Source organism: Leptinotarsa decemlineata, unplaced genomic scaffold, assembly GCF_025532065.1.
Source record: "Leptinotarsa decemlineata unplaced genomic scaffold, Ldec_3_MD MMD2_P_RNA_scaffold_7, whole genome shotgun sequence".
In the NCBI taxonomy this organism is placed as follows: Eukaryota; Metazoa; Arthropoda; class Insecta; order Coleoptera; family Chrysomelidae; genus Leptinotarsa; species Leptinotarsa decemlineata.
In genome coordinates, this window is record NW_027412534.1 from 4,195,110 (window position 1) to 4,267,198 (window position 72,089).

At 35.2% G+C, this 72,089-nt stretch overlaps 5 protein-coding genes across 6 annotated transcripts; 2 read left to right on the forward strand and 3 right to left on the reverse strand.

Annotated features, from left to right (window-relative positions):
* Nucleotides 1-742: 742 nt before the first annotated feature.
* On the reverse strand, nucleotides 743-3,064 carry LOC141480320 (uncharacterized). Its single transcript, XM_074170231.1, has 2 exons — nucleotides 2,623-3,064; nucleotides 743-1,517 (listed from the first exon to the last, which is right to left on the reverse strand). The coding sequence occupies exons 1-2, from the start codon at nucleotides 2,804-2,806 to the stop codon at nucleotides 880-882; spliced, it is 822 nt and encodes a 273-aa protein (XP_074026332.1). The 5' UTR covers nucleotides 2,807-3,064; the 3' UTR covers nucleotides 743-879.
* Nucleotides 3,065-23,817: 20,753 nt separating this feature from the next.
* On the forward strand, nucleotides 23,818-32,408 carry LOC141480314 (uncharacterized). The gene is made up of 2 exons (XM_074170224.1): nucleotides 23,818-30,004; nucleotides 31,104-32,408. The coding sequence occupies exon 1, from the start codon at nucleotides 29,436-29,438 to the stop codon at nucleotides 29,910-29,912; it is 477 nt and encodes a 158-aa protein (XP_074026325.1). The 5' UTR covers nucleotides 23,818-29,435; the 3' UTR covers nucleotides 29,913-30,004; nucleotides 31,104-32,408.
* On the reverse strand, nucleotides 30,215-31,108 carry LOC141480315 (uncharacterized). The gene is made up of 2 exons (XM_074170225.1): nucleotides 30,772-31,108; nucleotides 30,215-30,665 (listed from the first exon to the last, which is right to left on the reverse strand). Exons 1-2 carry the CDS (start codon nucleotides 30,901-30,903, stop codon nucleotides 30,372-30,374), a joined length of 426 nt encoding a protein of 141 aa, XP_074026326.1. The 5' UTR covers nucleotides 30,904-31,108; the 3' UTR covers nucleotides 30,215-30,371.
* Nucleotides 32,409-45,550: 13,142 nt separating the features above from the next.
* LOC141480316 (general transcription factor II-I repeat domain-containing protein 2-like) lies at nucleotides 45,551-50,314 on the forward strand. Of its 2 annotated transcripts, none has more exons than XM_074170226.1 (2): nucleotides 45,551-49,251; nucleotides 49,310-50,314. In XM_074170226.1, the coding sequence occupies exon 1, from the start codon at nucleotides 45,551-45,553 to the stop codon at nucleotides 46,844-46,846; it is 1,296 nt and encodes a 431-aa protein (XP_074026327.1). In that variant the 3' UTR covers nucleotides 46,847-49,251; nucleotides 49,310-50,314. The 2 variants fall into 2 exon arrangements, with proteins under 2 accessions (XP_074026327.1, XP_074026328.1); XM_074170227.1 differs by having other exon boundaries at nucleotides 45,551-48,924; nucleotides 49,044-50,314.
* Nucleotides 50,315-51,625: 1,311 nt separating this feature from the next.
* On the reverse strand, nucleotides 51,626-57,525 carry LOC141480322 (uncharacterized). The gene is made up of 3 exons (XM_074170233.1): nucleotides 52,768-57,525; nucleotides 52,158-52,450; nucleotides 51,626-51,986 (listed from the first exon to the last, which is right to left on the reverse strand). Exons 2-3 carry the CDS (start codon nucleotides 52,284-52,286, stop codon nucleotides 51,759-51,761), a joined length of 357 nt encoding a protein of 118 aa, XP_074026334.1. The 5' UTR covers nucleotides 52,287-52,450; nucleotides 52,768-57,525; the 3' UTR covers nucleotides 51,626-51,758.
* Nucleotides 57,526-72,089: the final 14,564 nt, after the last annotated feature.

Genomic DNA, 72,089 nt, shown 5'->3' on the forward strand with positions numbered 1-72,089 from the left:
TCATCTTGAAAACCTGCAAAAAATAATCATCATCACCCATCTATCGGCGTAGTGGCACCAAACGGAACCACCAATCAAAATACCAAATATAACTCAGTTATTCACATATTTTACAACAATGCATTAGGCAACACAAAGAAGTACTTTTTTATGAACAAATCAAAATATTACATACCTTATAACATCAGACAGTTTGCATAATTCGCATTGAAAAACGTTACACTGGCACATCAGCAAACGCGCCAAATATCTGTTGTTGGCCGTTTTCACACTAGCCGACACGACCCCGACCCGACACCGACCCGACACCTACCCGATTTGATGCCGACCTGATAAAATCGGATGTGCTTTCACATCAGACAGACAGTCGGTGGCAGTAATTCGACGTAGCAGCTCTGTGTTTTATAAACGTGAAAAAATGGCTGACAGACGTTTGTATTTGTTATATTTGTTGCATTTAAGATCTAAGAGGCGGAAATACATGAGGAAGTATTGGGTCCACCCGATCATTAAAGTTCGGTATGTAGAAGGCGCATTCTACACTCTATTTGAGAAATTAGCTTCGGAGGAAAAAAAGTTTTTTAATTTTTTCCGAATGAGTAATGCTACATTTGATTACTTAGTTACGAACTTGCGTGATTCTATCAAGAAAGAAGACACCAAATTCCGAATGGCAATACCACCTGAAGAAATGTTGTCAGTAACATTAAGGTAAGTGGATTGTAAATATTAGTTCAACATCTTATTTGATGAAAACTTAATTTATGCTTTCAGATTACAAAAATTCCCAAAAAAAGTTACCTATACTTATTACATTGCTACAATGGTACTGTATTTCTTAATCTATGGTAATATCAATATTTGAGTATCAGCTTAGGTTTAAGGCCAAGCAGAACTTCCCATTTCATCATTTCGGAGGTAGACGGAATTACCAGATGAAACAAAGTCGTGGGTGCTTGGATAGTTAAAAGTGGAAAGAGCAGCTGAGCTTGGACGTGATCGTTTGTCTTTTATAGATTTAATAGCCCCCAGAAATTCCATATGAAGATCAAGTAATTCAGATTCGTTAAAGTCACGTATGTATGGCTTAAACGAGAGCAGCATTAACTCGTGATCAGTAGGTACATGTGCAGGCTTTTTAATTTCAGATAGAATTTCTTGCTCAATGAAGTCAGGTTCCCGTCTTTTCAAGTTTTTTCCAGGAGGTCTATTTACTTTCTTCTTTTGGTTAATAGATACGTTAGCACATATTACTTGTGAATCATTTGGAAGAATCGCATGATCATTTACCTCGGTTTCTGAGGGAGATAGAGGTTGAATTTGTGTATCACTTTCATCTTCTGGTTGCACAGCCTGAGTCAAGTTGTTTATGGTGTCATCTTTTTGGATTGATTTCAGTAGGTATTGCAAGTGTTCGGCGTACATATAACTCTTTTTTGCAGCTTGTCCACTTTTTGTTTTTTGAGAACGTATGAAAGCATCCCTTATGTTTTCCCATTTCTTCATTATGACATCGCCTGAAACAAGAATCATTTTGTAGTGTTATGCTTATCAAACAACTGTTTTGTTTTTCAAGCTGCGGGTAACAACTAGTTCTGTAATAATTTACCGTATTTATACCTGTATTATAGTTACATTTATTGTTACAGGTATCTGGCATCAGGAAACACATTGACAGATTTGCATTACACATTTAGGATTGGCATTTCTACATTAAGCAATATAATTAATATTGTATGCAGTAAAATATGGGACATATTTTGTGGCGAATACCTAAAAGAAATGAAACGGCAAGACTGGGAAGAAGTCGCAGACGAGTTTAAAAGAAAAGCAAATTTTCCAATGTGCCTAGGCGCGATAGACGGCAAGCACATTCGGATACAAAATTTTCCTCATGCTGGATCAGTGCATTTTAACTATAAAAAGTTTTATTCCATAGTACTGTTAGCTATTGTAGATGCTAACTACAAGTTTGTCTATGTTGATATCGGTGCATATGGTAAGGATTGTGACTCTTCCATTCTACAATGTACAGAATTTTGGAGAAAGTTAAGTCTTGGAGAACTAGACATTCCTCCGTCGAAGGGTCTTCCCCCAAAAGATATAAAAGTGCCACATGTTTTTCTTGGTGACAGTGCGTTTGCTATTCACGAACACATCTTGAAGGAGTTTTCAAGTAATAATATGAGTGTTAAGCAACGTGTTTTCAATTACAGACTACACCGAGCTCGCAGGTATGTTGAGTGTGCATTTGGCATCCTCAGCAACAAATGGAGGATCTTCCATAGACCTTTAAATGTTTCTAAACAGTTTTCCAAAAATATTGTCAAAGCTTGTGTGGTTTTACACAATATAGTTCGGTCGAGAGACGTGGGAGGACATGATGACGAAATGATAGTTCCAGGAACTCAATTCCAAAACCTAACCAGGAAGACGAAGGAAACAGGAAAAACCGGGAGAGGTGTTCGCACAACTTTTGCCAACTATTTTGTGAGTGATGAAGGCAAGTTACCTTGGCAGTTATCAAAAATCTAAGGCTATTATGAACTAATAGGATTCTTAACCAACAATGTACATAATGTACTAAACTAAAAAGGTACATTAAAAATTGTACGTACTTACCGACTTTTTTCTTTTCTTCCGTATTTAATGTGTCATATCCATCTTCTAGGTATTCAAATATTTCCTTCCAGCTCCTTTGACGAAGAATTTTATTTTTGTTTCCCTCATCACTTTTATCCCATAAACAAGGCTTTGATTCGACTAATTCAATCAGAGTTACTATGTCATACTTAAATACACTCATTTTAAAAACACTTCAGAACGAAGAACGAACAAACAACTAACAACCGGTGGCTAAATTATCGGGCCGATAGTAGTGGGGCAGGTGGTGCCCGCCGACATGGCGGCACCGATACCGACCCGACGCCGACATTTCGTCTAGTCTGAAAGCGCTCCCTTGTATTAAATGCTATGTTTACTCCAGTGTTGTCGGGCCGATGTCGGGCCGATATCGTGTCGGTGGTGTGTCGGCTAGTGTGAAAACGGCCGTTAACTAATTCTGAATCTCCACTTCAATTCCGCAAAATGTTCAGTCGATGAAATATACGATGTAAATAAACATCGCTTTGCGCCAGGTGGTTCCAGCGCTCGATCACTCCGCCGGTAGTGATAAATTTATAAAATGGTGGTCCCAAAGTGGAACCACTGAGCCACAAAGGGTTAAAGGATTATTTAAAGGTAAGTGATTTTAAATTAAAGAAACCTTTTTTAAACTAAATGGACTCTACATTAATTGCTTACTAGAATCAATTATTATTGATGTAATATACTAGAGATCAGTATACTCATTTGGCAAAGTATACACAGAGCTCTGACTTGAATTGGATGGAGGATTGTAGTCAAAAGTTGATGTAGTGGAAGTCGATGGGGTATTTCAAAATTGTACCAAGGAACTCATTTCGTCATCCTCCTCTGCAATTTCCAAAGCGAGTTTCTGAATCTCTCTCTTTAATTTTCTTTTCAAAAAATTGTGACGCAATGCCCTAAGTTCACCACCAATAAACGAACCGAAGGTATCATACTCATCATTTGAAAGTGCGCTTCGTGCTTTCGCCAGTAATTCCTCATTATCGTTTATTATTTTCGCTTTCTTTTTCATCGGCTTACTGGTTTCTTGGGTTATTTCTTAGATGGAGTCAGACGTGCTTTCTTCATTTATATTCTCCAAAGATGCTGAGAGAGCTTTTTTCCATTCATCACATTGTTCCTAAAAATAGAAATGGGAGTTTGCATTATAATAATTAAATTAACCCTAAAAAGAGTTTTCTTTTAATGCTATTCTATTTTATATTACAGATGCCAACAACAATGAAGGTTAAAAATAAGTTATGATTTTGACAAAAAATGGAATTTTCCACACTGTAGAGGTGCATTAGACGGTAAACACGTCACCATACAAGCGGCTCCAAATTCAGGAAATTATTTTTTTAATTACAAATGGTTTCACAGCGTGGTACTTTTGACATTGGTAGACGCCAATTACAAATTTTTACTTGTCGATATTGGATGCAATGGACGTATTTCCGATGGGGGCGTTTTTGCCGCTACTGCTATGCCTGGTATAATCCAGCGAAGTGGTATAAATCTATCAAAGAAACCATTGCCTGGACGACGACTAGCGGTACTCCACATAGTCGTCGCAGATGACGCTTTTCCACTTCAAGAATATATCATGAAACCTTATAGTACAACAAATATACCAGGCTCCGCAAGAATTTATAACTATAGATTTTCAAGGGCACGCCGAATGGTGGAAACCTTGGATGCAGCCTTTGCAAAGCTGACCCCTTTCTGAACGCGTCCAGACTCTGCAGGTCTTTTTGGAGGGGTTGGCTTCCTGGCGGAAGACTTTCCCTTTTGCTGTACTTTCGGATACGCCGGGCAGCCACGGTAATTAACGGTGTGGGTCCCCTTACAATTGTTACATTTCGGAGGGTCAGTCATAACCTTTTTGCTGGCACTGGTTAGATGCCTGCCGGCGCACTTCACACAGATGGGGACTGCTAAGCAGTTGCGTTGGCAGTGGCCGAAACGTTAGCATCGGTGGCACTGACCCACCGAAACTTTTGGATGTTGTGGTTCAACCTGGACCTTCATGCTCAGGAAGTCTTTAACCTCGAAGATGTGCTTCTGGTCCCTGCTCAATAGAACAAGAACCATTGGCATGGGCTTGTTGAAGCGTTTCATGCGCGTTACTGGCGCGAGATCAAAGCCTCTGGCTTCGAGCTCCTCACGAACGTCGTTAGTCGCCAGGTGTTCTGGCACTCCCCTGAAGACAGCACGGATTTGCCGTTCCTCAGGGAGCGAATAAGTGTGGTGAGGAATCTTTTCCTTCACCAAAAGTCTGGACAACCGACGTTAATCGTCAGGAGTCTCGGACTGGACTTTTATGCCGTCGTGTAAGTTGACGGCTTTGGAGAACTTGATATTCTGCTGTGTCGTCAACTTCAACAGAGATATCCATTTGTCCTTCTGGCGAACAACAATTGGGGGAATTCTGGCTTTTTTAGCCGACGAGTTTTGGTTTGATTAAGGGGGGCGGGGTACCAGGCTCTTCCCCATGTACTGACTTGACAGTGCCTCCTGAATTTGAGACACTGTCATTTGCTATTTTGAGATGTGTTTCCATCTCAACGTCATTAATTATACAGCCACTAGGAGTGGCAGTCTCGTTTTCCTGATTTTGGGTAAATTGATGCGAGGTCTCGGACTCGAAATAATAGTTCCGAGCCTCGTCTCTAACGCTGATTATGACAGATTTTTTGGAAATTTTCTTAACCTTAACCTTATTTTTCTTCGGTTTTTCTTTCTGAATCCAGACGTTTACCTTGCAGCTGGATATATCTGGGAGGGGAGGGAAATCGTCGCTGATGCGACGCATCTCCGACGTTGATGTTGATCAATCAATCAATCAAAATATGCTTTATTATCAAAGAATAATATCTTGTTGACAAAGCCTGTACAAATAAAATAAATTAAATTATATGAATAACATTTAATCATTTACATAGTATACGTAGTCACTTCTTTATAAAATTGAATTGTTAAAAAGCAATCAGTCACTCATTTAAAATTTAAAATATAACAAACAATAGTAGGTATGTGATATCAAAATGTAAAGTTTTGGTATATTTATTATTAGTCTATTATATCCGCATAATATTCTTCCAAACTATAATAGGTTCTATCGGAAAGAACTCTTTTTACAGCTTTTCTGAAGCCAGTGTTGGACTGTATATTTTTTATATAATTTGGAAGGTGGTTGTACATCTTGCAGCCGTTATATATAATGGAGTCCTTAACTAGAGTGGAATATGGTAAAGGTAGTTTGATATGGTCACTTTGGCGGGTGACATATCTACTATCTGTAATGAAATTTTGTTTATATTCATAAATGAGACACACTGTTTCAAGTATAAATATACACACTACCGTGAGAAGGTTTTGTTGCTTGAAATGAACTCTACACGAATCGCGAAATTTTAATTTACAGAGGTATCTCAGGGCTCTTTTTTGTAAAACAAAAACACTTTGAAGAACCATTTCCACTGCACACTCTCTAGAATGGGATACCATATCGCAAATGTGACTATATCAAGGAGTAGTATACTGACTTTGCGATTGTATAACCTAGTTCGTTTGCAGCAATTTTTACAGCGTAACAACCAGATGACAATTTTTCATTCAGGTTTTTGACATGTTCATTAAATTTGAGACCGTTGTCAATGTATAGTCCTAAAAATTTACAAAACACTGTTTTCAATGATCTGGTGGTTGATAGAAATATCAGATACTGCTCGCATTTGAAAGACACTATCTTGGTTTTTAATATATTGAAGGATAAATCGTTTGAGTCGCACCACTCTTTAACCTTTATTATATCTGAATTGATGACCTGTTAAAGATCGGCTTTCTTATCTTCATGCCATAGTATGGTGGTATCATGAGCGAATAGTGTGAAACTTCCTGAAATGTCAAGCATCGTCAAATCATTGACATATAGTAAAAACAAAATTGGACCTAAGACTGATCCTTGCGGAACACCACATTGTATATTACGTAAGCTTGACATTGTTTTTGTTTTTACCACTTGTGTGCGGCCAGATAAATATGTCGTAAACCATGAGTGTGCCTTATTTCTAAATCCGTAATGGTGAAGCTTTCGCAGCAGTATCTCATGATTCACACAGTCAAAAGCTTTCGATAAATTACAAAACAAAGCCGCCGCAACTTACCCATCATTGATTCCAGTATATAAGGAGGAGGAGAAGGAAAGTACGCTACCATTTTCAGAATTGCGGGCTGAAATTCCACTTTCAGTCGGAGCATTAGCCACTCCCTGTTTCGCGGCTGTCAGATTTTGACAACCGGACCCAGAGATTGGCCATGTGCTGCCGTGCAGATCTGACTGATTCAGGCCAAAGCACGAGATTAGCTGGCATACTATGCTAACTATCTCGGCCTTGTCCCTTCCAGCCAGACCGCGAAGCAGTTCCTCCATACTGCTGGACATATTTGAACGAAAAGAACACTTATCAGGCGTGAGCACAATGAACAGAAACGGAAAAGATAATATTCAAACGTACTCACCAGAAGTGTTTTTATTCTGCACAATACAACACAACGCACTAACTATTTAAGCCAGAAACACTGCACTACGGCTGATCATCAAACGATCGCTCAGACACGTCAGCACTGTTCCGCTGTCAAAACGGAACTCTGTCGGAATAAGAAAAGAAAAAAAAAGGGTTAGAGGCCAACGTCGACTATTGCGACAAATGCTATGAGATGATGACAATTCATCCACTGTATCTACTCTTCCCCTTTCTTAGGTTATAGAATGAAATAATTTCTGGTAGGTTATTTTCAACAACTGAATCATCATCATGATGGAGAGTTGATAAATCCAAAACAACTTTCCTTTTTTTCGTTACAATTGTGAAATTTTCTTGGAATCCAAAAAGACTGAAGTTGATATCTCGTTCTCTAACATTCAGAAGTGCATTGGGAATTTCTTGTTTGTTTTTTCGAATTGTGCCTACAGCTGTCAGATGATGATTTTTTCGAAGTCTTTCAAACAAATTACATCTGGTGTACCATTTATCGCATGTGATGTTTCTGTGAGTACTAGAATAAGGACTGACAAGTCGTTCTACTATAGCAGTAGGACGACAAGAAAAGGTCCATCAGGTTGCTTGCCTACATAAACCTTCATATGTACTAAATAATGTGTTCGGGCATCTACCAAAGCCTGAACCTTGATACCGTATTTAGCCGGTTTGTTGGGCATGTATTGTCGAAATGGGCATCTGCCTCTGAAAGCCTCTAATTTGTCATCAATAGTTAGGTACTGTCCAGGTGAATATTCATTTTTAAAATTCTCTGTAAATTTCTCAAATAACGCTGTAATCGGTGCTAACTTGTCAACTTCAAGTCTTTGTGCTCAATTTTTTTTATTATCAAACCGTAAACATGTGAGCTAAAATTCAAACCTTCTTTGGGCCATCGTTACTCGAAATATCTCAAAACCTGTACCGTCAGTTTTCCAGAAGTCCTTTACCAAACGTCGCAGTGTTGCGAAACCGGAATTTTTTGGAAATCATATTGCCTAAACTGCAATTTTAATTGTATCGATGAGAAACTTCTACAGATTGGTCAGAATGAAATCCCAAACAGAATGAGTGAAAAAAAAATTTTCACCGAAAAAAATTGTTGGGTCAAATTTTCAACAAAAATCAAAAATAAAAAAAAATTGTTCGAAAAATTTAAAAAAAAATTTATTTTAATTCTTCTTTTATTTCTGATAAATACCCTATGATTAGTTTTTAAAATAAATTATAGGGTGGTCCGAACAAGAATTATAAACGTCAAATTTTCATGATTTTTCGATATTTGTTGAATAACTCTGAAATTTTATATAAAACCAAAATCTATTTCATTTCTTATTTGAAAGGTGGCAATAAAAGGTTTAATTTGATACCGGTTTGAAGTCAATATCTTCAGTTTTAAGAGAGTTATGCTCATTTTTGTGGAGTGCTAGAATAGATGTAGAATTAAAAAAAAACTTTGAAGATACTATTTTATAACAGGCCTATTGTATTGCATTCTACAGAAAAATTACAAATTATCAGTCATCTATCAATAAATTCATTGCTTCCTCTGATAATTCCAGGTGTTTCTTCTCCTTCAGTATTCTCTTACTTGTGATTGCGGGATCAGAATTGGCGAGCAGATAATGTAATATGTCTTCACAATTGTCTTTTCTTGATGTTTTCCTCGCATGGTAAAGCCTTGTGTTTCTGAAGTCCTTGTTTCCTGCTTCCAATGCTTCTTCTGATAGTTGGCCAATGGGGACCAAAAATGAACGAATTATTTCAGCTCCATGAATAAGAACCTTGTGGACAGTTGGTGGCATATAATGCCACGAATATTTCTTTACATAGAGACCAGCAGTTTCTTTTCCGTACTTCGAGAACTTACCGCAGTCTATCTTATATCCAGAAGTTATAGCTTGAAGAATACTAGTAAACCTTCTTATAAGTTCGGTATCTACTCCTGTGGCCAGAGCGGTTTTCTCAGGATCACTAAAGAATTTCCTTGCTGTGTTACCATCATTAGTTGTTCCACTTCCTTGTTTCACAACATCAACAGTTATTTGGAGCTGATCTTTCAAATTTTGTTGAACTTCCTTTTTTCTTTGATCTCTAATAATCTTCTCATCTTCACTGAGCTTAGTTCTCTTTGTTTCCCCTGCTTTGCGCACAGTGATTTGATAAGCAATGTTCAGTAGGGTTTCCATAAATCTTATTCTACAATGTAATGTTGATAATCCAAATCTATAAGCTTCCTGATTGGGTGTCATTTTAACAATTCTGTCCAACTGATTTATTTCACTGGGCTTTGCGTGGCAAATGTAACACGTTGCTGCAGACTTGTTATCAGATAAAGCATTACAGACTTTTCCATCAACCATTGTTTCCTCCAGTTTATGTTCTTTAAATTGTAATCCGCTTATGTTGATAATCGTTTCGTGTATACTATTTATTTGTTCTTTCATGAGATCGTCCTGTTGCTTTGTAAACTCTCCAGTCTCCTTAGCATATTCAAACTTGATTGGTCTGCAATATCTGGTTGATGATGGTGTTGGATTCTCCCATACTTGTTCTTTATTGCATGAAAGAACTAAAGGAACCATAGATATACTGAACAAGCTACTATCAGTTGCTGTATTGTCAGTAAAGTTTTGTTTATACTGGCTATGTCCTCTAGATCCATCCATACCCCATTTGCTAATCAATAACATTTCTTTCTCTGCATATGCTTGAAGGTGGTCAATTGATTGGGATTCCAGTATTCTATTAGCGGTGTGATCCAAAAGAGATTGTAGTTTGACTGAAGCAGACTTTTCAGTTACCTCGACATTCTCTGGATAACATTTCTTTTTCTCGTCTAAAAGTTTTCTGTAACTAGGAAAGTAATTGTATTTTTCTTGATATTCTTTTAACTTTTGCCTCTGATAAACGCTGAGTTTCATGTCCATGAATAAAGCCAAACCTTCCTTTATATCCCCTTCTTCCTCTTTTCTCAATTCTTCAGCTGTGTATTTAATTAAATCTGCAGAAACCTCTTCTGTTTCCATTAGTTCCATACTTCTTTTCTTCTTTTTTTTCTCACAGCATAATGTAAATTCCTTAGGTTTGGGTTTTCGTTTTGAAGTAAATATAGCCCTCTTGAATCCAGTCCGTAGCTCCAAGCCGTTCATACATCCTGTTAAACTCTTGAAGACGTTCATTGTACTTATTGATGAACTTTTTCAATTTATCTTTTATGTTTGGAAATATTAAACTACTTTTCACTCCATGCTCATGATCAAGCAATTCCAAAACATCCTCCACGTTTCTAGTTTTACTCTGTTGCATCAACTCATGCAGTTCCTGATAGGAAATTTTAAGGTATTCCATAATTCTTGACTGTCAAAATTATAATGGAAACCACAGTGAACTTCATTGCACTTTTATATGCATAGTGGAGAAAGATAACGACGTAAAGGCCGCATTCCACCATAAAAACAAAGGGGGAGAGAGAGAGTGAAAGAGACAGAATAAAATAGTAAAACAACAGAGAGAGAAAGGTACCACCACAAGCTAAAAGAAAACACTATATAAAGACGGACACACACGCGGACTAATTAGTGACAAAAAAGAAAACACTGAAGATGGCGATTAGCCGAAACCGGTCTGAAAATAATAAAAATTTGACGTGGGATGACGGAAAGTCACCCGAAAACCAATATGATTAAATTATTCAATAAGTGATTCCGAGAATTTCCGTTCTATTTCTATGGAATAAATACTGAGAGTGATATACTAAAATCGCTATAACTCCCAGGAGGGCAGGTATGAGCAGCTGATTTTTTCACAGTTCGTTGAAAACAAATTATGTAACATTTCTGTAGTGGTTTGGAACTGGGACTCTCTGGGACTTTTTAGATATTGCTTACCTAACCCAAATTTTAAGGAAAAATGGACCTTTAGTCAGGTTTTCGCTCTAAAAAAGGTGCATATGAAAATGTCTCAAACAACATCCTTTTTTTTACAGAAGATACTTGTCCGAAGGCAGATTTTTTTTTCCGAATCAAAATATCTGTCACCAAAATAAAATGAGATCATTTTGAATACAGCCCTGAAATCCCCTCTTTTCGTGAAAATTTTGTATATTTGACTTCTAAAATCAATTAGAAATCAACGGGCCAACATAAAAATAAGCTTTATGTGTTTTTTGTTTACTTGGAATGTCTGTGACAAAATTGCATCATTAAAAACACTGAAAAAAATAATAGGAAAAAAGTTACTTTTCCACTAGCCGCAACACAGTGCGTCGGTTGTTTCGAAAAACGCCTGCTAAATAAAGCAGTCCTAGTAGAGCTTTCATTTAGTTCTGAATTATTTGTAAGTTCATAATGGGCAGACTTCTTCCATTCACGTGTTTTTTCTTCATTTCTTTGATTTGTCCATCTTACCATATCATCTAACATTTCTTCGTTGATAAAAATTGAAAAACAGTCAATAGGACTTTTTTTGTCTTTAGCAAATCTTTTGACTCCTGGCAGTTGAATGATAATATTTTCAGCTCGTGTTCTTACGTTTCAGTTTGAACAATTTTTTCTCCATTTGGTACCATTTTTACTCAAATAATACTTCTGTCTCTCTTCCATATCTTCCGACTTACTTTCTCCATCATCCACTTGGTTGTCTGGCTCACCTTCAAATTCACTTGCGTCCTGTTCAAAATCTACATTATCACTATTTATGCTGACGTTATCAATATCCTTTTCACCATCTGATTCAATGACCTCTTCATCATCGGTTTCCATCTCATTCCAGAGAGCCTGCAGGCGGCGCATCTCTTTCTCATAATCTCCCATGTTTAACCTAACGATTTGAAAAGGTAAAAAATATTATAAAAGCGTTGATTTTAAAACTCACCTCAAAACCAACTTAGACTTCACTTGAAAATAATTTGAAAATAGTACAAATATTGTTACAGAACTAGACACGTGGGGTTTGAGAAATCTGAGTAAACTTAACTATCCCACATAATCGCTTGTAACAAACTGCTAACTAATTCGCTTCGCACGCGGTAAAAGGATGTTATTAATTACGTTGGACCTCAAGCAGTTGTGGTTCGTTGAAGCCCCTCCGTGTTGTGAGAACAGTTTACTGACAGCTTGGTTGAATTACTCTTGAATATGAAATAACACCCACAAATAAAGAACAATTCGATTCTTACTATGTGTTGTTTTATTCAATAGACAGCAGGTAGCAACGTGTTGTAACTGAAGTGAAAACTGAACTAACTACAATACATAAGTCATAGTATTTATATAAAAGAATACTATGCGTATTAGTTGTCATCAAAGAATATTCTGGAATAAAATATTAATAAGCAATGATGAATAACATGATGAATTATATCTAAGCACACTCATGCAGATAAAGTTTGATTTAAAAGCATAGTCATCAATAAACAAAGATAACGTTCGGAATAAAAGATAACGTTCGGAATAAAAGAGGTGTCAGCATTTTCCGGGTTTTATCTCTGTGGATAGTCCAGGGAAAGTGGGCAAAAATGTAATTCCTCCCCTCTTAAGTGGAAGACTAGGGTTGGTCTGGTTGGCTGGTCTGATCATCCATCTCTAAATCGTCTTTGGAAGTTTTATATAATTGTCTTCGTCGAAGATGCTGGATCAAGTTGTAGGGATAACATGATTTATAGTAACATGTCACTAGGATGTAGATGGCAAGGCTGACCATTAAACAAATGATAACAACCATCCATACAGGTAATGATTGTCCAGGCATTGGCACTTGGGGTAAATAACTTCATGATGAGTGTTCATCTTGGAAGTCAGATGTTGGATTTCTTCTAAGTCCATTTTATTAAGTTTCACTTTGATAGTCCTTGTAGAGAGAGTGGAGATATCAAGTGATGGAAGTTTTATCACTGTCATTGGGTATAATTCGTCGTTTCCATGAATGAATTTTTCTTGATCCACAAGAAAATAACATGATTTTGGAGTTGTAATGAGGTAGCTTCCAGGTTGTACCTCATGGTGTGTTTCAATGGAACAGCTTTCAGTTAGAATGATATTGGAAGGTGTCGTGAAAATGATGTTGTCTGGTGTCACTTGATTGGCTATGGCTTGGTCTAGGTGTACCATGACGGTTGAACAATTGGTGGCATCATTGTTCAGAATAATTTTTACGATGCAATCCTCTTCTGTTTGAAGTTTGTTCTGGCAATAGAAAGTATCTTCAATTTCAGCACATGGCTCGTCTTGATATTGGTATAGCTCATTTCTCTCATTCAAAATAAGGTAGGGTTTTTGAGGTGGAATGATTTTATTTTGAAGTGGAATAGAATAGATAAAATAGGTTTTATATGGAATGGGACTCAATATTGGAAAATGTATTAGGAAAAAAAATTTCTGTTCTGTAAACATTAGTTGGATTCCTAAGAAGGTATAGTAACTATGTTGATTTTTGAAATTTGCTATTTGATTTGAAGAATATAACGTATTCATTTTATTTTTAATTGTATTTAAATTTTCCATCGAGAGAAATGTTGGATGAACTCTATGAAGGTTAGCAAATGTTATTGCATTGATAATTTGATTTAATTAACTTTGGAAATTAATTAAAGAATCAATAATTAAATGAAGAACATTTATTTCATTGATTTCTTTCTCAAATTTATTTATTAAATTCATTGCTATAAGTATATTTGACCTGATTTGAAATAATGTTCGATTAGTTTGTACCATGAATTCTTTTGCTATAGATATTTGACTGTTAATTGTCTCTTGTAATAAATGATCGTTTTTATTTAAATGGTTGAGGATTATATTGATTCTTTCACCATCACCGTACCAAATAACCATTTAGATATTTTTCCTCCGAGATTTATCAATCCGCGTTTGGAGATAACATGTGGGTTGATTGTTTGTAGTTGGTGATTAACTTGTGTAGATATTGTATTTGTTTGTCTAGAAGTAACAAATCTGACTGATAGCTTACATTTTGTTTTTCGTTAATAAAATTTAATTGAAAGTCTAAATTTTGTTTCATCTCTAAAAGTTCTGTAATATTCATATAACTAACAAAAGTATGTTTACTTACATTAATCTTTGTTTCTTCTAAGTTTATGGGTAGAATAGGGTTATTAAGTTTTTGAATTGATGTTTCACTAAGGTAAGGCAAGATAATAGATGAGAGAATGATGACCAATAGAATCATCTGAAATAATAAAAAAAATAGATTAATATTTTTACGTTTTTTCAAATCATGTTTTGAATATTTGGAGTTATCAGTTTTTATTTTATTATCTGTTTGAGCAATGGGATTTATTTTTATAAATTTTGAAGCTAGTTTGTCTCGTGTTTGTTCTTTATGGTATATTTGATCATCTTGAGATATATCCATTGGTTTTGTTCGTTTAGAGTTTATCTTTTGCAATAAAATTTTTTTTTTCATATAGTTTTTTATTAATATTTTTTATACGTTTTCTGAAGATTCTCTTTATGATCTTGAACATATTTTTTATTAAAATGTCCAGTAACAATTTCAAAGGGGGTAAATTCGGTTGTTGAATGGATTGAATTATTATAATGTAACAATGAATATTTAACAAGGTTACTTAAAGATTCTGCTGGATTTTGTCTAGTCTGAGTTCTTACTTGTTCTAATAGTGTTGAATGAAATCTTTCTATATAACTATTAGAATTGGGGTTTTTAGGTGTTGTGAAATGTACATTTATCTTATGAATTTTACAAAAATCAAGAAAATTTTGATTAATTAATTCTGAACCTCCGTCACAAACAATAGTATGCGGTACGCCGTAGTGTGATATGAATGTTAAAAGAGCATCTAATATATTTATTCCATTTATTCCCATTATTGGATAGGCTTGCGCAAATTTTGAAAATGTATCAATTAAAGTGAAGAATTTTTCTTTCGATATTGATAAAACATCAATATGAATTCTTTCAAATGATTTTGTACCTATTGGAACGGGTAAAAATTCAAAATTATTTGGTTGTCTTTCATATTTTGATTTCTGACAAATGTTACAATTGTTTATATAATTTGTTATGTCTCTATCCATATTTTGCCAATAGTAATTTCTTTTTATTGAGTTTTTGGTTGTTTCTATTCCTCTATGTCCGGTTTTATAAACATGGTGATAATTCATTTTATCTAATTTTTCTTTTTCTGATGTTACATCATTAACTTCACTGGAACAAATTATCAATTTGGAATTTATTCTAATTAGTATTTCTTGAATTAATTTCAGAAAATACTTTTCATGTTCTTTGTCTGAGAAGTATAAATAAAAGTAATGTTGTTCACTACATCATTTACGAATGTTTCTAAATATTCCATGTATCTTTTTCTGAGATTTATGAAATATCTTTGATTATCAAAAATTTTTTCTCTTATGCAAAGTGGTACAGGTGATGAGTCAGATATTTTTATAATCATTTAATGTTTATAATAATTCAGGGGTTTATCTGCATATGGAAAAGTAAGTAAAGGTATTTCTTCTGCAGAATGAATTCTAGATGTATAATTTTCAGATTCATTAATGAATTCCTCTATAATTTCATCTATATCACCTGGTTCGTTAATAATTGATGCATTCTCTAATGGATTTCTTGATAGTGTATCTGCAACTATGTTTTCTTTTCCTTTTATATAATCAATTTCATAATCGTATTCAGAGAGTTGTAATGTCCAACGAACTAATTTAGAATTTGGTTCTTTAAAATTATCTAACCATTTTAAGGGTTTATGATCAGTTTTAATTTTAAAATGGCGCCCAAAAATGTATGGTCGGAAATATTTCATTGCCCATATTATAGCGTACATTTTTTTTTCAATGACTGAATAATTTATTTCATTTGGATTTAGAGTACGGCTAGCATAGCAAATTGGTTTTCATTCTTGACATAAAACTGCTCCAATAGCATATTTGCTTGCGTCTGTGGTCAGTATAAATGTTTTAGAAAAATCTGGATGAACTAAAATAGGATCATTACATAAAAGTTTTTTACAGGTTTCGAAAGCTTCAATAAATTCAGCTGTGTATTCTACTTTTTTACCTTTTTTTAAACAAAGTGTAAGAGGTTTTGTAATTTTAGCTAAATTGTCAATGAATTTTCTATAAAAACCAATCATTCCTAGAAAACTTTCAATGTCTTTATGTGTTTTAGGAATTGGGAATTTTGTTATTGCTTCAATTTTTCTCGGATTTGGCTTGATTCCGTCAGTTGTTATAATGTGACCTAAAAATCAGCTTCTTTTTTCGAAAATTCGCTTTTATCTAATTGTATTTTCAAATTATATTTATCAAATTGTTTGAAAACTTCTTTGAGGTTTTTGATATGTTCGTCCAAAGTTGAAGAAAAAATGATAACGTCGTCCATGTATATTCTATTCAGCTGGGATTTTAAAGTTTCATTTATCATTTTTTGAAATGTTGAGGGAACATTCTTTAATCCAAAGGGCATCCTAAGGAATTCAAAATGTCCTGTTTCTGTTGAAAATGCCGTTTTTTCAATACTATCAGGGTGCATTCTGATTTGATGAAATCCACTAGCTAAATCTAGTGTTGTGAAATATTGGGCTCTACCCAGTTTTTCTAACAAATCGTCTATATTTGGGATAGGAAATCTGTCTTGAATAGTTTTTGAATTGAGTTTTTTATAATCGACTACTATACGTCATTTTCGTTTTCCTGAAGCATCTGGTTTTTTTGAAACAATCCAAATAGGACTTGACCAAGGGCTACAACTATTTCTAATAATTCCGTTTTCTAACATTTTTTGAATTTGATCTTGAACTTCTTTTTTGTGAATTTCTGGGAATCTATAAGATTTGGTATAAACGGGTTCATCATCAGTGGTTCTGATTACATGAGTGGTTTGAGTTGTTGCAGATAGGGGTTGATTTGGGTATTGAAATATGGTATGAAATTTTTTGCATAATTTAAGTACTTTGAATTTTTCTTCTTCATTGAGATGATCTAATCTTAATAAATTTTCATTTTATTTTCGGTTTTGAAAAGTTCACAATCTATCAAAGGATACATTTGTAATGGTGACACGTCATTTTTACATAAGTATCTTTAATGCTAACATTATGAATTTCCACAATTGCATAACCGTTTTCTACTGTTGTAATACTTTCTGGTATAAAGCAATGTTCATTTATCTATTTATATGGAATGTAGTATGTTCCATCAACTGTTGCATTAGTTGGTAGCTTTGTTCTTAAAATTTCATTTTCATTTAAACTAATACTATATAAACTATATTCTGAAGGAGAACACTGTTTAACAGGTAAGTTAACATTTCCTCTAATTAAATAACCTTATTGTAAGTTCCAATTAAAACCCATGTTTTTAATATCTTTAAAACTTATTAATCCGTCAAAAAATGTATGAAAATCAAATAAAGTGAATACAATTTTTTCATTGATTTGAAATTCTGAAAATGCTGGAATGTGAGCTTCATATTTAGCTGACTGTTGTCCGCAAGATGTTTTAATCATATTCGGTTTAATAAATATATATTCTGAATAATATTCTTTAGCTATAATTGGATTTATTAAAGAAATATGGCTGCCTGAATCGATAAGAAAATTTAATGGTTTATGATGTCCTTCTATTGTTATGAAAGGTAACTTTCTATTGTCACTGCAATTAATTTCTAAGTGGTTTCCTTTCCATACGCTTGTTAAAATAAAATTTTCATCTTCAGTTTCTATTATTGGATTCAGTATTTCATCAATTTGATCATTTTCTGATTCCGAGAATGATTGTTCATTAGAATAACTGAATTCAAAATTATTTTTTTCATTTTCTTCATTATCATTTAAATTTGGATCAATCGCGTGAATTTCTTCAGATCGAAAAGTTGGTCTAGATTGACTTTGGAAAAAATCATTTCTTGGTGGTATATTTTCAGTTACTGTTGACTTTGGTGTAGGTCTATGAGATGGAATTTGGTTTTTAGGTTTCCATACATTAGTATTATTAGGTTTAGTGTTACCAAAAACTTGCTTGTTTGTAAAGAACTTCTGTGGAACAACCTGTCTTGGATTCACTTGAATGGGTTGACTTCTTCTCTGGAGCAAGAATTTTGAGCTCATCACTTTGTGGATTTGAAGAAACCAAAATATTCAATACGGGAATAACTATATTTGGGTTATCTAAAGGAATAACTCTGATTGGGGATTTTTATTATGTACCCGTTCTCTTGTCAAATTCCAATCTTCAGGCCACACAACAACTACGGTAAGAACCCACTTCCCGAAAATACCCTAAAGGGTATATCCTTCTAAACCTTAACCTCATTTTAGGCCTTCTTATTACCACCTCAAGTCGATATTGTGAACTATAATAATAATAATAATAATTCATTTATTGACTATGTTATAAGAAAAATTATTTGTAGCAAGTCATCTACAAGATATATGTGACTATCAAAACACCTTATCAAAATAAATAAAAATATGAGATGAATATATACATACATACATATCTACATTTACATATACAGACACATGTAAAAAACAAATATACAGACAGGATATTACACAAATAAGATAAAAATAAAAAAGTATTATTGTGTCAACATATAGTCGGTATCTGAAAATATTCGTTCACTGTGTAGAGACTGTGAGCTATTAGGAGTTTTTTTATTTTGAATTTAAATTCGGAATAACTCAAATTTTCATAGTACTCTGGCAAAAAATTATAAAGGTTCAAATTTAAATTGTTTCGAGATGAAGTCTCTAATCTATATCCTGGTATATCTCTCGCAAGGCTAGACCACTATACCCCTTATATCTTCCGAGAAGCAAGTTATCTGCATGGAAAGGATCATTGCCGGAGTGTACTGCGTACAGGGGTTGGATCGTGCTGCTGGAGACTATTCTCCCATATCCCATGCATGTAAGGTCTTTCCTGATATGTATTACACCCGAATCAACATTGCGGCACAAATTGCGAATTCTAGAATAAACCAAGTATTTACCACACCTCAAGTCTAATCATAAGTTGCTTACATTTATATCTGTGAACCCAAAAGTATACTTCTGGGCCATAAGCCTGTAATCACCATAATCTTGGCGTGTTCAAAGAAACAATACACTTATCCTCCAAGTGGACTTATATTTACACACCATCCCTCTCCGCTGAGTTTCGGCAACCCATAATTTAGTTCCTAAGTAACAAAGTAACCCGTTTCAATCTACGACAACGGATGTTACACTGGTTGATTTTGAAAAGGATATGGTTTCAAAATATAAGGTTTCATAGCGAAAGCATCGTCAGCGACAAAACAGAATGGAACAGGTTCATATCTACCGGGAAGAGGGGATGGAGCGGGTAATTCAATACTTCCATCTTCGAGACCATGACTCAAAGAACAATTTTGGAATACTCCTCCATCAGAAATTTTTCCGTTACAACCAATATCAAAATATATTAAATTATAATTTGCGTCAGCAACGGCCAATAGTACAATACTATAAGTACCCTTGTAATTGAAGTAATGACTGCTAGAGTTATGTGGATTCTGTATAGAAACATGTTTTCCATCAACCGCTCCTACACAGTAAGGAAAATTCCATCGGAATGAGTTAGTTATACTCAACCATTCATTTTTTGTGTTCGGAAACTGAAACAAAAATGAAATAATGTTCAGGTTTTTAATTATTGTGCTTTGTTTCAGATTGAATCACAATTTATTGAAGAGGAAAATGATGGTGTGACAAAAAGTAATAACGTAAGAAGTAATGCGAAACAGAATAAACGAAAGCGATGACAAACTATTTCGTTCTGCCATCCAAACTCTTCAAAAGCCACCAGATGAAGATGAGTCTTTCGGGCAATATGTTGCCATGGAACTGAAAGGAATAAAAAGTCACTTTTACAAAAAAAAATCAAAAGTGAAATTAGAAAAGTTGTTGCTCGTATCGTGGATGAATACGATATGCAAGTATTTTCATCTACAGCCTCATCTTCATCTACACCACTGCCATCTCCGGCTTACACTGAAATATTTTCACCAAATCAAGATAGTTCTTTATGTGCAGATTTATTCCATACGTTTACGAAATTGAGAATAAGAATTTTTCGATTAAACTTTCTGAATTGAACATGCGTTAACTTTTAATAACCTACTTTCAAATAAGGCTCCTTCAAAAGTTCGTAGTTAGCCAATGTTACTTCTTTCACAATCCTGCCAATTGTACAGACTGGAATTCGAAATAAGTATTGAAGACTGCTGTAAGAATCGCCTACAAATGAATTGTGTTTATATTTTATTTTTACCAAGAATCGATGTCTCAGTACTTACCTGATGCCAGAAATCGGAGAGTGGAGAGTTAAACAGAAGTCGTCATAGTACTCTAAACAATACGTTATTGCTCTACGATTTATCAGGTGAAAGAAAAAATTTTCAGAACTTTACAAGAATGGCAGAAAATGACTTTAAATTTATTTTGGACAAGATTAAAAGCAGAATTGAAAAACAGGATACACACTTGAGGCGGTGTATTAGTGCAGAAGAGCGATTGGCAGTGACTTTACGTTTCCTTGCCACAGGGGATTCATACACTAGTTTGCAATATTTATTTAAGATTTCTAAACAGCTCATCTCAGAAATAGTGCCCGAAGTTTGTCAGGCTATAGTTGATTGTTTCAGAGAACACATAAAGGTAAGTAAAACAAAAAGTTAATTAGTGACAAAATTTATTCACGTAAAGCAACGCATTGTAACTAAACTTCAAAAGAATTATATCTGACCCTTGGGAATAATCGAAATGTTTCAAATTCTTTTTTAAAACTCTCAACATTGACTTATGAAAGCAGTGTTTGGTCACCATCAATCTCACCATTGTAACTGCTGCAGTAAACAGGTAAATCAGGTTGAGGCGTGGAATGAGGGGTGGATGATCGGGAAATGGATGTTTGCGAATCAGAAGTGACTGGTGAAAGTTGGGAGCTTGAAGAAAACGTATTTACGGAAGAAATAGTCCTGCCTATAAAAGATGAATAAGGTGTGGAATGAGATTGCGTGAATATTTGTGGATTGGACTGTAATGACGTTAGTTGAGCTACTGGCTGTGTCATAACCCGATGTTGAGTAGTTTTGTACTGGTTGCCGAGGGAATACGACAGTAGGTTGCGGAGGAAATATTGTTGGTTGATCATATTGAGTCTGCTCTAACTGAAATAATATATTATTTATTTTGTGTCGAGCAATTGAACGTAGCCGAGCATCGAAGTTGCGAATTGCATTTCCAACGTGGGTACCAAAGACTGCACAATCATCTGTCACGGGAGTGGAAGCAGCTGTAGACGCCACTTTTTTTAAATACACATACCGGGTGTCCCACATTTTATGTGACAGGCAATATCTGGTTTGTTGAAGGAGATACACAAAAATGTTTCATATAAAAGTTTCAGGAGTTCCTGAGAGCTATATTTTGATATGATTTTTAAATATACAGGGTGTTTGGTGTAGGTGCTACAGACCAAAATTCCATTTTTTAAAATAGAACGCCCTGTATATCATTACATATTCAGATGCTACGTTAAATTCTGATATCATTTCATGTTTGGTTTTTGAAATTCGGTTACGGCGTTGTTGAGTTATTGCACTTTTCCTTAAATATAAAGTTTCAAAAAAACCTATTTACTCGTACACGAATCCAGTCTAAATCTTTTATTAAATTGAACTAGACTACTACTGAATACAAACCATTATTTACACCTCTACGATACGATATCGATATCAGTTGAATATAATATTGAAATTCTTGAGAATGTGACTAACTTGAGGGTGAATTGCTTTATATTGCACAATTTCATCAAGTGGCTTATGCTTGTTGATGCCATAGTAACAAATGTTGTTGAATTGTATCTACTTGTCAGTTCGATTCAGTGATTCTTTGCAAAACAGTAACTGTGTTCTTTGTGCGAAAACTCCAGTATGCCTTTCGCATTTAGTCCAAGTGATTGCATTGATATGTTATTAATTTTTGGGGAATGTCAAAAAAACTGCCGTCAAGCACAACGTCTATACCAAGAACGTTTTCCAGACAGACCCATTCCGTCACGAATGACTTTTTCGAGAAAAATTGCGAACTGGGTCATTTCCTTCTACTATAAAGCATCGTCATCATACGAGATCTGTTAGAACTGAATATTTAGAGATCAATGTGTTGGCTTATATTATTATTCATCCACATGTTTCTATCCGTACTCTTGCAGAAGAAGTCGGTGTGAGTAAATCTAATGTACAGAGAATTCTGAAAGAAAATAAATACCACCCATTCAAAATTCAGTTGGTACAAGGTTTGAAACCCACGGACTTTGAACGACGACTTGAATTCATTGCTTGTATTCAGGTAATATTACATGAAAGTCCTAACATATTCAGTCAAATTTTGTGGAGCGATGAATCGCGATTCCACAATAATGGAGTTGTGAATCGACATAACAGTCACTATTGGTCTCAAGAAAATCCCCACTGGGTCCGCGAAAGTAATTTTCAAACTACTTGGGGTATTAATGTATGGTGTGGATTGTTCAATGGCCGCATTAGGACCTTACTTTTTCAATAAAAATCTCAATGGATTGCGATATTTACATTTTCTAGAAAATGATTTGATCCAGTTGATGGAAGATATTCCCATAGCAGAACGACAAGGAATTTGGTGGCAACAAGATGGTGCTCCTCCTCACAATTCACAGGTTGTTACTGAATATCTGGATAGAACGTACCCAAATAGATGGATTGGTAATAAGGGTCCAATTCGGTGGCCGGCTCGTTCCCCAGATTTATCACCGCTTGATTTTTTCCTATGGGGTTATTTAAAAGATATTGTTTTCACTACTCCCCCTTTGAATGTGGATGATCTGAAAATGAAAATTCGACCAGCGTGCAGTGATATTACGCCTGATATTATAAAAGCGACTTGTACGAGAGAAGTGATTCGACGTTTCGAAGCCTGTATAATATCTAATGGGCATCACTTTGAACAATTTTTATGACTTATTTCTAGGTACCTACCATTCTTATGAAATGATTTATCAAGTTATATTATTTACATTGTTATTAATTAAAAATTTGTTTTCGAACACACCTCTTTCAATTTCGCAATTGTTTCATATTCAAAATGATTCCTGACTGAATTCCACAACTCAAAATTGAAACCATTACTTCGAACACCCAAAATTTTGACTAATTTTCATGTGATCTGATGCAGAGAGAATAATTGTATGAGATATTTTTAAAAATAATAGTCGTTCCCGAAACTTTACAGTTTAAGCAATAACTCAACAACGCCGTAACCGAATTTCAAAAACCAAACATGAAATAATATCAGAATTTAACGTAGCATCTGAATATGTAATGATATATAGGGCGTTCTATTTAAAAAAATGGAATTTTGGTCTGTAGCACCTACACCAGACACCCTGTATATTTAAAAATCATATCAAAATATAGCTCTCATGAACTCCTGAAACTTTTGTATGAAACATTTTTGTGTATCTCCTTCAACAAACCAGCTATTGCCTGTCACATAAAATGTGGGACACCCGGTATGCAGGGTGTTTGGTGTAGGTGCTACAGACCAAAATTCCATTTTTTAAAATAGAACGCCCTGTATATCATTACATATTCAGATGCTACGTTAAATTCTGATATCATTTCATGTTTGGTTTTTGAAATTCGGTTACGGCGTTGTTGAGTTATTGCACTTTTCCTTAAATATAAAGTTTCAAAAAAACTTATTTACTCATACACGAATCCAGTCTAAATCTTTTATTAAATTGAACTAGACTACTACTGAATACAAACCATTATTCTCACCTCTACGATATCGATATCAGTTGAATATAATATTGAAATTCTTGAGAATGTGACTAACTTGAGGGTGAATTGCTTTATATTGCAGAGAGAATAATTGTATGAGATATTTTTAAAAATAATAGTCGTTCTCGAAACTTTACATTTTAAGCAATAACTCAACAACTCCGTAACCGAATTTCAAAAACCAAACATGAAATGATATCAGAATTTAACGTAGCATCTGAATATGTAATGATATATAGGGCGTTCTATTTTAAAAAATGGAATTTTGGTCTGTAGTACCTACACCAAACACCCTGTATATTTAAAAATCATATCAAAATATAGCTCTCATGAACTCCTGAAACTTTTGTATGAAACATTTTTGTGAATCTCCTTCAACAAACCAGCTATTGCCTGTCACATAAAATGTGGGACACCCGGTATGCGTCAAAAACCATTGCATTTCCGGCAACTTTCCTGCGTTTAATGACACATTTTTTGGGAGACTTAAATGCTTTCTTTTGGGTATTTTGGTGTGTGGTTTCAGTATCAATTACTGGTGTGGATTTAAGCTTGCTGATATTTTCTGACTGTGTGTTGTCAAGATCGTCACTGATACTTTCTTCTTCCTCTATCTCGTTTCCCTCAGAAGCTGTTGCTAAACTCTGAAAAACAAAAAAAATTATGGAAGCGACAGAAAAATGCTCGAGAAATACAATACACACAAACAATATACCTAACAAGTTTTTTAATTTTTTTTTCTTTTGTTGTAGTTGCCATCGTCACTAGCAGAATGGGAAGAAATCGCTCAACAAATGGAATTTCCCAAATTGTTTAGGCGCCATTGATGGCAAGCACGTAGTACTACAAGCCCCTATAAAGAGCGGCAGCAGATCAAGACGGATAGTCCAAAATACCTTCGGTATCATGTCCAGCGTGTTTTGAGTTTAACGCGAACCGATGCTTTCAGAAGCAGACACAGCAACACTTGTTTGCGTAGAAGTAAATCGTCTAGGGGAATATACACTCCTGTTGAAGCTTTACATAGAGAAATGGAAGGAAGCACAATTTCTGGAACTTGGCGGAACGACAGAGATGAAAGAACATCCCTTTTATCCCTTAGAAATGTACCCCGAAGATATACCTGTAATGCTAAGGCTGTAAGGGACGAATATTGAGATTACTTCATAACATCTGGGGTAGTACCTTGGCAAGAAAAATATGCATAACCAGATAAAGTACACGTATAAACACAATATACGAATACATACTTATTTATTTATTTGTTAACATACCGCATTATATTTTATTTACATTAAATTGTACTTACGTCTGTTGTTATCCTTGGTTCATTTTCGTCTAGGAATTTGAGGGCTTCGAATGCAAACCACTTAGACTTGTATATGTCATCAGTACCTAGAGAGTGCGTGATTAATCCTATATACTAACAAGATAGAATCAAATTACCTTTTCCACTACCCAATGATTTTTTAACTCGTGCCTTATCCCGTTGGTACGAATCCCTTAAACTATCAACCTTTTTTTGTACTTCATTTACGTCTCTGTCGAGTACCGCTGCAATTTCAGCCCAAGCGTCCTCCTTTTTTATTCTATTGAAATATGATTTTTGTTTGGCTTGCCATAACATCGGCTGTGATTGATATTCTTTAATAATACCTAAAACTTCTTCTTGCGTCCACTCCATGTTTTTTACTGTAGGTATGCAACGCACTGCACAACACATTCCCGTCCACACTGAGCCATATGAGCGTTGCCTCGCTTTGATGGACCGAAAACTTTTGGATCGGGTTGAGCACATGTGCCGCACAACCTGAGCATGCCTCATGCGGTGCGTGCCTCCGTCCACATTTGAATGCTCGTTCTGCCTAGGCATGCTCATTCGGGCTGAATGCTCTAGTCTGTACGCACCTTAACACGTTCATATACAGGTATTGCTAAGCGCATTGTTGTATCTTGTTTAATAATTTTGGGCCCAAATTTACAAAATTTTGAAATTGCTGGGCATCTTCAATCTGGAGCTCGGCTGTTAATGTTAAAGAGGCCCCGTAACTAGTTCTACGTTGAATCTAAGACTTAACATCGCACTTTTTTTTCACTTTCGCAGTTTCTTTCTTCTTTTTATAAATAATAATTAGAGCTGCAAGTTTTTCTCTGTTCATCCTGAGAGGATCTCGTACAAGTTCATCAAGTACTAGGGGACACGACTCTGAGAGTACATTCGCGAGAACTAGCAGACGACTGCTCTCAAGGTGCTGTCTGATAGTAAACATTCCTTCGAGTGCTCTCAAATGGACAAACACCTGACAGCTGATATTGCAAGTTACTCTCAGAAAAACTCTCCCGTGGACACGTAGCTTCACAAACATTAGTTGTACATGGATGAAGAGCTGCCACAATAGACCAAAGAAAACAGTACGAATCATTATTCTGTATATTAAGGACTGCCTTTTTATTTTGAATGAATTTAGGTACTTCAACAAATGTAGAAATCCCTACATTTAGTGGTGTATAATTATTCAAGTTAACCTTCAATTGTAAAATTTCATGAAGACTCCAACCACTATTTCTTTCTTGAAAGTTTTCAAGTTTTTTTAAAATATTATGTTCAACGTGATCATCGTAAAATAATTTCAAATTTGTGTGTTGATTAATAATTCTATTTTTTGTTTGAAAATCTTTAATTTCAGTCTCACCAGTTTGATACTTCATGAAATTCGCTAAAAATAAAACGACTTAAGCCGCGTTCACACCGGAGTCAAGAACACGAGTTTTTAAGCCGGGTCCAGACTGTGTAACAAAACATGTTATTAACAAAGTTATACAACAAATGTGTTATACAACTTTGTTATATAACTTGTTATAAAAAGCAGAGACATCCAGACTATGTAACAAAAAAAAACTATACAAAAGTGCTCATCTGGAAGCAGTGGCATCTGTATTATTGAAAATGACCTCAAACGTAGAGGATGTCATTTTGGCAGCAGCAGCTTGCGTGATTTTATGTAGGCGACGAGTGAAATATAAACGGAGATTTTGGGTACGGCCATCGTTGCTAGAGGAACATATAGTGGAACAACTCTTTTGAAGGATCTAGCAGTGGATGACATAGACCCATTGACAGGGGACATTAAATGTGATGGTAGTTTTAAACATTTCCTAAGGAAATGTTTAAAACTACTTTTTTGCCTACTTTCCTAAGGAAAGTAGGCAAAAAAGACACGACATTTCGAGATGCAATACCATTAAAGGAAAGATTGGCGGTAATGTTGAGATTCTTAGCAAGTGGAGATTCCTACCAAAGTTTGAGCTATTTATTCAAACTTTCTAAGCAGAGTATTTCGAATATTGTACCAGAAGTGTGCGACTGTTTAAGCGACAAAATGAAAGTAAGTACATAGGATTTTTCAAACCTCTTTATTCATTCAATTGGAAGTAGAACAGATCAGAACATTTATGAATTCAGAAGCATTTATGCGAAGTTAAATTCCTTCTCACTCATGTCTTCTGCGTATGATTGAGTATCATTGTCAGTTTGAATTGGAGAAGTAGCGGACGTCATGGTAGATGACCCAGGTCTATTGTATGATTGGGTGTCAGTGTCTATTGTATTTGGTGAGAGTGGAGTAGATGCAGGTGTATCGGACACCAGGGTAGTAAATGACTGAGGTGTATTCGAATGTATGTCTGCTGTCTCGGCTCGGTACAGAGCATCATTTATTTCATATTTCGCGAGGACTAGAATCGACTTGCTTTTGAGATTCCGCAAGATCTCGGCTACATATTCACCGTACACATCGAAGTCATCTCGTTTTTTCACGTTACTGGATATTTTTTTCATTACCGCATAAGATTCTTCAGATTTCGCATCTAAAATTCTTCTCTTGATACCTTTTGTGGTAACAATGGTTTTTGTCACAGTTTTTTCTTGACATTTTTCTGTATCACGTTGCACTTCTAGATGTGACTCTGGTTGCCGTTCTTCCTACAAGATAAAAAAACTGTAAAGCATTTTTTTAGGTGCCTAAATATCAAGAAGAATGGCTACAGATTGCAGGCGATTTCAACCAGATATGGAATTACCCTCACTGTTGTGGTAGTATGGATGGAAAACACATATGTTTACAAGCTCCACGGAACACTGGTAGCGACTATTTCAACTACAAGGGATTTTTCAGCATAGTGCTTTCAAAATGTGGGTTGACAAGGACGTTTGTCTTATGGCGGAGTATATACTAACACAACATTTAAACAGCTACTTGAAACATCTTCCTTGAATCTCCCACCAATGAAAGTATTACCGGGAAGAACATTACTATCACCGTTCGAATTTCTAGTTGATGAGGCATTTGCATTACAACCGCATATTATGACAACCTTCCCAGGCACTCAACAGAGAGGTTCACAGGGGAGAATTTACAATTAAAGACATAGTAGAGCTAGGCGAGTAGTTGAAAATTCATCTGGAATTTTATCTGTCGTATTCAGGGTGTTACGAAAACCAATGCTTCTTAAGCCCGAAAGAGCAGAAAAGATAGTTTTAGGATGCTGTTATCTCCACAATTTTCTTAGGAATGGTCAGTTATCTTCATCCTACTGTCCACCAGGCACTTTAGATTCAGAAGACACGTTTACCGGGGAACTAAGACCAGGTACATGGAGAGTCGAAGGTCAGCCAAATGGAACTCTGCTAAGATTCATGAGAATTCCTAGAAAACCCAGTGTGCTAGGCAAGGAAATACGGAAAGAATTTACTTCGTTCTTTACCAGTGAGGAGGGAAAAGTGCCGTGACAGAATAATTACTGACTTCAAATTGATAATTAAGTTGAAATGTGGGGTACTTACTTCTGCTGTTTTGTTGTCACTTTGTTCGGGAGATAGGCCACCTTCAGTAGAATGTTGTGGCTCATTTTTGTCTTAATAATAAAAGCATTTGAAAAAAATCCATTTTGTTTTATATGGAGCATCAACTCCATCGCCACTCCTCCCCTTTTTCAACTGCCCAATAAACATACGTATTTTTTTTTCAACTTCAATCGAATTCGTTTTTAATACTGCCCCTAGTTTAGTCCACGCGTCGTATTTTATATTCCTGTTTTTGAAATCTAAGAAAGTAGGATCCCATAAAACACGTTGCTCGCGAAAAAAATCGATCAAATGAGTAGTGAGTTCTTTCAACCATTACATCGCGTAAAAATAATATGTGCAATGCGAGAGTCCGGTCAATACTAAATTCAATCGCCGATGCGCTGGCTGGCTGGCGCTGCAGTAAATTTTTAATAACACAAGTGTGGACAAGTTGCGGCGTGTTATATAACAAAGTTATATAACTTGCTTTGATCTTTACCGACACCCAACATAGTCTGGACCCGGCTTCAACATTTTTGTTATTAACTGATGTTAATTACAAAAGTCAGTAACATATGTTAATAACATTTTCTTTTGGCTGCCAGTTGTGTTATCAACAAAAGTTAAAAATCACTCCGCCATCTGTAATCAACGCTAATGCACAGCCAGCATTTCTAGGTGAGACAATGGTGCGAGAGGATGACGTGGTGCTCGTTGCAGCTGCGTGCGTTGTTTTGGCTACCGCTGCTCAAAGGAGACGTAGGAGATACTGGGTGAAACCGTCATTCAGAGCAAGGACTGTGTACAGTGGGAGTGATATGTTAAATGATCTGCAAGAAGACGATCGTGACCCTCTTTCAGGTGAGCTATGGTGCGACAGAAGCATCAAGAATTTTCTCCGCATGACCAGCTGTGATGTTGAGTGGTTGATCGGACAACTGGGGCATAGAATTGGGAAAAAGGACACCAACTACAGAAAAGCCATTCCAGTGAAAGAAAGACTTGCGGTCACGTTGCGGTTTTTAGCTACAGGGGACTCGTTTGCAGTTTAGGATATTTATTTAAAATATCAAAATCAACAATTTCATTGATGGTTCCACAAGTACTAGATGGTTTGATTGATTGCTTCAAAGAAAATGTACAGGTAACTGAATTACATACCAGAAAATTAAAATGAAAATACTGTCACTTGGCATAATGCATCAAACTGCCGTTTTGCATAATAGTTTGAAACATGCAAAAAACATAAGTTCCAAAACCGTCATTATTCATAAAGCGGAAACTTTTTTATCGACCTAGTTATTTTAATCACCTATAGGTGTTGCAACTGCGCACTTACTAATAACTTGCTAAATTGTTGATAATGAGTGCTACATGGTACTACTTAATTGCATTAAACAACCCAAAATCCTTGTTCTTTCATATTTATGTTAACATAAAACAAGTGTACAACATTCATAAGTACATGTAAACAATATATTTAAATAGAAAGAAACGTTACAATCAAGTATTTACAGTTGGGTAAAGTTAAGCAGGCTACAGAAATCGCTTGTAATGGGGAAGTTCGTTGCATGGAGCTGAGTACTTTCAGGGTCCGCGTCATGCGGGTTCACGGATGAATACATGCTTGGCGTGGGGCTATGTGTTGCTTCTAGCAAACTTCCAGGGCTAGAAGTTGCGTCCGGCGGTTGGAACTCAGACATACCAATTTCAAACAAAACTTGATTGATTCGATGTTTCGCAACCATTTGCAAACGACTGTCTTTCATTTGACGAAGCTGGCAAGCTACGTTCTCCTCGAATACCTGTAAAAAAGTAATTATTGTGTTTATCCTTCTTAGGGTAAGTGTAGGGCAGTGTTATGACTGTATATTGAAAACGATTTTATAACTATAACGTCAATATTCCTACCTCACAGTGATCTCTTTCTCCGATCTTCTCAAGTCGATTCATAACGCCATATGCCTCCTCGGCCATCATTTGGTTTGTTTTCCGTTTTTTTTGGTTGGGTTGCTTTCGGAGCTTGGGGTGGTGCCATAGCATGCTCAGCTGCTAGGGCTTGTACGGCGCCGACTTGTGGAGGCGGGGCTGGGGTGATTTCTGTTTCCTCATCTTCTGTTTCCCAATTGTCCTCATCTTCCTCTGCATGCTGAAAAACTTGAAATAATTGAAAAATTTAACTAATCATTTAAAATAATCCATTTTAATAAATAATTTAAAATGATCCAAGATGTCTTTTTCAGGTACCATCCACGCCTGAGGAATGGCTACACCATGCAAAAGAATATCTCTGACTCTGGAACTTTCCTCACTGCGTTGGAGCCATGGACGGCAAGCATGTAATGCTCAGTATCGTCCTGCTAGCTTTGGTCGATGCTAATTATTGCTTCTCCTACGTGTCTGTTGGATGTCAAGGACGATTGTCGGACGGTGGAGTGTTTGCAAACAGTGCGTTGAACGAGTTCTTGGAAAGCAATACAATCAATCTACCTAACGCCACCTCTTTACCGGGAAAAGCCCTACCCGTCCCATCGTTATCGTCGCGGATGACGCATTTCCATTAAAACCAACCATTATGAAAACATATCCTGGGCTGCATGAGAAAGGTAGTGAAAAACGGGTGTTTAACTATCGACACTGTCGGTGTAGAAGAGTGGTGGAAAATGCGTTCGGAATTATATCAGTCGTGTTCAGGGTACTAAAAAAACCTTTGTTGCTCCAACCTGATCGTGCAAAAAAGGTTGTGTTGGCTTGTATCCATCTACACAACTTCCTGGGACGAAGCAAGTCATCAAACGGAACATACACCCACGTTTGATCAAGAGGACTCTTCAACAGGACAACTAATTCCTGGACAGTGGCGAATTGTTGGTTTGCCATCAGAAAATCTACTTAGATTAAAGATAATACCAAAAAAATTATCTGACATCGCAAAACTAGTAAGGAATTAATTTCGTGCGTATCTTAACAGCCTTGAGGGTTCAGTGCCTTGGAAAAAGCAGTAGAAAAGTGTGTCTTGTTGTATAAAACGTAGCATTGAATTATATTTGTGTTATTTTACTTACCTCGTTTCTCTCCAATCCCACCTCGCTCATTGATCTGGGCACGGTTTTGTCTCTCAAAAACAATAGATGTTCGTAACCAAACCACTTTACTTTTGCGTTGGTTCCTCAGACTCACTTTTTTGTTTCTTGCTTTCTCGTTGAAATTGTCCTATCACTTTTGTCATCTTGTTCTTAACTTCAACTTTCGTCTTGCGGAGAGCTTGGCCAATTTGTCCAAGCATAGTTTTTTAAGTTTCTGTCTTTGAAATCAGCATTGGTTGGGTCCCACAACACTGGGCGCTCGCGATACAGATCTATCAAATTGATCACTTGCTCCTGATTTCATTCACTTTCCATCATTAAAATAAACAAAACACTTCACGTCAACAATAAACTAAATACCAAATCGCAGCAAAACACACAAACTATGACCTCACTCTGTCTCCACGTGTTTCGTCTGCTGCTGTAGTTGGTTGTACTGAGGGGCGACTGGCGCGCTCTGTGTAGCAGGATGCCAGGCGAAGGGGTTGCGGGGAAGAGAGGAACCTGTTATTAACAAAAGTTAACGCGCTAACAGAGGCTATTAACTTTTGTTATTAACATTTGTTCAAAACATAACACATTTCCTTTGTTCTTTACCGACTCTTGATGGATAACATAAACCTCGTTAATGACAAGGAATTTTCTGTTAACAACACGAGTTATTAGCTTTTGTTAAGAGAAATTTTTTGGCGATTCAGTTCACCCTGTATATATATATATATATATATATATATATATATATATATATATATATATATATATACAGGGTGTCCCTGGACTTCCTCTTTTCCTCTCGGGAATGTATAGATGGGGTCAAAATATCACCAGTACTTCATATAACTTTTTTTCCTAAAATCCTTCGTTACCAAGTAACGGGCCCTCAAAGTTACAAAATGAAAAATGTTTTTCTTTGATAACTTTTCAAGTGAATATTCAAAATCATCCAAATTTTGGTAATTGACTAAACAAATGAATTCCTTCGATGAGCTTTCATGCAGGAGTCAGTTGTTTTGCTACAAAGTCAGGAACGGACTACCCCCGATGGTCCACACCCCAAAACTTTGAAATGACATATTTTTCAACAAATTAAGGTTACTTGGACAATTTTATGAATAAAAGTACTCGTGTGGAAAGTCGATCGGAGCAACGAGTCTTGATAAAAATGTAGTTTCACTCGACGACATCAAACCCGCTCGTCCACCATTATTTGAAATGAATAATTATCAAAGCAGAAATAATAATGATAACGTTAATTCAACAACATTTATCCTGAGATGTCTACCATTATTCGAAAATATTAGTTTTTAAGGAAAATGGAAATGATAGGTAAAATGTTCATAACGAATTTTTATAATGCAAACAGGTTTAACTAACGAAACTCAAGAGCAAACAGAAATGAAAAATCCGCTACAGAAACTGCTCGATATGACCACTTTCTCTCTCTATACATTTTCTTAGTCTGCGAAGACACCCTCTCTGTACTTGAAATAGCATTCCAGGGTCGTTTCGTATGGCTTCACAATGTAATGTTATTCTATTCAACAATGCATCTCTTGTGTGAATAGGTGTAGCGTAAACAAGGCTTTTTAGATGCCCCCACAGAAAGAAATCCAATGGATTTAAATCCGGAGACCGCGATGGCCATGAATATGGCCCACCTCTACCAATCCATCTATTGTGGAAAATATGGTTCAGATGGTCACGCACAATCAAACTAAAATGAGGAGGAGCGCCATCATGCATAAACCACATATCTCTTCGGGTTTGCAATGGAACATGTTCCAAAAGTCCATTCAAATCGTTCTGAATGAACTCCAAATAACGTTCTCCATTCAATCGGTCCTGTAGAACGAATGGTCCTATAAGATGGTTTCCTATGATACCAGCCCAAACATTCAAGTTGAATTTCCGTTGGTGTTTGGTTTGCAATATCCCATGGGGATTTTCTTCGGCCCATATATGGAGATTATGAGAGTTGATACCTGCTTCATCAGTGAATAAAACTCGATTAATAAAAGTCATATCCTCTCTTTGCCTATCCATGAACCAATTGGCATATTCCAGTCGTGCTGGAAAATCTTGAGGTGTCATGGCATGTACCTTCTGGATGTGAAATGGGTGGAGCAGTTGTTCCCTAATTATTCTATGAATAGTGGACTTGGATGTATGGAACTGTTCTGATGGATTTCTGATGCTCATTGAAGGATCATCAGCGACGGCTTCCAAAATATTTTCCTCCAATACAACGGTACGTACAGTCCTAGGAGCGCCCTCACCACCTCGTTTTGGCAAAACTGTACCTACAATAATATCGAAATAAAACAACGTGCTCAAATTAATTATCAATTATTACATACCTGTCTCCCTCAAGCTGCGATCGACACGCTCGAATGTTTCTCTTGACGGTACCGTTCGATTGGGAAAATGCTCGGAATACAGACGACGAGCTTCTGCAGCATTACAAAATGCTCGTCCATAAAATACATGCATATCTGCATATTCATTGAATGTAAACTGTTCGGCCATATCAAAAAAATTCAAAATATCCTATAGAATATTGACAATACAATGATAGTCATATGACAACGCACCACTCAACAAAACAAAATCGCATTCCAGTTTCTCATTTTTTATCAAAACTTTCTAAAAGGTTTTTTTGTCAACATCTGTGAAAGAAATGGAACATAATTATTCCCTGGATATTTTTCACCTGATCATGTGCAGCCGTTTTTGTAGTTCATTCGTTTGCTTTTTATTAGTATAGTAACTATTTTTTCCGATGTGCGTTTTTTCAGCTAAATTTAGATTCGTGTTAAAGAATTTCTCCCATAAAATTATAATTATCAGTGAAACTCCTCAACAGTTCAGCTGTGAAGAAGAATTTGAAACATTCGAATGTTGAGTTTCATGAGATTCAGGTAATTGATCAACACGAAACGTGATTATTCCACACGTATTATGTACATACAAAATATGGAATGAATTCGATATTTCATAGTAGAGTAGCTTGTTAGTTTAAAAACACCACGAATCTACAGAACTTGATATTTCTTTTGAAAAAATATCTGCTATCACAATTGTGACTTAAACTTCCATATAGGTACTGTTCTTTTTGTTTACGACTTCATTTTAGCATACTTTGTATTATTCCTGTTATAAATGTTGTTGAATTAACGTTAACATTATTATTTGTGCTTTGATAATTATTCATTTCAAATAATGGTGGACGAGCGGGTTTGATGTCGTCGAGTAGAACTACATTTTTATCAAGACTCGTTGCTCCGATCGACTTTCCACACGAGTACTTTCATTCATAAAATTGTCCAAGTAATCTTATTTTGTTGAAAAATATTGAAAAATATCTGTCATTTCAAAGTTTTGGGGTGTGGACCATCGGGGGTAGTCCGTTCCTGACTTTGTAGCAAAACAACTGACTCCTGCATGAAAGCTCATCGACGGAATTCATTTGTTTAGTCAATTACCAAAATTTGGATGATTTTGAATATTCACTTGAAAAGTTATCAAAGAAAAACATTTTTCATTTTGTAACTTCGAGGGCCCGTAACTTGGTTACGAAGACTTTTAGGAAAAAAAGTTATATGAAGTACTGGTGATATTTTGACCCCATCTATACATTCCCGAGAGAAAAAGAGGAAGTCCAGGGACACCCTGTATATATATATATATATATATATATATATATATATATATATATATATATATAATCTTGAACCCTTTTACCCTCAGGATGTCGGGTTCATACGACTGTTAAAACATGATTCTGAATCTTGCCAAATTAAATTTTGTTTTTTATCAACATTTTTATTGAATTTGAAATTTTGTTTGTAATATTTTAGTAAAGGTGAATTTGATTCTAATTCAGAAAAATATTTTTTGTTTGAACATTCGTTAAATTTGATGTACTTTTTTAACAATAATATACTTTTATTCAAAAATTTCATCCACTTTCAATGATCATTTTTACTTTTAATTAACTTACCAACTTCTTGAATTCTCAACACAATATTTTCACTAATTTGTTGCATTTCTAGACAGGTCTTCATTATTGTTTAAATGTTGATGAATTGTATTCAGGTGATATTGATGAAATGAATATTTGAAATGTATAAACACCTTTAAGGTAACGGAACCAGTAATTGACAGCTTAAGAAAAAATATATACAAATCTGAGAATAAAACGGTTACAGATTTAAATATTTTTATTGACTATGTCTCAAGATAGTTGTTAATATTTGTAAAATAAGAAATTAACTGAAAATATTCACAAAATGTAATATTAAACAAAAAATGCTAGATTTTCTTACAGGTTGCAAATTAACCAGTAGATGACATTCAATATTTTCAAAATTCCAGTAGTTGACACCTACAGGATATTTTAACTATCAATCAACTTCAAGCATTTTCTTGAATTCATATTTTAATCGATTTCCAGCACAAGTTATGTTGGGAAATTCTAACTTCTCAATGATTTGGAAAATATTAATGAAACTTACGTCCTTCTCATTCAACTTAAATACGATTTTTGTTTCATTGAAAGCCGTCATGCCTACAACTTCAACTTCATCATTGTTGCACACTTCTTGTATAACACACACACAAATTTATATTCTTCCTTTTTACCTGGAAATGAACCAAGAATGTAGTCAACTCCTTTATACACTTGTGTGGAGTTTTCTCCATTGTTAGGTATATTTTCAGTTGTCGAGTCTGTATTACGTTCTTCAATTTTAAAATCTAAATTTGTATCTTTTTCTGTGTCACACACTTTATCTTTTTGTTTAATATTGTTCGTACCATTCCACACAAAACTGATATCATCAAGGATATCACCAGACTCTTGCCATTCTTCACAACTTTCTTAATCTGAAGAAATAAATACTTTTCTTTTGCGCGTTTTTCGTTTATTTCCTATCAGTTACACTTTTTCTTGTTTTCCTTTTTTTATTTTTTCTCGTTCTTTTTTTTTCGTTTTCTTTCCTCCGCCCTTAGTTTTCAATTTTCCTCTTGTACTGCTTTTTCCATTTGCTTTTTCTCGTGATATTGTTGCCATTGTTTTGCCGTAATAACTGAAGGTACTTTTTCTTTCTTAGCTCGTTTTAATTGCTTTGACTGTTTAGGTTCAGGCCAAAAAGGAGCTCTTTTAAATGGAGATGGAACCACATATGATGATTACGACGGTTGTCTCAATTGTAGGGCTTCTGTTTGACTTCTTTCGGGTGTAAAATGTTTTGTTGTTTCAGTTGGTGAGTTAACAGGAGATGAGGGTGTTTTAAATAACTCATTACCAATATTTGGCTCCTCTAGAGGAACATTAGATTCAGAAGGTACTTCAGTTTCTTCCCTATCATTACCAATATTTGGCTCCTTTAGAGAAATATTATATTCAGAAGGTACTTCAGTTTCTTCCCTCTCATTACCAATATTTGGCTCCTCTAGAGAAACATTATATTCAGAAGGTACTTTAGTTTCTTCCCTCTCATTACCAATATTTGGCTCCTCTAGAGAAACATTATATTCGGAAGGTACTTCAGTTTCTTCCCTCTCATTACCAATATTTGGCTCTTCTAGAGAAACATTATATTCAGAAGGTACTTCAGTTTCTCCCCTTAAATTTTCATTTGGGTTTTTTGTTTTTAAATTATTATTTGGGATTTAAGAACGTTTAATTTAGACATTTTATCTTTAAAAAAATAAAATAAAGAATGATCTCGTATGTCTCCATCCCATTCAACTCTATTTTTAAATATTGCAATTTTCTCCTCATCAATATTATCTTCTAAGAACTTTAGACCAACTTCTAACACTTTGATTTTTGACTTGCCGCAGCGTTGCAATGATTAGGTATATCAGATTCATGTATATCAGTGTCCATTAGGCTAACAGCATTTGGATTCCAAGGAACAATACCAGATTTTCGAAATGTAAGTACAGTTGGTGTCACTCTTTCTTCCAGTAGTTCAGCAAGCAAGGAGGAAAAGTGAATCTTTTTTAACACAGGAGCATCATAATTGGTTAATCGCCATTGCTGAACTTTATTTTTCCAACCATCCTTAAGTGAACGAAACACACCTACATCCATAGGCTGAATGAGATGAGTGGCATTTGGAAATAAAGCAATCAAAATTATTTTATTACTTTCACAGAATTTGCTAAGATGTAATTTTAAATGAGGAGCAGACATTCAGAATGCATTTTGTCCAAATTGCATAATTTTCAGGAAACGGCAAAGTTCACTATGAGGAAACTGATAAGTTTTCGTGAGACTAAAAACGGACTAAAAAATTTGCAAAAAATATGACCTCCAATATCAACTTGATGCCAAAAATCGCCTTTTGTTATTCAACCCAAAAATTTTAATAACAAATGAGCCTAAATGCTCTTTGATTGTCCATATCGGACAAAACGCATTTTGTTTGGGAACGCAAGGGACTTAATGCTGTTTGATAGTAAAACAAGCAATTTCAAAAACCTATTCTTTTTTCAGGCATGTAATTAAAAAAAAAATAACAATTTCATTAACAGTACTTCTTCAGAAGGAATGAACTCAAAACCTTGAACCTATAATTTCATCTCAGCATCATCTTCTTGACATTGACATAGTTCTCGCTGCTCAGAATCACCATCATCTTCATCATCCACATCTTCGTCTCCAGGAATATCTTCAACATTTTTGGGTAAAATTGGAGCAAGCCATGACAATTCTGGATCATTCCTCCAATTCTCACCAGCCAATTCTATCAATAATTTATTTAGGCTCTTTATTTTCTTCCTTTTTATTTCCCTACTAAGCGGTATTCGTGACAGCACGATACTTTCAAATTTCTTTCCTTTCTTCAACAGAGTTTCGTATTTTTTCGAACAATCATCATTTCTATAAAACTGCTCAGTTTTTATTCCTACACCTATATTTCTCAGTCTTTTGATGAAGATTCTCTTTGCCTCGCTGATTCCTGAAACTTTTTTCAAACATGTCAATGCTTTTTAGAAATCATAAATAGCTGCCCATTCTACTCCTAATTTACGTACTTTTCCGATTTTAGAATAAAGCTCCCAGTATTTATCTGGAGATTTTATCATACTTTGTGCTCTTATCAATTTTTCGGCTCTGCCAAATACGCGATCAGCAGGTAGGTACGAATGCCCACGAACTGGAAAACGCATTCTAATGGACTGTAACGTTAGAGGAGCATGTCCTTGAAGCCAAATCATACACATGTGAACAATGTGACTATTTTTATTTTGGCCACCGCATCCATCTGAGTATAGTCGCAGTTCCTTTACGTGGTCCGGAAATGCCATTTTTGAAAAGAAATCAAACAACGCAGATCCTACTTCGATGGATCCACGACCGGCTTGAGTCTCTAGCCAGGAATAGAAAATGGGTGCTCTGCTCGAAATGTCAGTGATGCAGAAAGAATATAAAGATACTTGTTGTGCATAAAAAGCATATCCTATTGGCACTTTAGGTAGTACCTGCACTTGCTGTAGGTCAAAGCAAAAAGAAAGACTATCTTCTGATTCTTCTTTCATCATCTTGTAAAATTGCTTGCTCCTCAATCTATGAACCCTCAGATTGGTCATTATGTTCGTCTTTTCTTGTGGCTCGTTACACAAACTTAACTGTCTTCGATGACGCATGCAAAAGCCACAAACATCGGAGGCTGGAGAATCAAAACCAATGTTGAATTTGTCATTGAATATGCGACTAAAAAATTTGTAATTGACTTGGTAGTTTGGTTCTACAGAATTGTTGTACGATTTCCTGTTGTTATACTCGGAAGGTAAGTAAATTCTTCGGGATTTACCGCGTCCATAGTGACTTTCTGTGTCCTTTAAATTTTTGATAAATTCCATGACTTTCAATTTTTTCGAAGTAGTTTTATGTGAGCGGTGGTCACCACCCCTGTTTTCTAATATACCAACACCAGTTTTCATTTTTTTTGCAATACTTTGGACACGCCGCTGGGTTACTCCAAATACATTAAGAAACATTTTCTGACAAACGTCTCGCTTTCCTGAACTAGTCCATATTTTATGCTTAATAGTCATACTATGATGCTTCTCGTTCTGTAATTTCCTGCTTCTGTTTCTTTTGGGTGTAGACACTTGGAGAAGATGGGAAATTTTGGTATCTTGTTTCACTTTATCTGGTTGTTTATAGAATTTCGCTCGACAAACACGAAGTTCTTGAAGCGAAATATTACATAATTCATGATTGCAGGGATTTGTAAACATATCCAAATTGGAGTCAAAATCAGAATACCTGAAGAAATTAAAAGTTCAAAACATAACCTCTAAGTAGTTATTAATAATTTACCTTATTTGTTTATTTCGCTCTCTCTTAGTGGAATTTTTCCCTCTTTTACGACTTCCGCGATCACTATCACCTACTACATGTTCACATTCCATTGTCTCAGATCATCAAACAGTATAATAGCAATAATAATTGTGTACTATTTGCCAAAGTGCATTCAGAATGCAATACGTCCGCAGCGCAACAACAAAGGCGTTTTGAAAGTCTATGCGTAGTGGACAAAATGCACTTCGAATGTCCAATCAATCTTCACTGGGGATTTCATATGGGACTGAACGCCTTTTGAATGTTCATGGTTGTGTTAAAACATGCGCCTTAGGCCCAGTTGTACAATCGTGGTTCAAAGGAAGTTCAAGTCTAAACCAAGTTTATATAATTTTATTTGTTGTACAATTGCAGTTCAAGTTTGAACCTAGTTCCGGATTACCAAAATATGTAGGTTCGCTTGAGCTATCATATTTCTAGGCTTAAACTCGGTTCTAGCATTTTATAACCTCACAATTTTCATTGAATAAAATATTTTGTGCACTGTACTGAAAATACTATTGATTAATGGCAGGAATTGATCATTTTCTTAACTTGGAAGAGTTAGCAGATGACGAGGATTTTGTGGATGTGGTGGAAATGTTAGGAGAAGGAAACATCCTCACTTCCAGGAGAGAAAAAACTACTTTGATATTCTAACTGATGATGAATTTATTCAAAGGTTTAGGTTATCGAAACAAGTATCAAGATTCGTGATTGAAAGAATTCGAGAACAAATTATGTCACCAACTGATAGGTATAGTTAACTTTTTTTTACTATTATTGGTTTGTTATTTCATACCAAATATTAAGCTTAGCAATATATATTGAAATTTTATTTTTTCTTTTTCAGAAACCATGCTGTAACACCAGAGCAAATGGTATTAGTTACACTGAGATATTTTGCTACAGGTAACTTCTTGCAAACAGTTGGGGACTTTATTGGTTTGGATAAAGGAACTGCAAGTAGAATAGTTTCGAAAGTTTCCAGATCTATTGCACATATGTATGGAGAATATATAAAAATGCCAGTTACTGAGGCAGAATGTAGAAATATTTCCCAAAAATTCTACAATATAGCCAAATTTCCTAAATGTATTGGTGCAGTAGATTGCACTCACATAAAAATATTATCTCCAGGTGGTGATAACGCGGAAGTCAATAGAAATAGAAAATGATTTTTTTCTTTCAATGTCCAGGCAATATGTGATGCAGACTGCAAGTTCCAAGATGTAATATGTCGTTGGCCAGGTTCCAGTCATGACTCTCATATATTTGCCAGCTCAAATATTAGGGCAAAGTTTGAAAACAATGAGTTTCATGATTATGTTCTGGTTGGAGATAGTGGGTATGGAATAAAACAGTATATGATAACACCTCTTGGAAATCCACAAATCAGAGCCGAACAACTTTTCAATGAATCTTAAATCAGAACCAGAAATTGCATAGAAAGGAAATTTGGGCAGTGGAAAAGGAGGTTTCCGATACTAGCTTTTGGTATACGATTGTCATTGAGAAAGGTTGAAGCAGTTGTTATTGCTACAGCAGTTTTGGAAAACATTTGCAAGCTTTTTGATGAACCTGTACCACCTATTAATGAGGAAGAAGAAGCTGCCATAGATTTTGTCAATGATGTGGATAACCATATCAATATCAATGATATGAATAATCTTAACAATGTAGTGAGGCATCAATTGATTAATGACTATTTCAGTAATTTGTAAAATAAATCCAAATATAAGGCCTATATCGTTTTCTATTTCCTCCTTCTTAGTACATTGTTAAGCAACAAATAAAACACTGGATAGGATTAATTCACAAACATTTATTTTACCATTTTTCCAAATAAATATAAAGAATGAACATAGAAAACTATCCTGTTACTTTGAAAAATTATAATTTTTTAGGCATCTCATAATTTTGCGACTTTTTCAAAAGAAGAAAATGTTTTTCTAATAACAAAATCTCCTTTTTTAAATTGTTTTGCTCCCTAATACCCTCCAGAGTTACCTCCAGTTCTTTTCTGGAGTTGTCAATCATGGGTTCTGTCTCCTTTCTCATCATTTCAATTTCAGCTTCTGATTTATCTTTCATTATTTTCAATTTCAAATTGTGTTCTTTCTCCATCTGAGAAATTTTGATTTGCTCTAAACTGGATTTGGCTTCTGCCCAGTGACTTTACTACAAAGTGTTTCATACTCATTCCTTTTTCGCTTATTCCCAGACTCGCCTGAAAGTAAAATTGAAACGTTATTTTTTGGTCAGTAGGTTTTATTTTACTAAATATTATCTAACCAAAATGTTAAAGTAGTCGACAAAAATTGATTATTGCAAGAATCGAATAATCATTTTCCATTCGAATTATCCCGTCACTAAATTCTATATGTACCATTGTACAAAACATTGATGGTAGTTCAAAACAATACCATCGAGATATACCAACAACATGGAACATTTGGATGGCAAAAAAACATCGACATCGTACTTGAAACATCGGCTATTGATGCTCATCTCAAAAAAGTACATGTTTACCTACCTGAAATAAGAACCTTAGATTTTGGGGTCCTTAAGTTGTCGGGAGTAGATTTGGACCAGTCCATTTTAGCCTTTGTTTCTTCTTTCATCTGATCCATTCTCTTTTCATCCTGATCTGATCTCCATTTCAAAAGCTGAAGTATTGGACAAAACGCATTTTGAATGTCTGCTCCTCAAATGTGATGCATGTCCATCTATGAAAATAATTATTGGCAAAGTAATACCGGCATTTAACAACCATGAATAAAAGACATTTGTGATGTATTCAAAAAATGTTTCTCCAGTCATCCAACCAGTTTCGCTCTTCCCAATACCCCACCATTCAGGAACACTGACAGTTAAGTCTCCTGGAATTCTTTCATACCGAAACAATATTATTGGAGGTGCCATCGTTCCAGCTGCGGTTCCAGTTATTAAAACTGTAAGGCATTCTTTGTCATCACTGTTGACCTGCTGATATACAGTTTTATCGCCTTTCTTTGCCAAGACTTTACTACCTTTTGGATTCAGAAAGAATGCAGACTCATCTCCATTAAATACTCGTGAGGGATCATTGAAAACTTCCTCATACTTATGTTCTGTTACGTAAGTTTTAATTTCTTGAAACCAATTTAATATACTTTTCTTAGTTACTGAAGCTCTGCTTATTGTTAAATTTTGACCAGTCCTTGTAGATACTTCTGGATTCCTTTTCAAAAAACTGTAGTACCATTTCCGCCCAGGTATATCTGATTTAAAAGGGTTCTTTCTTTTCAGTTCTTGTATTAAGTGTTGAACGCTGGTAAGTAAAGCTTCTTCACCAATTGGAAACCCAGCTTTTGCCATTATGAAAATCCAAAAAACAATATTTTTTTCTTCTTCCTTCGTCAAAATGGAATCTGGGCCCATTTGTCTAAATTTTGACACGCTTTTATTAATTCTATTAATTAATGTATTTCTGGGTACTCTATTGTTTTTAGCTGCAGAAGCAACTGATTGACCATTTGAAATCGCAGCTAATGCAGATTCCATTTGCTCTTCTGAATTATATTTCCTTTGGTTGGAGGCATCATAAAATATCGGAAATAAAAAAACATCAGTAGTTTACAGACATGTAATTTGGTAAATGGCATGCTGTCATCTACTGGTACAGATCGAAGTATCCCCTTGAAAAGATTTTAGAAAAAACAACACGCTTTGAGAAGGCCCGTAAAGCGTTTTTTAGGGACAAATAACTTTAACGATCATTTCACTAGTAGTTGACATCCATGTCGACTACCGGTAAATTATACGAATATAAGAACCAGTAGATGACACCTACTTAAAATATTGTAAACAATTACATAGCTACATTCTAAGCATATTTTGAGTTAGCTTATAGCTTGCAATATACATTCGGGTTTTACAATAATTTAATACAAACAAATAAACATGCCATATGTTGTGCAAAAATACTAACCTTCTAAACACTTTTCTTTAAAAAATACTAATTTTATCCACAACATAAAACTGACCAACTGTGATTTGCTGCCATGTTGAATTTGCTAAAGGTAGAAAGTTTTAACTTATGGGTTTCTAATAATAACACTTAGCTTATTTTGTGAAAATGAAACTTATATTGTCAACTACTGGATCACTGTCAACTAATGGTTCCGTTACCTTATATGTTGGTTCAAAAAGACTGCTCACGAAAGTTAATTTGAAAATATCGATGTGTTGTATTCGTTTGAAGACAGTTTTCGAGAAAGTGAGCACCGAATGTTTATATAAATATATTTTATCATATCTACCACACATTTTTTACATAAATGTTTACCGCTTCGAATGGATGAATTTTCCTTCAATTGAGCAAGTCAAATTGTAGATTATCGCACGCTTATCATCGAATATGCATAATGTTATTCATAATTACTGATTGAAGGTTGTCACGTGCTGATGGCACACAGCACCAAAGTTGTTTTTTCAGAACCTAATGAGTCGGTTGAAATTTGTAACACGCTTATCACATGATATTTTTTAATTACACCATAATTATTCGTTTTTTCCATAACAAATGTGTAATATGAATTGATGATATACCATACTCATTCTAGTTACAACTACAACGATATCAAGATGAGCACTGTTCCAACTACTCTTACAGTAAAAATTACAAACACCAAAGTGTTCCCTGGTGGTTTTCAAGCATTTATTCAGGTGAGTTATTATTTTTTACTGGATTCATTGTAAAAATCATTACTTTGTTAATGATTTAGAGCAGGGGTCTCCAAACTTTGAAGCCTTCGGGCCATAACGATTTTTTTTAAAGTTCGTTCCAAGTGCCAATTTCTGCCCTTAACTAGACTAGGATAGTCGCAAAGTGCGTGACCTAAGCGAACTTACGCTTTTTTTCGCATTTCAATTATTATTCTGTATTGTGACACTTAACGACATCTAGTGGCGAGTAGTGGTACTATGTACTATCTTTTTCAGCTACCTGCTAGGTGGCATTAGGCGTAATTAAATATTTGGAATTACCGCGTTGGTTCGAGAAAGTTCTGGTTCTAGCTAGTGTATTCCGATCACCTTGAGATGGCAGTAATAATTGCATATAAAAAGGCTAGCGGCGCAACCTCGAGTTAGACTGTATAGGAAAGGCTAAGAAAGCGAAACTGTCTATTGTGAAATAAAGTAACACCCGTCAATAAAAGTATTTTCATTTGACTTAATATTTTATGTGTGATTTGTTAGTATGGAAAAGAAGCGAAAAATCGACAGTGAATGCAGAACGTTCCAAGAAAAATGGAACTTTCAGTATTTTGTGATTGAGTCCAGTAATAAGGCGCTATTATTAATTTGTAATGAAACCATAGCTGTTCTCAAAGACTACAATATTAAACGACACTATGAATCGAAACATCTTCAAAGTTACTCCAAGTATACAGGAAGTTTGCGGAAGGAAAAATTTGAAGCTTTGAAACGCGGACTCAAATCGCAGCAATATTTGTTTACCAAAGCGAATACTGGACAAGAGTCTGCAACTCGCGCCAGCTTTCGTGTGGCTCTTGAAATCGGAAAACGTGGCAAACCATTCACCGATGGAGAAATGATGAAAGAATGCTTGATTGCAGTAGCCGAAGAAATATGCCCCGAAAAGGTAAATTTATTTAAAAGTGTCAGTTTGCCAGCAAACACCGTGGCTCGGACGGTGCAAGACATCGCAGAAAATATATCATTTCAAGTGTCTGACAAAAATGGACATCATGAGTGGTTTTCTCTAGCATTGAATGAGTCAACGGATGTGTCAGATACTGCTCAGGTGTTGATTTTTATTCGCGAAGTAGATAAAAGCTATGAAGTGTATGAGGAACTTCTTGATATTGATAGTATTCACGGCACGACAACTGGGGCAGATATTTTAAAGGGAGTTGAAAATGCCATTAATAAAAAGAACCTTCGATGGAGAAATTTGAAATCTATAACAACTGATGGAGGCAAAAATATGAATGGTAAAAATAAAGGAGTGGTTGCACTTGTGTCAAAGGCTGTAGAAAATGATGGTGGTTCAAAACCATTAGTCTTACATTGTATCATTCATCAACAGTTCTTGTGCGGAAAATGTTTGGATATGTCTGAAGTTCTAAAACCAGTCATATCAGTTGTTAACTTCATCATATCCACTGGGCTGAATCACCGACAATTTCGCGGGTTTATTCAACATATTGGAGAAAATGATTTACCATATCATACTGCCGTACGCCGGCTCAGTTGCGGAAAAGTCCTTAAGCGCTTTTTTGAACTTCGAGCAGAGATCGATTTTTTTTTAAATAAGAAGCAGCTCCCTTTTGCCGATTTAGAAAATAGTGAATGGATGTGGAAGTTAGCCTTTTATTTCGATTTGACAAATCATATGAACGAACTGAATTTGAGATTGCAAGGAGAAAATCAGCTTCTCCCTGATTTATACTGTCACCTCACAAACCACAAGAGGGGACTAAATCATCTGTCGGTAACAAATAAGACAGATGGGTATCCGCGGCTAAGCTAAACAGTGGAGACGGGAGTGGGTTAAACAACTTAGCAAATTTCAAATAGATCTTAATGGGCGCCAGGTAAATTTAATCCTCCAGATACCCTAAGTAACTCACAATATCAATAACTTACCAATTAATATTGGAAATAAAAGATAAAAATCCCCAATATGATTTATTCAGTAATCCTAACTTACATGGATTAACCAACAACGCTTCTAAGACAACAATGCAATATTCACACTACTACGCGATGTTCAAATGTCCATACAAGAGCGCGGTGTATCTAACCACGAATTCAATCAGCCATAAATTACGGTAGTAACGACGCTCAAAAAACTACAATACGTCGAGTAAAACTACCACGAAAATTGAGTAGGTGAAATCGTAAATACTAGTATCGGATGGTAAGACAAACTCGTTTGCGTCGCGTGAGCTCAGGCGTAGGCGCATCGGTGTCAATCAGAAATCGTGAAAGGAAGAATATACCTCAATTTCCGTTTCACAAATATCTATATCAATCAGGTATCAATAAACAACTCTTAATCAATAAACGATAAACAACACTATATCAACAGGTATCAATAAACATAAGGGCAAACAATTATTTAAATATCTCAGTATTGCACAAATTTTCAAATAAATCAATTATAACTTGCGTGCTCCTTTTGGGCCACCCGGTATATGGTGTTAGGCTACCCTGTAGTATGGCGGAAGTGGATCACCCTGTAGTACTGCTGAGATGGATCACCCTGTAGTACGGCGGAGATGGATCACCCTGTAGCACCACCAAGATAGATCACCCTGTAGGGCACGACAAGCTGGACCAGTAATGGATCACCAAATAAGATCCAGAAAGAAAATAGGGGAAAAAAAAGACAGGAAAAGAAAAAGGAAACAGGAACGAAGACAAAAAAAACAGGAAAAGAAAAGCAGGAAGAAAAACCCTACGGAAGAAAAACCCTACGGAAGAAAATTCTCAATCAGAATCAGATGAAACAAGGTGAGATTCAACCCCCATTCAATAGGACTATTTGACTAATCAATACCCCTGGTATATTTTCATCAAGCAAAGTAGCAAGATAACAAGAGTATATTTTTGGGTGCCCTGTATAACCATATGATCCGTAAAAATCAAGAAAATTGAATGAGTGTTGAAACCTCTCTTCAATACTAATATTCATTTGAGATATAACGATGGAATCAGAAATTACTAAACTCATCAAAAACACATTTAATGGTAAAATTCTTACCCTGGCCAAGGGGTTTTCTATACGTTTCTTCGTGTGCGGTGCTCTGCACGGAAGTCCTACTGGGACTTGATGAGTGACTGAGGGCCTTCTGTTTCTTATGAATCTAGAGACGAGAAACGAAGGTTGTAGAATTGAAAAAGTGATATCATAGCTAAGATCACATGAGAGATGCGACAGTGATTCAGACATACCTAATTTCGGAAATCCTCCCACCTGGCACGAGTTCGGTAACCACCACAAATCCTCAAAAGAGCTTAAGTTTCAGACTGCAAATATCCACACCAAAATGACCAATCAGTCTTCCACTATACAATCCTGACTTGTAGAAATAATCCCCGTGAAGGATGGCACAAATACAACCAAATATATCCTACAATCAGTCTGATGGTACCCTTTGAACTCCGAACCAAGCTCACCGAAGGTTAACTTCCAAATACTAAGCGACTGCCACATCTGACAGCTAACCAGTTGTTGCCACAGTGCATCCAATCTACACTACAAGCACCAAGGGGGCGCTGTGCACAACATCATAAATCTAACAATTCCTCCACAGCCACTTGATACATCATCAACAAGTCCATGACCCATCAAAACTCCTTCTCAAAGCAATGCAACCCTAAAACAACCCTTGACAACTTGAGTAACCGATAAATCCTCCACCCGTGAACAACTGTAGAACTAGTTCGGTGTAAGTCGACGGAACGATACTACGAAAGTTCGGCAGATGTCAACCAACAGCTGTCTCTTAACCTTGTTTACGAATATTTACAATATATATTGTTCCAACCTATTTTCAACTATTTACCAATCCTTATTCATGCGATGGAATAGAAACATATAAGGTAAGTCGCCATAACCTTCCCTTTCAGTACAAATATTAGAGCATTCATATTATGCAGAATATTTACCGAAAATATCAAACAGTATTCAGAAACCAGAGCTAACTAATATTGTTTTTCAGGCTATATGGCTCTAATATGTCAGTAAACCTTCTGGAAGTGATGAATAACAATCTATGCAAGAAATATTCTCGGAAAGGTATAGGGAATAAGGCAGACAACGGCTGAAAAAAATGATAGGTGAAGAAAACTGAGAGACAAACAATAACAACTATTTCAACCTAGCAAGGAATTTCGGATCTCCAACGTCGATTGGCAATAGGAGAATGCGTAAGTACTGGTCAAAGCAGTTAGTCAGGGAGCATACATTTATTCTTATACATTTCAGGTATGGTTTTCTATGGAACGGAAGATTCCCATTACTATGATGTTAAATGAATAAAATCAACTTGTAACTGAATTACATTGTTAATATCCTCTGAATAAAGATCTTAAAAGGTAAGGTAGTGTTTTTGAAAGGTCACATAAGAGCAGTTTGGTCTAGTGCTGAATTGAAACGTAACAATACACCAATATCAAATCCTTCAGACAGAAAATGATACCATTTCAATCGCAATTACGTAAAAAATGTTTCACACATTTTGAAACATGTGAAATGTTCAGCCATACTACAGAGACTGAATTTCCCGTAAATTTTGCAATCGAAACTTTGAGTGCTTTGAAGATAAATTTTGAGATTTGTTTTTCAGATTTTGATGTCATTGCGAATGAAATTAAGCTTTTTCAAAATCCTTTTGATTCTGGCATTGAAACCCTGGCTCCGGAAGTCTAAATGGAAATTATTAATTTACGGTGCAGTGATATGCTTAAGAACAAATATCAAAATTCATCTTTGTTGGAATTTTATAAGAGTCTTCCGGCCGATTGCACCGACTTTTTATTATGGGAGCGTTAAGCTAATGGGACATTAAAGGTCCGTTAACGCCCTTTAGCGTTTGCATCACAGTTTAAGAGACTATTAAATACCTATTAAGAAACCCTTACTTAACTCGCCAAATTTTCTCCTTTAAACATACGTTAGCGGTTCATTAACTTTGTAAGGTTAGGTTTCTTCGTATTTACTCGCTTCTTTTAATATTGCCATTGTTTACCTTTAAAAAATAATGGATTATATTAATGTTTTGGAAAATGATTTAATTGAAGATATTTACGAAGATGACATAGAAGTTGTAGACTTCCAAGATTTTGGGTTTCCACGCAGGTTAAATGAGCGACCCAATTATTATGAGGAACTGAGTGACTTGGACTTTTTTAGAAGGTTCCGGCTAACAAAACCTACAGTAATGCAGCTTTTGGAGATGATTGAAAATGAACTGGAGTACCCTGATTATAAGTAAAAGATATTTTTCATTTATTTATTGCTTGTTGCTATTTATAAAAATGCCAACTTAAAATTAGGCTGTGATTTATATAATTTATTTGTAATATTGCTATTTTTTAGAAATAACAGTCTATCACCTATGAATCGGCTACTGCTTACATTAAGATTTTATGCTAGTAGTGGGCAGCTCATTCAAGTGGCTGATTTCATGAACGTGCACATTTCAACTGCATGCAGGATTGTGGCTTATGTAACTAGAACTATAGCATACCTTCGACCACAAAAAGTCAAGATGCAAGAGCCACAAGAATCAGTTACTGCACAAAATAAATTTTATGGAATTGCTGGATTTCCTAAAGTTCAAGCTTTAATAGATTGTACTCACGTAAAGATCCAATCACCTGGTAATATATTGTTCCTATCTAAATTTAGGTATATAGGTATAGATTTGAGAGAAATAGCAATTAATAATTTTCAGGAGGCCAAAATGCTGAAATATACAGGAATCGAAAATCATTTTTCTCCATTAATGTGCAGTGTCTGACAGATGCAAACTTAAAATTTTTGGATGTGGTTGCACGATGGCCTGGTTCAACTCATGATGCCACAATTTTTGCAAATTCAGCCATCAGGGCAAGATTCGAAGCAGGACATTTCCCAGGATGTGTGATTTTAGGTAGATATCACTTGTACCATGTATCGCATGTACCAACTAAAAGTTTTGTAGCTCAACTATTTTTCATTTTTTTATTTCAGGGGATAGTGGTTATCCTTTAAAAAGTTACCTGCTTACACCATTAGCAAATCCTGCCACGCAAGGGGACCACTTGTACAATGAGGCGTTAATTAGAACAAGGAATGCCATAGAAAGGACCTTTGGGCTATGGAAACGTCGATTTCCAGTTCTTGCATATGGACTTCGCCTAAAAATTGAGACAGTTTTAGCCATTATAATAGCTACTTCTGTTCTTCATAACATGGCAAGGGATATGAATGAACCTGAGCCACCAGTACCAGAAGATCTCAATGAGGATGAGTTAAACTATCTTACCAATACTCAACAAATTCAAATGGATAACCATGAAAATGTGGGTGTGAATTATACTCAAAATGAAATAATTCGTTATTTCAATATGTAAAAAATTTTAGTATTCAATAAAGGTTCAGATAAAAACTCCTTTTTTAGTATTTCTTTGGTCATTTGACGAGATCTGTAATTATCTCACTTTGTCAGCAACATTTTTGTTAAAAATTCTTAGACTAGACATGGTCAATGTAAATGTTTTTGGTCATTCTTGTTTTAAACAAGTAATTGAAATTTGTAAGGTTTTCACTAAGAAAAGTTACACTTAAGTCATGCTCAGTGATTTTAAATCACATATTTATAAATAAAAGATGTATTTTGGTCATTTTTTTTATTGAAATCAATAACAAAACGAACATGTCAATCTTAAAACTATATTGACATTTTTCCTAATTGTTTTTCCTTAATTTTAATATCCAGTGCCAGACTTTTCATTTTTAAGTCATGTTCCTTTTCAGCATGCAATCTCTCCCTTTCTAATTTATGTATTACATGATTTGCTATAATATCTTTCTTATCTGCCAAGTCATTATATTTTTGGGCTAAGCTGGAGGATGCAAGGGATCTTACCACTGTTGCTGTTGGTCTTCTTCTATGTCCCTACGATTAAAAAGGTATTATAAACAAATAAAATTTAAAAAAACTATGTGAGAATATAACGAATCAAAAATAATATATTTTTAATACTGCCAGCCTTGTATGTTAAATGTAATTTCCATGTGGAAGGATTTCGAAAAGAATAACTTTGGAAAAAGTAATATTTATACTCACTCTCCTGTTCATCCCTCTTCCACGTTCAGCATCTATTCTTGATTTTACAGGCACATCTTTTTCATCTTCTTTACTCTCCATAACAATAATGTCTCTTCTAGGTTCATGTTTAGCCTTCTTCACTTCCATTTTTTTTAGTAATACTGGATTTAAGGGTCTTTTTAAATTATTAACATTGTAAGTTTCCCAGTTATACTTTATTGTTTCAATCTCCTCCGATTTTTGAGACTGATCTTTCTGAGAGTCTCTTTTTCATATTCCTGATCTTGAATTTCAACTTCAGATTCTTGTTCCTAAAAGTAATAGAAATGTAAATCAAGAAATTATTTTACTTTAATCCCAATCCAATGTATTAGAACTAAGCATGTTTTAAAACGAAGAACATTATATTTCATTAACAGAAAGCACTGTAATATGAACTGTATTTACTAGGTACTAGCACAGAAATCAAGCACTAAAGTACAATCTTACGTCAGTTTATTCAGAAGTAAAACAAAATTTCTAATTCTAACATATGTAAGTCAAGCTTTTATGTAAAAATAACCAACTGGATGGACTTGAGCTTTAAAATGTGTGCAGGTGAATAATGCAAAAAACTGTATTTCCTTACCAGATTTTCAAAAACATATTCTATTTGATTTTGCTTCCTTGGTGATCCAACACTTGTTACACTGTCAGAGTCAAACGGATTCAAATACCCATCCACTGTGAGTGAATCCATTGTGGCAAGCACCAACTTTTCTTCTATATCGGGTGGAGGTGGACCACCACCAGTTTTCAAACATTCCTGTCTGACTTCTGCTCTTCTTTTTCTTACATTCTGTCGTCTATTTTCATAACATCTTTTCAGTTGATCAACCGAACGGTTATTGAAGTCACCACTTGTAGAATTCAATTCTTGGCAAATTTTTGTCCATGTTTCATTTTTTTCTGAATTGACTACTGCCTTAGTTTCTTTATTTTCTATTACATTTTTATAATTTAGGCAAATAGAAAAAAGTAAATTTTGTTCTCTAGGTGTAAAATTTACTGCTCGAATCCGCTTTTTCTTTCCTTTGTCCGCCATCACACAATAAAGAACAAACTTTAAATCACAATATAAAAATACTTTTGGAGTTTATGTTTATGATGTTAATTAATGGTCCTTTAGTAAAATCTGGTTTGTAAATGTATGGTGCAACTCATTTGAAGTTAAGAGACCAATAAAAGTTAAGAGTCCCTTTGTTAATGGTGCCATAAGAAAAAGTTGGTGCAATCGGCTGTTCCACTGGAACAATTTGATAATTTGCTCGTGGGTTGTTTTCTGTTTTTGGTACTACTTACTTGTGTGAGAAAACGTTTTCCAAGAGGAAGTACACAAATAATGTTTACAGATCTCAATTAACCGATGAGCATCTTAAATCTCTTTTGATAATTGGTACAAGTCAAATTGATCCACAACTACAAAGTATTGTCGGTGGAAAATCACAATTACATGAATCTCATTAGTGTTTTTGTTTTACTGTGATTCATTTCAATTATTTGTTAGTTATTAATATGCTTAAACTTAGATACTTGAGTTAAGTTTTCTTTGTCATCATTTCTGTCGTTAAGTTTTACCTTGCAAGTAAATAAAACCGAGTAATTATCATTCTTCAAGTTATCACAGCAATCGTAACATCAATTAGGTAATCATTGGCTGTCGCAGGCCAGATTGATGACACTGGCGGGCCGGATTTGGCCCGCGGGCCGTAGTTTGGAGATCCCTGATTTAGAGTAAATGATATGAATGAATCTCTACTTATTACGGTTTGTGGTTAAACAATTTTTTCTTCGTTATAGATATGGGGTTGAGGAGATGATAAAAAAATCTGAAGAGTTAATTATCGTCTACTTGAAGTATAGTCCAAAGATGACAACTTTGAATAGAAAATTTGGTACCCTACCGGTAAAAGTGACACGAGCCGGTAGAAAATGAAAAAGAGTTGTCTGCTTTGAATACAGCTATGAACAGGTTCGATTTCAACCTACTGGATGAAGATGGATGATGACACCCTTTTAACACCTCCACCCTCGAAAAAATTGAAACTAAGAACATCGAAAAAAGAAATATTACAAATATCAATAAACTTGGACGATTATGAAGATGATGAAGCTCCACAATCACCTTTTCAAGAATCACAAGCTTTCATATGATATCTAACAATAATAATTGTAATTCATAAAGGAAAATAAAACAAAAAATGAGAAAATCTTTTTATTTCTCATTATAAAGAGAATAGAAAAGATGAAGAAATGGAAAGATTTTTTTCATTTCTTACAATGTAAACACCAATATCTTAGTAAAAAACATTTTCTACTGCATAATTCAGATTATTAAACAAATGATTCATACAGTGGTGAGATTTGAGGAAAATTTTCAAATTTGCTATTGAGAGACACCCTTCATCATGTAAGTTATGAATTTCATTTTGTATAAGTTGACTGAGCCATTTTTTATTTTTACATCCTTTAACAAAAACACAAGTATCATGTTCTATACAATTCTTGATAAATTCTGAAATTTGTTCAAAGTTTAGGGTTGATATTGTTGCAGAATGATCACTTCGTTCATGAAACCATGCCAATCCATGTAAATTTCTGGTACACCAGTTCACATGTTTTTTCACAGATGGATTATATTGGTTAAGGTCTGTTGGTAAATTTATCATACGATGATACCAAACTCCACTTTCAACGTTTATAATTGAAATTTCTTTACATAAAAAATTTCTTGTTTTTCCATATTAAAAACCTTGCACATTGATGATAAACATGATACTTTACCTAATGTCACCGTATCAATAAAGTCATCAGTCTACTCATGAAGTATTTATAATGATGATGCTGATTGTGCAATATTACTTTTATCTATCCAACTATTATGTTTATTATCGAATCCTAACCATTTAACGAAAACTTTTCTTTTTTTCTTTTGAGTACCTTTTCTACAAGATATACACCAGGATATTTCACTTTTTGTAATTGTTCTTTGTAAAAACCTCCTGAAATATCCTGTTCTTCATCATCCTTCAGTAAATAAGTTCAGGTAATTGTATTTTCCTTATTTTGAATATTTCTGTAGACCAATTTGGAAAATATGTTTTATCAAAAATTCCTCGACTTTTGGATATACTTACATAATCTCCCACTTTGAATTCAATACTAGAACCGATTTGTTTGATGCGATTATAATCTGTGTGAAGTAATTTATTTTCATCTTTTTTACTCACTTTAGCGGGTTTTATTTTAATGGTTCTATGAGTGGAATTATTGTATTTCTCCAAAACACGTTTCAAAACATCTATTCACTGATAGTTACCACCGGTAAATGGAATGTGTATTCTCTTGAATATAAAAACAAAATAAAAAAATCCGACGTTATCGAAGAACTGAGTGAAAAGTTTGGTAGCAATGTGGAAAAAATTAGGAAATTTCATAATCTTCGTAACCAGTTTAATACCGAATTGAAAAAAATCAATTGGAAGAAAATCTGGACAAGGGATGAATCTCTGAACTCATCTCCATTTTCCTTCGCATGACTGCAGTAGTTATTGGAAATCTGTTGTGAAAGTGGTAATAAATTATTATCTGAAAGTTCTTCTGGTCTCCAACTACCAGGTATTACCTCCCTTCTATCAATTTCCTTGTCAAATGCATTTTCTGGCACATTAAATCTTCTTGAGAATTTTTTGCCATCAAAAATTTATGTAATATACATACTGTTAATGTTACTACATCTGTTCATTCGGGCCTTAAAAGTGTGGGCTTTTGTAATACCATAAAGCCGCTTGATACAATACCGAAAACAGTAGTGAAAATTTTCTAAAGAAAAGAAAGAATACAAATGATAGGGAAAATATACTAAAGAAAGCTCGAAATGCACTTTCGAATAATGATTTCGGCACATTTGTTGCCGACGAACTTATTCTGTAAATTGCAGATGAAGATGAAGAAATGGCTTCCCTTATACAATTCTCAACTCCACCATCGACATCCACACATCCACTTCTGCGGACTACAATCCAATCTAATTCAAGCTCATATTCAAATTATGCCTCATCGACTGTATCGTGTATTTATGACTGATAATGCCCCACCAGATCGAACACTGCTTGTGCAAAACGCTCTGGAGGAAAAAGGAATTGAATGGATGAATTGGCCACCGAACTCACCAGACAAGAATCCGTTTTAAGTTACATTTCGAAGAGGTTGCATACCAGAAATCATCCACCTGACAGTTTAGAACACCTTCGAAATGCTATTTTGAAAGAGTGGAACAATGTTTTTCAGCATGTTATTGACAACCTCATCAACAGTATGGGTAGAAGAGTGAAAGCCTGAAGAAAGTAGAACTATTATGTACTTTTCCTTCATTCGGATTTCACACATTTTCTTTCATTTTATGGATTCTCATAATTATTTCATTTGTCTTCTTACATAAATTTTTGAAAAATACAATATCGTTTGTTTGTTACTTTTATCGATTTTTATTCATCACCTATAGATTATTTGAAAAAGAAACTGGAATTTCAGAAACACGTACTAATGCATTCATTCATTACGCCTGTTAGTGTTCGTTACTGATATAATTTTTTCAACAATATTGAATTACATACATCCAAAGCCATTTTGAAAATGATATAAGTGAAACTTCTGGCTTCAAAAACTTATGGAAACATAAGTGTAATTGGTGAATTTTGCATTTAAAAATTTTGGAAAAATAACATTAGCTGTACAACAAACAGGTAAAACAATGACAAATTATCTTTATCAATAACTTCCGTCTCAGTACAGAATCAAATTGCACACGTATGAATTCCTCCAACAACTCCCACAACGGAATTGCTATTAGGCATGTGTTAGCTGTGACAATATTGGTCCTCAGAGGGGTATTATAAATCGATTCCTGATACAATACTTGGTCAATATCCTTTTGTGTAGAATATACTGACTTCCAAACAAACTCATGTATTTTTATTTCAATCATTTACATGGGAAAATATGTCGCACTAAGATGGAGATAAAATATTTACATCAATGAAAATAGAAATTACATTCCAAGTTACTCATCTGCATCCTTGATATACTACCACCTACCGCATCCAGAAGTGTATCTCCATGTTGATGTTTCATTCTGTATTATAGGCCCACAATTTCATCAGTTCTTTTTCAGGAATTATGAAAAAAAAAATCAATTTATTACATTGAAAATGAGTCCTATAAACAATTTCAGGTTTTCACTCCCCCTTCCCCTAAAATGAAAATCGCAGATAAAACCCTTATGGGGAAAATACTAAACTAAAATAAAAATGTTACTGTTTTGACATAGTACAGACAAAAAAGATATACTATAATTTATCAACACACTTCTTATTGAAAATTTTTCCCAAATAATATATGTTTAAGATATGTTTTTCTGTTAACCAGCTGTCGCACCCCTACGAACGGCAACCCTCGAAGGACAAACGAGGTCTTACGTCTTAATGTGTGATTCCTAACATGAGTTGGACGATATCAAGTGAAAATAAATCGTGCAGCCTGCGGCTTGAATCACCGACTCACATATCGGTTGATTAAGAGAGTGAACAAAGCACACACGTCGAACTGACCGGCTACCGACCTACGATTTTTCCACTGATATAATAGACAAACTAATAGCAAATATCCCACCCACAAGTAAAACAGGGTCAGATCTATCAAAACTATCTGTTAAAGATTCAGTATTTTTAAGACCAACAAATGAAACAGAAGTCTCAAATTTCATTTCTTGTCTAAGAAACTCTAAAAGTATGGACCCATACAACAGTCCAACAATAATCAAAATAGTTAATGATAAGATGAATAAATGATACAATACTTGATCAGTATCCTTCTGTGTAGAATGTATTGACTTCCAAACAAACTCATGTATTTTTATTTCAATCATTAACATGGGAAAATATGTCGCACTAAGATCGAGATAAAATACTTACATCAATGAAAATAGAAATTACATTCCAAGTTACTCGTCTGCATCCTTGATATACTACCACCTACTGCATCCAGAAGTGTATCTCCATGTTGATGTTTCATTCTGTATTATAGGCCCACAATTTCATCAGTTCTTTTTCAGGAATTATGAAAAAAAAATTCAATTTATTACATTGAAAAAGAGTCCTATAAACAGTTTCGGGTTTTCACTCCCTCTTCTCCTGAAATAAAAATCGCAGATATAACCCTTATGGGGGGAAAATATACTTAAATAAAAATGTTACTGTTTTGACATTGTACAGACAAAAAAAATATACTATAATTTATCAACACACTTCTTATTGAAAAGTTTTCCTAAATAGTATATGTTTAAAATATGTTTTTCTGTTAACCAGCTGTCGCACCCCTACGAACGACAATCCTCGAAGGACTAACGAGGTCTTACTTCTTAATGTGTGATTCCTAACATGAGTTGGACGATAGCAAGTGAAAATGAATCGTTCAGCCTGCGGCTTCAATAACCGACTCACACATCGGTTGATTGAGACAGTGAACAAAGCATTCACGTCGAACTGCCTGGCTACCGACCTACGATTTTTCCACTGATATAATAGACAAACTAATAGCAAATATCCCACTCTCAAGTAAAACAGGGTCAGATCTATTGAAAATATCTGTTAAAGATTCAGTTTTCTTAAGACCAACAAATGAAACAGAAGTCTCAAATTTCATTTCTTGTCTGGACCCATACAACAGCCCAACAATAATCAAAATAGTTAATGATAAGATGAATAAATGATATAATACTTAATCAATATCCTTATGTGAAGAATGTACTGGCTTCCAAACAAATTCATGTACTTTTATTTCAATCATTTACATGGGAAAATATGTCACACTAAGATCGGGATGAAATATTTACATCAATGAAAATAGAAATTACATTCCAAGTTACTCATCTGCATCCTTGATATACTACCACCTACCGCATCCAGAAGTGTATCTCCATGTTGATGTTTCATTCTGTATTATAGGCCCACAATTTCATCAGTTCTTTTGTAGGAATTCTGAAAAAAAAAATAATTCAATTCATTGCATTGAAAATAAGTCCTATAAACATTTTTGGGTTTTCACTTCCCCTTCCCCTAAAATGAAAATCGCAAATGAAACCCTTATGGGGGGAAAATACTAAACTTGAATAACATAGTTGTGACATAGTACAGACAAAAAAGTTATACTATAATTCATCAACACACTTCTCATTGAAAATGTTTCCTAAATCATATATGTTTAAAATATGTTTTTCTGTTAACCAGCTGTCGCACCCCTACGAACGACAACCCTCGAAGGACTAACAAGATCTTACTTCTTAATGTGTGATTCCTAACATGAGTTGGACGATAGCAAGTGAAAATAAATCGTTCAGCCTGCGGCTCAAATCACCGACTCACACATCGGTCGATTGAGAGAGTGAACAAAGCACCCACGTCGAACTGCCCGGCTACCGATCTACGATTTTTCCACTGATATAATAGACAAACTATAATAATAATAATAATAATATTTATTGGCAAAGATACATTGTTCAATGATACAAATTGTACGAGTCAATTTCCAAATAAATATAGAATTCCCACAGAAGGATATACCTGTGCGTGGGGTCTGCAGAAATTTGATTACTAATGAATACAATTTAAAATTTGAATACTAATGAATACAATTTAAAATTTGAAATATAAAGTGGTATGAGTAAATAAATAAAAGGTAAGACGTTTTAAAATCATCAGACATATTATTTTAATTATATCATCAATCTTCTTGTATGAATATGTGAATCAGTTTCTATGCATGTCACTATGATAGTAAACATTTTTCATATCAACGTGTTGGTGTATCTGAAGCCTTGGCAAGCCTAAGACCCAGGTTTTGAGTTTATTCTTAAATGAATTATCACTCCTGATATTTTTTATATGATGTGGGACGAGATTATATAACCGAGGAGCTAGGTATGAGTAAGACCTTTGAAGGATGTTTTTCCTTGAATTCGGGACATATGAATTATTTTTTTGTCGAGTTTCATATTGGTGTTCTATTATCCTTAATTCATGTCTATTATTATGTTGTCTTATTATAGTTTTGAGAAAGTAGAGTTGTCTTATGTCTAGAATTGATGTTTCTTTATATAATGAGTCGGTCGGGTAAGTTCTTTTTTTGAGGTGGATAATTTTCAATACTGATTTTTGTGTTTGTTCTAGGTGTTTCAGAAAAGTTGTGTTTGCTGCTCCCCAAGCAATTATTCCGTATGTAAGGTGGGTTTCGAACAATGCATAGTATAGCATTCGCATCTGGGCTGTTTGTAGGTATGGTCTCACGTATTTTAATCTATATGCAACAAATCGTAGTTTTTTGACTAAGTAATCAATATGTGCATCCCATTTTAGATGTGCGTCAATATATATACCAAGGTATTTCAATTTATCCACTGATGAAACGGAAAGTTCTACGTCATCGTATTTTATTGAAAGTGATTTGAAATCTGGTAGATTCTTGGCATACGAAGTGAAGGTAATGTAAAATGTTTTGGATATATTTATACTCAATAATTTACTTTCGAACCATTTAATTATTATTTTGAAATTTTTTTCTGCTTTTTGTTTCAGAGAATTCCAGGATTCCGATTGAAAAATAATTGCAGTGTCGTCAGCAAAGCTGATTATATCACCTTCCACATTCAGTGAGAACATATCTTTCAGGTAGATGTTAAAAAGTAGCGGACCCAAAACGGTTCCCTGAGGTACGCCGTACTCAACAGTGTGTAGGTCACTCTTGACGTCTTTAATTTTTACACATTGTTTTCTTTGATTCAGATAACTGCACAATAGTGAGTACGGTAGACCTCTGAATCCGATGCTGTCCAGTACTTCTAGCAGTTGATTGTGACTGACAGTGTCAAAAGCTTTTTTCAAATCTACGAATATACATAGGGATGGTACATTTTTATCTACGTATTTACTAATGTGGTTTGTGAGAAATGATATGGCGTCTACAGTTGATTTGCCCTGTTGAAAACCGTACTGATTTTTAGATAAAATATTATTTTTATTTAGGTATGCGCTGATTCGCGATTTCAGGATAGACTCATAAATTTTCGCGAAATTTGTAATAACAGATATTGGACGGTAGTTCTCCAGTTTGGTTCTATTTCCAGATTTAAATATTGGTGTTATAGTAGCAATTTTGAAGGGGTTTGGACATATTCCACTACTGAAAGACCAGTTTATCAGGTAAGTTAATGGTTTTGCAAGTTCTTTAGCTATTAATTTGATAGTTTCTGCTCGGAGATTGTCGATTCCGGGACATTTTTTATTTTTTAGGTTCTGTATAGTTCGCTCGATTTCAAATTCATTGGTTTCTTCTAGGAAAAATGAATTAATTTTTCTATTTTTCAGATAGTTTTTTCTGTAATTTGGCCTTTTAAGAATGTCATTTGCTAGGTTTTGACCAACTTTCGTGAAATATCCGACGAATTCATTGACGATTTGTTGGGGATCATTAATTTTTTCACCATCTTCTAAACAGATTTCTCTTATTCCTTCTTTATTATTTCTTTTGTTAGTAATTTCGTTTATTGTTTTCCACAACTTTGAGGAATCTCTTTTATTATCATCAATTTTTATTTTATAATAGTTAATTTTAGATTCATCCATTACTTTTTGAAGTTTGTTTTTATATTGATTGTATTTTGTTTGATTCACTGCAGTTGGATTCGCCTTCATTGTTTTATACAATTCGGTTTTTTTATGTATCGACTTAAGTATACCATCAGTAACCCATGGGTTCCTTTTGGTATCTCGTCGTCTGATTTTCACAGTACTTGTACTCAGTTCCACGATTTTGTTCACTTTTTCAATTAATATTTCAGTAGCAGCTTCAATATCACCTGTTGAGTAGACTTCTAACCAGTTCTCACCAGCTATGTTATGTTTTAGTTTTTGATTGTCTATGAATTTTTGAAATTTTGGATATTGAGGTGGTTCATTTTTTGTTTCAGGTGTGATAATTTGTAATATGATCGAATAGTGGTCTGTAATATCAGTTTCAAGGATGAATGGATTGAATTTGAGTAAACTATTTGAAGTATTTTTCACGAAGCCGTGATCAATACAAGTGCCAGAGGTGAATCCTATTATTCTGTTGATGTAGGATATAAATCCCTGAGTATTTAGGACATCTAAATGTCCTAATAGCAAATATCCCACCCACAAGTAAAACGTGGTCAGATATATTAAAACTATATGTTGAAGATTCAGTTTTCTTAAGACCAACAAATGAAACAGAAGTCTCAAATTTCATTTCTTGTCTAAGAAACTCTAAAAGTATGGACCCATACAACATTAACCCAACAATAATCAAAATAGTTAATGATAAGATGAATAAACATTTGATAAATGTATGTTTCTCAAAGGGTGAGTTTCCAGATTTTTAGAAGATTTGTAGAGCTACACCCATCCACAAACAAGGTGATAAAAATGACTGTGATACTTATAAATTCATTACAATAACCCCATCATTGTGTTGAAAGACAGGCTCGCTGATTATCTTGAAACGGGAGGATATATCAAAGAAAGACAGTATGGTTTCAGAAAGCTACACTCATCTGTGAAAAATAAAGACACAGGAATATTAACCAGGGCTGTGTTATGTGATTTATCAAAATCTTTCGATAATGTATGCCACGACATGCTTCTAAATAAGCTGGAAATAACGAAATAACAGGTTTAGCTTTAAAACTGTTGCAATCTTTCCTAACCGAAAGAAGACAATATATTATTCATAACAACATGGCATCTAACATTCAAAAAAATCATCATGGAGTTCCCCAAGAATCGGTTTTAGGTTCTCTTCTGTTCATTTTGTATATAAATGATTTGCCATTATATGTCGACTTTGCGGACACATTTCTTTATGCAGATGATTCCTCATTTATAGTCACATCAAGAAATCCCAGTATATTAGACAATATTTCAATTCGAATGTGTTGAGTTTGAACAAAGATAAAACTAACAAAATAGATTTTAACAAAAGAACTAAAAATGAAAATGACAATAGTGTGCGCCTACTAGGTTTTCATATAGACAACAATCTAAACCGGAAAACACACATCATTGAAATTAATAAAAAACTCTCCAAAGGCCGTTTCGCCCTAAGGAGAATGAGGAGTGTGGTAAGCAGAGATGTTCTCAAATTTGCGTATTTTGGTATAATAAAGGCTCACTTGCAGCATAGAATATTACTTTGGGGTTCAGTATCAGCAGTAAGTTAGAGAGATGGTTTCAACAAACTACCACAATCATGCAAAACCTTTTTTCATTGATCTAGAGATTCTCACTGTCCCATGTTTATATATACTTGAAGCTAAATTATACATTCATAAAAATACAGATAAATACACTACTAGGGCAATGATAGACGAATACAATACCAAAAGCAAGAAGATCATTAGAACAGCTAAAATGAATTTGGTGAATACTGAAAAACAATCCGAAGCATTTTCCGGCAAAATATAGAATATAAAGAGTGGGAAAAAATTTCAACTAAAAAACTCAAATTTGAGCTGAAGCGGGCACTTGTAAGCCAAGCATTTTATGTCCTTGATGTCCTTGGGCGTGCTGAGCCTGGACTTGGCTGATATATATGTAGAAGAGCACAACAGCTTTGCGGTGTGCTTTAAGTGTTGCCATTTTGGGCACACTACCAAAGCATGCCGGCAGGAACCAGCATGTAATAAGTGCGCAGGGCAACACGAAGGGCGTGAGTGTAGGGGTGATAGAGGACTCAGCTGCGTAAACTGCAAAAGAGTCGGAGTGGTAGTGGGTGAAAGGAGGCACTAGATCCGAAATGCCCAGTATATGTGAGAAGGGTGGAGATGCAGAGAAGGCGTACCAACTACGTTCAAGGTACTGCAGATTAATGTGGGAAAAGGGAGGGATGCTACCACACTACTGCGGAAGACCGCCGAGGAGCGTGACGCTGCAGTAGTGTGTATTCAGGAACCCTGGGTTAGAGAACCAGCATGGGAAGGGTGGGTTAAATACGATGGTGGGGAGGGCACTAAGGTACGAACCTGGGTCCGATCCACTGTCGATAGTCTGGCCCTCAAGAATGCTAGAAGCATGAACGGGATAGGCATAGTGGTAGAGAATGAGAGGGGAAATGTTGGGATTATGAATGTGTACGACGAGCCAGGTGGAAAGAGGAATGTGAGAATGGATGCAATAAGGAGAATATTCGATGAATGGGAGGGAAAAAGGATTCTGGTTGGAGACGTGAATGGGGTGGAAACACCACGGATGAGAGGGGAGAAGATGTGCTAGAATGGGTGATGGAGAAGGGGTACATGATAGAGAATGACTGTGAAAGTCCGGCCACTTTCTCCAGCAACAGAGGTGAAAGTTGGGTTGATTTAACAATCAGTGAGAGTGTGCAGGTAAATGAATGGAGAGTGAGCATGAAGGAAACTATGAGTGACCATAGGATGATTGAGTATTGCTTGATGGGGTTACCTAAGATGAGGAGAGCATTAGTAGCGAATGTTAGAGGAACTGACTGGGCTGGAGTCGAACAGATGATGCTCGGATACCAGCCTGGAAGGTTAGAAACGAAAGAAGACATCGACAGAGAAGCTTTACAGCTTCAGGAAAGAATCAAGGAAGCATGTGGATGTGGAGCGAAAAGGTGATGAATACGGAGAGAGAATGGTGAAGCGTAGAGCTTGAAAGCCTACGAAGGCGGGTAAGTAGAATGAGGAGGGAGGCACAAAATGCGAATGGAGGAGAGGAGAGGAGGCGGAGGATGGAAGAGCATAGGAGGGAGAGGAATAGGTATAAGAGAGCGATAGGGAGAGCAAGAATCAATTGGTTGAGGGAGAGAGTGGAGCGGATCCAGGATGAAAATCCATGGGACCGAGCCTATCGACTCCTTAACAATGAGAGAGCGGAGGAGATGCCGTCCAATGTCTTGAAGGAGGATGGTACCTACACTGAGGGGAGGGAGGAGACCAGCAGGTATCTGCTGGGCAAATACTTCCCTAAGGACGATCCCCTGAGAGACACCCCGACTGGTGGAGGGAGAGAAAGGATGAAGAATGGGGAGAAAATCAGCCTAGGTTTACTATCGGGGAGCTGACAGCTGTGGCTGGTGATGGAATGGAAGGGAGAGTGCATGGTGGAACTATTCAGCGCCTGTCTGGGGATAGGGCATTTTCCCGAAGCGTGGAAGCGAACAAAGGTTGTATGGATACCGAAGAAGGACGGAAATCCCAGGCCAATCAGCCTGCTGACTGGCATGGGACGGATGTTGGACAGGCTTCTTAACGGTAGGATGCAAGTATGGTGTGAAAGAAAGTTGAAATTTTCCCCGAATCAATTTGGGTTCAGAGGGGGAATGGATACAGTAATGGCAGTAGAGATAATGGTGAGTAGAATAAAGGAAAATAAGAGAGGAAGGAGACATAGTCTGGTTGTGGCGTTGAATCTGTCAAACGCCTTTAATACCGCATGGGCACCGGCGATTGAAGTGTGTATGAGGCGAATGGAAATGCCGGAAAATGTGGGCAGGACATGCATGATCTTCATAGGGGAGAGAACAGTCACCTGTGGGGCGGTCTCTGAAATGGTGAACAGAGGCTGCCCACAGGGGTCAAGTCTGGGACCGACCCTATGGCTGCTAGTGATGGAGGCATGGTTTGAGAGAATCAACAGGATGAAAATCAGAGAAGGCATAGGAGCAATAGGAGTACAAGTGCAGGCCTATGCGGATGACCAGCTTATCATCATCGAGGGTAATTCTGTCGACAGCATAGAGAATGGATGGAAGTTGGTATGGGGCGAATGTAAAGGATGGGAGGAGGAGATGTGGCTGAAGTATAATGAGATGAAAACGGAGTGCATGTTCATACCAACTGGTAGAGATGTAGGAATCCCGGTTCTAAGGATGCATGGAAGGGAGATTGAACAAAAAACGAGTGTGAGATATCTCGGAATTGTGGTGGACACAGGACTACCGTTCATAGACCACCACAAAGAGGTAAGGAGAAAACTGAGTGAGCTGGCAGGGAAATTGAGGAGATGGACCGGGAAGAATGTTGGATTAAAGAGAGAATGTGTAAGGATGAATTATGAAAGGGTGGCCAAATCTGCGGCATTGTAAGGTGTACAATTCTGGGGGGAAAGGGCGCATGACAGTAGGGTGAAGAGACAGCTGAGTGCGGCACAGAGGCTGTTTCTGTTGGCTTCATGTGGAGCTTACAGAACGACGCCAACAGCGGCACTCAGTGTCATAACCGGAATGGCGCCACTTCAAATAGAAGGATGGGCCAGACACCATGAATGGAGAGCGAATGGAAGAAGGAAGATAGAAGAACGAGTGAAAGGCGATAAAATTCTCCCCTGGCTGCAAGGGGAGTTGCTGGAGGATGAAGAGGTGACTGAAGTGTATGTGGACGCAGGAGCGATGATGGAGGAAGAAAGGATGGGAATCGGATGGGCGTACAAAAGGAGAGGGGATGAATGGACTGGGCCCGGAGGTTCCCTGCCCGTGTGGGTATGGGGAGCCGGAAGCGGCAGAGCACGTGATCGAAGTATGTTTGATAGGGGATAGGATAGGATGGAGAGAATGGAAGGAGAGAATGGAGAGTGTGAATGGAGAAATGAGTCTAAAGAATGAAAATGGAAAAAAGAATGACTTGATACGATTTGCGAATGAATGGGCAGACAGTGTGGTGAGGGACGAAAGGGAATGATTTGGGCAAGTTACCAACTTACTGCAGAAAAGAGGAAAGGCCACCTCTGGGGAATGTGACTGTCATCCTGGTTATAGTTGGACACAAGTTTGGGAAATGTACAAGAATCCGGCATATGACATGAGATTATAGTGTGAGGGATAAAAAAGAAAAATGGGTTGGGAGATAAATTACAATAATTCAGGCTTGGGTCACATTGGTTGGAAGAATTGTTTAGTTTAGTTATTTTGATTTAGTTAAGTTTAGGTAAGTTAGCGATATGTAAATAGGAATTTGAAACTGTTTTGTTTTTAAAAAGAATTATACATTGTAAAATTTATTATTGAAATAAAGAGATGGGTCTTCTACCCCGCTGATTCGTCCCAATGCATTGGCGTCGTTCTGCGGCGGTGATGCATTGGGGGGGAGAGTTTGGAGGAGTAGGGGTTCCCTTGATAGTGGTGACGTTAGATGGAGGGAAGATGCCAGTTGAAAGGCTTTCGGGCTAGGGCAACGATGGCAAAGGCATTATTCATGTCCCATGTTTATATATACTTGAAGCTAAATTATACATTCATAAAAATACAGATAAATACACTACTAAGGCAATGATAGACAAATACAATACCAAAAGCAAAGAGATCATTAGAACAGCTAAAATGAATTTGGTGAATACTGAAAAACAATCCGAAGCATTTTCCGGCAAAATATAGAATATAAAGAGTGGAAAAAAAATTCAACTAAAAAACTCAAATTTGAGCTGAAGTGGGCACTTGTAAGCCAAGCATTTTACAAAATGATTATTTCTTTGGCGCAGTTTGGAAAATTTAACAATTTCATAAAATGGCACCTTTGTAGCTAGAATTCTCTAATATTTTGAATGTGAATTCAAATAGTATGTAAATTTTTTGTTTGACGTGTCAAAACATACTATGTTTGTTGTCTTTTCAACTTATGTACTATTATATTATGATATACCAATAAATCCTTATCTTACCTATATATGAATATTAATTTTTTATCGACCTTTTTTTTTGGGTAATGGTTACCTTCCACAATCTGAAAAAATATAAAAATTATAATGGAGAACTTTATACAAGTGTAGAAGGGCAAACTTTTTAGTTTACCCCGATAAGTTACTGCGTAAAAATCAAAGTATTTTTCACAAAGAAAAATCTTCTATTTATCAGTAACTTGTCGTATTTTACAATTTTGCCTATCAAAAAAATATTAAGAAATTATACTTATCTTTTACGTTTCGGAGGCCAAAATCTGCCTCCGTCTTCAGAAATGGATAAAAATTCGAATAAATATGCAGTTATTCCTTTTTTAAGAGCTTATTTCTTTACTTCTTCGACAGATGTCAAAGAAGTTTTGAAATATGAAATTATGTCAATGTTGTTGATTGACAACTGAAATATTCGATGTAATACAAGGTACTCTCCGATATCAGTTTGTTGCCATTTCGCCACTATCCAAAGTTTTCTTCAAGATGGGTAGCCAAGTACGATCTATTTCTAAGGAGCTGTTCGAGATACAATTCTCTCCAGACATGAGAATATACGCTGATTCTTTTAGCTTACGTCTCTTAGAATGAGGCTCATTGGTAATCTTTCTTGTCCTATTCCATTCCACCCGATGTTCACCGTCTGATTTTAAAATGTGTTCTGATAATTTTGATCCTGTCAATTGTCTATTTTTTATATAATCTCGATGTTCATTCTCACGCACTTTCAATGGTCTTGAGGTTTCACCAATGTAACTTTTACCACAAGAACAAGGTATTTTATAAATACAATTTTTTGTTTTTTCTTCAGTGTTGTTGGGTTTTGTATGTGTGAGTATAGATCTTAGTGTATTTTTTGTTCTGAAAATAGTTCTAACATCATATCTATTTCCAATTCGTCTTATTTTTTCAGATAGTCTTGGAATGTAAGGTATAACGTTAGTTGTAAAAGGTGTCGTTGGATGTTGAGTCGGTAATTGTTGAGTTGGATGTTGTTGAATTTGTGAAGCTGTTTGTATGTTCGTTTGGTTTTTAATTGACTCTTTATTTTCTATTGAATTTATTGTTGAATTTATGAAAGAATCTGGATAAGCGTTATCTTTCAAAACAGATTTAATTAATGATATTTCTTTATTGAGATTTTCAGTTGAGTTGCATATCATTTTAGCTCTTTTGTAAAGGCAATTTATTATACCTTTTTTAACACTCGCATGATGATTTGATGTATAGTGGAGATATCTATTTGTATGTGTTTTCTTCCGATAAACATTTGTATCAAGTTGATCTGATGACTTCTCCAATATTACATCAAGGAAAGGGAGTCGACCATCTTGTTCAATCTCTATTGTGAATTTTATTGTCGGCTCCCGCTCGTTGATATAATTCAAAAAAGTATTCAGGTCATCGTTGTTTCTATTCCAAATAGCAAAAATATCGTCAACGTATCTCCACCAAACTTTGGGACCATTCTGATAAGTTTCAACAAAAGATTCTTCAAAATACTCCATATATATGTTACTTAAGATGTTACTTTACAAAGTTTGGTGGAGATACGTTGACGATATTTTTGCTATTTGGAATAGAAACAACGATGACCTGAATACTTTTTTGAATTATATCAACGAGCGGGAGCCGACAATAAAATTCACAATAGAGATTGAACAAGATGGTCGACTCCCTTTCCTTGATGTAATATTGGAGAAGTCATCAGATCAACTTGATACAAATGTTTATCGGAAGAAAACACATACAAATAGATATCTCCACTATACATCAAATCATCATGCGAGTGTTAAAAAAGGTATAATAAATTGCCTTTACAAAAGAGCTAAAATGATATGCAACTCAACTGAAAATCTCAATAAAGAAATATCATTAATTAAATCTGTTTTGAAAGATAACGCTTATCCAGATTCTTTCATAAATTCAACAATAAATTCAATAGAAAATAAAGAGTCAATTAAAAACCAAACGAACATACAAACAGCTTCACAAATTCAACAACATCCAACTCAACAATTACCGACTCAACATCCAACGACACCTTTTACAACTAACGTTATACCTTACATTCCAAGACTATCTGAAAAAATAAGACGAATTGGAAATAGATATGATGTTAGAACTATTTTCAGAACAAAAAATACACTAAGATCTATACTCACACATACAAAACCCAACAACACTGAAGAAAAAACAAAAAATTGTATTTATAAAATACCTTGTTCTTGTGGTAAAAGTTACATTGGTGAAACCTCAAGACCATTGAAAGTGCGTGAGAATGAACATCGAGATTATATAAAAAATAGACAATTGACAGGATCAAAATTATCAGAACACATTTTAAAATCAGACGGTGAACATCGGGTGGAATGGAATAGGACAAGAAAGATTACCAATGAGCCTCATTCTAAGAGACGTAAGCTAAAAGAATCAGCGTATATTCTCATGTCTGGAGAGAATTGTATCTCGAACAGCTCCTTAGAAATAGATCGTACTTGGCTACCCATCTTGAAGAAAACTTTGGATAGTGGCGAAATGGCAACAAACTGATATCGGAGAGTACCTTGTATTACATCGAATATTTCAGTTGTCAATCAACAACAATGACATAATTTCATATTTCAAAACTTCTTTGACATCTGTCGAAGAAGTAAAGAAATAAGCTCTTAAAAAAGGAATAACTGCATATTTATTCGAATTTTTATCCATTTCTGAAGACGGAGGCAGATTTTGGCCTCCGAAACGTAAAAGATAAGTATAATTTCTTAATATTTTTTTGATAGGCAAAATTGTAAAATACGACAAGTTACTGATAAATAGAAGATTTTTCTTTGTGAAAAATACTTTGATTTTTACGCAGTAACTTATCGGGGTAAACTAAAAAGTTTGCCCTTCTACACTTGTATAAAGTTCTCCATTATAATTTTTATATTTTTTCAGATTGTGGAAGGTAACCATTACCCAAAAAAAGGTCGATATAAAACTGATTTTTTCCTCCACAAAAAATGACTTTCGTTGAATATGAATATTAACTTTCACAGCCGGAGTCATGATTGAACAGAACAAAATCCGGGCTGGTAGGCCGTGATTGAATGGAACCTGAAGTACTATCAAAGTCTACCAGCCCGGTTTTTATTTGTTCCTAAATATTTGAACTAATTAATACAGTTTATTGCATAGCGAAACATATGCCGCGGTTTTTGGAAAACCCTTTATAGTGAAAATCATACAATAAACTGTATTAGTTAGTTTCAATATGGATTTTCATCAAGTATCGGCCAGTTCTATTCAATTGCTAAATATTTAATGAAAGAAGGATTTGACACTTTTCAAATCACTTCCTTTCCCTCCATTGAACTGATAGAAAGCTATGAACTCACAATTAGTTACGAAGGACTTCAAAAAATTTCAATTTATTACCCAACAGGTAACACCCATTCACAGGACATAATTAAATACATCAGTACTGATAAGTGGTACATGAAATAACAAAATAACAAATCATGCTCAATCTTGACTTGATATATGTGTAAAGAAATTAGATTTCTTTAATTTTTAATTTGGCGCGCTTCGCGTGCTGGCATATAAATGTCAAACTTTTTAATCTGTAGTTTTTTGTTAGAGGTAAGATTTACTGGAATGCGCTCTTCATAAAGAGTTGATAAAGACAGCTACGTACAATAAAGTGAAAAATAGTTTAAAGAGAAGATATCAGACACGAAAAGTTTGGATAACAATGACAGGTGAACTAAATAATGTATACATAGATGAAGATAGTAATTTACAATTTGGCGAGCAATACCTTGAAGAAATTGAACAAAAGCAAGCATCTGGAGGATTAGAAAAAGACACAGATTCGTTGGAAAAATTATTCGCAAAATTAATCGAGAACACCCAAGATTCTAAAAAACAGAATCTGAAGTATATTGCAGAGAAGTTTGTAATTGAAAAATTTACAAGTAAAATCGCAAATCCGAACCAATGGATTGACATTTTTCAAAGAGAATGTTTACGTTTTGATATTAAGGAAGATGAGAAAAAAATTGAAATACTCAGACTATTCATGGATAAAAGTTGTGTTGATTGGTACAGTTCTATGATTAAAAATTTACTCTAAACTCTGATTGGACACCATGGAAAAATAAGTTCTGTG

Coding starts and splice junctions, on each gene's coding strand:
- LOC141480320 (XM_074170231.1), bottom strand. CDS start 2,806: ATGAGTGTATTTAAGTATGACATAGTAACTCTGATTGAATTAGTCGAA. Junction 1,518..2,622: donor GGAAGAAAAGAAAAAAGTCG/GTAAGTACGTAC, acceptor TTCTTGTTTCAG/GCGATGTCATAATGAAGAAA.
- LOC141480314 (XM_074170224.1), top strand. CDS start 29,436: ATGTTAATAACATTTTCTTTTGGCTGCCAGTTGTGTTATCAACAAAAG.
- LOC141480315 (XM_074170225.1), bottom strand. CDS start 30,903: ATGCTATGGCACCACCCCAAGCTCCGAAAGCAACCCAACCAAAAAAAA. Junction 30,666..30,771: donor GAGAAAGAGATCACTGTGAG/GTAGGAATATTG, acceptor ACTTTTTTACAG/GTATTCGAGGAGAACGTAGC.
- LOC141480316 (XM_074170226.1), top strand. CDS start 45,551: ATGGAAAAGAAGCGAAAAATCGACAGTGAATGCAGAACGTTCCAAGAA.
- LOC141480322 (XM_074170233.1), bottom strand. CDS start 52,286: ATGGAAGTGAAGAAGGCTAAACATGAACCTAGAAGAGACATTATTGTT. Junction 51,987..52,157: donor GAAGAGGGATGAACAGGAGA/GTGAGTATAAAT, acceptor TTTTAATCGTAG/GGACATAGAAGAAGACCAAC.